The sequence below is a fragment of the Vanessa cardui genome, chromosome 7 (genome assembly GCF_905220365.1).
Source record: "Vanessa cardui chromosome 7, ilVanCard2.1, whole genome shotgun sequence".
Lineage (NCBI taxonomy): Eukaryota > Metazoa > Arthropoda > Insecta > Lepidoptera > Nymphalidae > Vanessa > Vanessa cardui.
Genome location: NC_061129.1, coordinates 11,949,446 through 12,021,534, shown reverse-complemented (window position 1 = coordinate 12,021,534; position 72,089 = coordinate 11,949,446). Strand labels below are relative to the sequence as shown.

The 72,089-nt window shown below is 34.0% G+C and overlaps 6 protein-coding genes across 10 annotated transcripts; 1 reads left to right on the top strand and 5 right to left on the bottom strand.

The window, feature by feature from the left end:
- Window positions 1-5,745: 5,745 nt before the first annotated feature.
- LOC124531296 (transcription factor Sp3-like) lies at window positions 5,746-20,184 on the bottom strand. 3 transcript variants are annotated; one of them, XM_047105811.1, is made up of 13 exons: window positions 19,993-20,184; window positions 18,068-18,142; window positions 17,506-17,625; window positions 16,759-16,878; window positions 16,109-16,211; window positions 14,588-14,742; window positions 13,297-13,383; window positions 12,974-13,030; window positions 10,779-10,908; window positions 10,024-10,219; window positions 7,683-7,829; window positions 7,032-7,176; window positions 5,746-6,121 (listed from the first exon to the last, which is right to left on the bottom strand). In XM_047105811.1, the coding sequence occupies exons 1-13, from the start codon at window positions 20,044-20,046 to the stop codon at window positions 5,954-5,956; spliced, it is 1,557 nt and encodes a 518-aa protein (XP_046961767.1). In that variant the 5' UTR covers window positions 20,047-20,184; the 3' UTR covers window positions 5,746-5,953. The 3 variants fall into 3 exon arrangements, with proteins under 3 accessions (XP_046961767.1, XP_046961768.1, XP_046961769.1); XM_047105812.1 differs by having other exon boundaries at window positions 12,974-13,027; XM_047105813.1 differs by lacking the exon at window positions 12,974-13,030.
- Window positions 20,185-20,408: 224 nt separating this feature from the next.
- Window positions 20,409-22,244, bottom strand: LOC124531297. The gene is made up of 2 exons (XM_047105814.1): window positions 21,876-22,244; window positions 20,409-20,516 (listed from the first exon to the last, which is right to left on the bottom strand). Exons 1-2 carry the CDS (start codon window positions 22,160-22,162, stop codon window positions 20,459-20,461), a joined length of 345 nt encoding a protein of 114 aa, XP_046961770.1. The 5' UTR covers window positions 22,163-22,244; the 3' UTR covers window positions 20,409-20,458.
- Window positions 22,245-29,603: 7,359 nt separating this feature from the next.
- Window positions 29,604-47,328, bottom strand: LOC124531021 (glycerol-3-phosphate dehydrogenase, mitochondrial). Of its 2 annotated transcripts, none has more exons than XM_047105412.1 (15): window positions 46,999-47,328; window positions 40,905-40,994; window positions 38,656-38,824; window positions 37,947-38,169; window positions 37,318-37,481; window positions 36,448-36,581; window positions 35,839-35,996; window positions 35,145-35,338; window positions 34,067-34,261; window positions 33,611-33,732; window positions 33,351-33,487; window positions 32,427-32,580; window positions 31,626-31,814; window positions 30,772-30,870; window positions 29,604-29,746 (listed from the first exon to the last, which is right to left on the bottom strand). In XM_047105412.1, exons 2-15 carry the CDS (start codon window positions 40,989-40,991, stop codon window positions 29,612-29,614), a joined length of 2,160 nt encoding a protein of 719 aa, XP_046961368.1. In that variant the 5' UTR covers window positions 40,992-40,994; window positions 46,999-47,328; the 3' UTR covers window positions 29,604-29,611. The 2 variants fall into 2 exon arrangements, with proteins under 2 accessions (XP_046961368.1, XP_046961367.1); XM_047105411.1 differs by lacking the exon at window positions 30,772-30,870 and adding an exon at window positions 31,206-31,304 and having other exon boundaries at window positions 46,999-47,327.
- A 1,248-nt stretch (window positions 47,329-48,576) lies between these two features.
- LOC124531030 (signal peptidase complex subunit 2) lies at window positions 48,577-51,691 on the bottom strand. Its single transcript, XM_047105435.1, has 5 exons — window positions 51,493-51,691; window positions 51,191-51,256; window positions 50,693-50,826; window positions 49,941-50,093; window positions 48,577-48,822 (listed from the first exon to the last, which is right to left on the bottom strand). Exons 1-5 carry the CDS (start codon window positions 51,511-51,513, stop codon window positions 48,639-48,641), a joined length of 558 nt encoding a protein of 185 aa, XP_046961391.1. The 5' UTR covers window positions 51,514-51,691; the 3' UTR covers window positions 48,577-48,638.
- Window positions 51,692-52,220: 529 nt separating this feature from the next.
- LOC124530989 (probable histone-lysine N-methyltransferase CG1716) lies at window positions 52,221-67,364 on the top strand. Of its 2 annotated transcripts, none has more exons than XM_047105366.1 (19): window positions 52,221-52,410; window positions 52,686-54,414; window positions 54,597-54,725; window positions 55,390-55,689; window positions 55,982-56,072; window positions 56,198-56,359; window positions 56,758-56,978; window positions 57,730-57,890; window positions 58,029-58,165; window positions 58,343-58,671; window positions 58,999-59,170; window positions 59,704-59,975; window positions 60,351-60,465; window positions 61,443-61,584; window positions 62,412-62,522; window positions 63,149-63,252; window positions 63,948-64,106; window positions 64,765-65,055; window positions 65,817-67,364. In XM_047105366.1, exons 2-19 carry the CDS (start codon window positions 52,700-52,702, stop codon window positions 65,973-65,975), a joined length of 4,770 nt encoding a protein of 1,589 aa, XP_046961322.1. In that variant the 5' UTR covers window positions 52,221-52,410; window positions 52,686-52,699; the 3' UTR covers window positions 65,976-67,364. The 2 variants fall into 2 exon arrangements, with proteins under 2 accessions (XP_046961322.1, XP_046961323.1); XM_047105367.1 differs by having other exon boundaries at window positions 52,232-52,345.
- A 2,131-nt stretch (window positions 67,365-69,495) lies between these two features.
- Window positions 69,496-70,992, bottom strand: LOC124531288 (outer dynein arm-docking complex subunit 4). Its single transcript, XM_047105801.1, has 3 exons — window positions 70,464-70,992; window positions 69,948-70,208; window positions 69,496-69,817 (listed from the first exon to the last, which is right to left on the bottom strand). Exons 1-3 carry the CDS (start codon window positions 70,971-70,973, stop codon window positions 69,560-69,562), a joined length of 1,029 nt encoding a protein of 342 aa, XP_046961757.1. The 5' UTR covers window positions 70,974-70,992; the 3' UTR covers window positions 69,496-69,559.
- Window positions 70,993-72,089: the final 1,097 nt, after the last annotated feature.

The following is a 72,089-nucleotide window of genomic DNA, read 5'->3' as shown; positions in this document are numbered from 1 at the left end:
TATCGTCTGAGGCACCATACTGTTTAATTTATCTATGCCAAGGAGATTTCCTTTTTTTGCGTAATATATATCCAGATAAGGAGTGTACAATTTATGTTGTCTGTTACTATACGCAAAACTAGTTTTTCTATAAACATACTTAAAGTCCTTAATTTTTCCTCTTGTATTTTCACTTTAGTCCTTAACTCAAAATAGTTCGAAACAAATCACTTGAAGAACGTAGAAAAATATAATTGATGTCTAATCACATGAATGCAACATGGCTCGTGAAAAATAGAAAAATAGAGCATCACATTTAGTGAGCAGAACGAGCCACCATCACAATTTCACGGGCGCTGTACCTAATGGCTTCCATTAGACGTAGCGACACGGAAAATGCCGTTCATCGACCCGATGCCTTCGTGGCTATGGCTGTTTTCTTTAATATTTATAAACAATATTGCATTGAAGTTCGAAATTTCTAAAGGCTGTTTGTTGGGAAGAAAAAGAAATATTTTACAATCAACAAAGAATTGAGGCTCTTTTTTAACATGCAGTATTTATATCAGCAAATTACGTAAATATAGATGCACTTGAACCTCAGCTCATATATTGTTATAATATCTTATAAAATCATCTCTGCTAAGTGTAAAGGCATACGATAAGAATCCATAATTTTTTTAATAAAAACAAAACGCATTATTTATGTTATTTAATGTGAGCAACATACAACATTGCAAAAAAATCACCCTTTATGCATCAAATAATGCAGGAATTATTACGTACATAATAATAATTTAAGTACTTTTTATACATTATGGATAGTCTCGATAAAATAGTCACTGACCATACGTAGTAGCTATATTCGTGATCTAAATAAAACAGTTTATGAAAGTTGAATTATCGATATATCTACATGCATTCAATATTTGCAAGGGTTATAATTTTTTGCGCTACGTTTTCTAACGTGCCTTGGGGGTTAAATCCACTCGTATGCTGTGACGGCAAACAGTATGACCCTCTTTTATTCCGTTATTCCCCCTCTCTCCCTAATGTCTACACCCTTGCGTGGCGGGTTAATATGTATTTTATGTGTTGATTGCGGATTCAAACCCAGTAAGCACCACTGAATTTCATCTGGTTGATTTATGTTTATAATTCATCTCACTCGATGGTGAAGGAAAACTGCGTGAGGAAACCTGTATGTGTTTAATTTCAACGCAATTCGGCCACAATGTGTACAGAAACCCGAATTGGAGCAATGTAATGGAATCCCAACCTTCTCATCAAAGGGATAATAGGCCTTAGCTCAGCTGTGGGCAATTTACAGGATGTTAATGTTGTGTACTAGATACTTATTCGAACAGAATATTAACAAATCTAGAATGTCATAAATCCCTTGCCAATTCGCTTAAATTAAAAAACAACACAGATCAAAATAAAAACAACCACTAGTCGGAAAGAAATACCCTGACCTTAGAAGAACTGACGAAAAAAGGTAGAGTTTATTGTATAATTTAGTGATTATTGACAAATTGCAGTAGGTAGGTATTAATATTGATATAGTCGCACGCTGCAATTGATAAATTTCATAATTATTGTACATTAACTTTCGCACACAAACATAAAATGGAATTTGACATCCTTTTTTTCAGTCATTTTACCAGCATAGAATTATATCAAAAATTAATCTGACAAAAATAATAAATATTCTAGAATTCAAAGAAACATATGAAACAATCTGTTATTATGCTTCTTTGTTAGGCAGACTGCTAAATGGGCTATCATAGAATGCAGTCACCACCGCTTTTAGACATTGGTACCAACCATAAAAAATATTGATCATTCGTCATATCACCAATAAGCCATTAATTATGGGAATTAATTAATCAAAATAAAAACAACCACTAGTCGGAAAGAAATACCCTGACCTTAGAAGAACTGACGAAAAAAGGTAGAGTTTATTGTATAATTTAGTGATTATTGACAAATTGCAGTAGGTAGGTATTAATATTGATATAGTCGCACGCTGCAATTGATAAATTTCATAATTATTGTACATTAACTTTCGCACACAAACATAAAATGGAATTTTACATCCTTTTTTTCAGTCATTTTACCAGCATAGAATTATATCAAAAATTAATCTGACAAAAATAATAAATGTTCTAGAATTCAAAGAAACATATGAAACAATCTGTTATTATGCTTCTTTGTTAGGCAGACTGCTAAATGGGCTATCATAGAATGCAGTCACCACCGCTTTTAGACATTGGTACCAACCATAAAAAATATTGATCATTCGTCATATCACCAATAAGCCATTAATTATGGGAATTAAGATATGATGTTTCTGCCGTTTTGTGATAGAATGTATTTTAATATAGGTACTTTCATTTTGTTTTTTTTATTATTCATATCTTGCTTAGCGGTGAAGAAAATACGAGAAACCTGTGTTTTATTTACCACCAATCCGTAACGGAGTGACCACAGATAGTGGAAATTGTAGACCGTATAAAATATATAATTTTGAAGACGGATGTCTCAAGCCGAGATGGGGATATTGAAATGGATGGGATTTATGGACTAACGAGAATGGATAGAACAAGAAACGAACATATAAGAGAAAACCCGAAAGTAGTGCCAATATCAGAAAAGGTAAAAGGGAAGAGTTTTCGTTGGTATGCACATATGGGACGAAGAGAGAAGACATGAGCGTAGAAGGGCTCCCTTCTTAGAAGACGGCTTAAGAAAACATGGATGTATGTGTGAGGAGGGAAATGCGAGAGATGGAAGTGAACGATCAGATGACGAATAATAGAGGGGATGGTACACCGACCGGGAAAATAATACTTTATTGTCATTTCATTAGTCATTTTTTTTCTATTAAAATATATAATCATAGAAACAATTTGAATTCTAGGTCTATCCATTATAAATGTGTCATTGTCTGATATCTTTACTGACTTTTGGGCTCTCTGGATCTGATTGAATGTTCTTTCCTGTTGATTCTTTCAATAACTCAATTTAAAAAACAAAATACATCTCACTTTAAGTGTTTTATAAAATAAAAAAAATGTCTAGTCTTCTCTGACTTATTCGACCATATGAAGTATAAATCATCACTACTGTATTTTAATTAGAAAAATTAGATCACAAAGCTGGCAACACATTGAAAGGAATAGTTTGTTACTTACAATATTGGCTCTCTGTAAAAAATAAATAAATAAACACAATATAAAATAGAAAATATTTTTAATCAACTGTTTCAACAATGATATTTACAGATTTTTTTACACTGTACAATATTTAGTTACTATATTTACAATTTCTAGCAAGCCTATTTGGACCCACTAAAATCTTCGATGTGTCTGGTTTGTACGTATATTTGTTCATGTAATTTAAAAATCAGAACATAGAATACTGGGATTTAAACATTTTTATTTTACATTGTATCCCTTTTCATATAAAATACATTATTACTTTTCCAAGCGATGATACTAAATCTTTAAAACGATTATGATTAATACACGATCATGATTATGTAAATAATTTTAAATAACTAAAAATGTTTTTAATTTAACTCTGAAACTGTGGACATTATAATAGTAAAAGCAATTACTTGATCACCACATCGGTTAAATAGATTACAACAAATAAAAGCGAACCTGGCTTGCCACAAAAATGGAAAATATTCAATTCACAACAGAAAAGATTTTTCATAAAAGAGTAATTACAAAAGTCTATATTGTTTTGTTTTTAATATCACATGTGCTCTTAACATTATCGCAAAAAGATGTACAAATAGCAAGCAAAAACTCATCTATTTACTATTATATAAACAATATGTCTGCAAATATGATTTAAATGTTACACTACAGTTATATTTATAAAATCGATCTTACTTTGTTTATCACGTATGCATTTTGAAAATCATATCGAGTTGCGGGAAGCTTTTCGACATAGTACCTTGAACGTACAACAGATGGCGCGGTATGACAAGAAACCTCAAAAGTGTTTCATAGCCCAGCGAACCTAGACAAGGTAGAAATATTGTTGATCGTTCCATATGACGAATTCTACACTGTGGAAATAATATAAGGAAGCATAGTACACAACTTAGATGTAGCATCGGCAAATACAATAAAACCGATAACTGGCGATTTATACAACCAATAGAAACAGATCCCTATCGCGCCATTCGACGCTATTCATCGCTATGGATAATATAGATTCTCGCGTCAGCCCGAGAAAGCAAGTGCATGTAAATCGACGTGTCAAATTGACGAATACATTAGGTTTTTAATATTAGAAGTTTATACGTTTATGTAAAGATCATACTCACATAAGAAATAAGTATTGATAATTTGGGATAGCGTACTTAATTCGGATGTGATCGGTTTTACGAATTATGCCGATGCTACATCTAAGTTGTGTCGTACTATAAGTGCAAAGAATATCATATCGCAAGTAGATCGTTTACTATTTGTAAAAACAAGTATAATTACTATGTACGCTTCAAATTCTAAGAAATTAATTTATAATTACATAATTACAAATGTGTGCGATTTCTAAAACATTCACAAGTAAAATATAAATTAGATAAATTTTGATCACAGACCAATTTTTAACTACCTATGCACATACAAACATATCATTTTTTTACACATAAAGAATATATTTACACTATTATATATTTCTCTTTAATTTTACAATTTTTAATATTATTTTAAAAAAACGATCGCCACAATGTTTATAACAATGTACAATACACACACTAAAATATAAACTTATAAGGCGGCTTCGAATAAATAAACATTCTACTTTAATAATATTGTGATAAAAAAACACTGACAAAATTATTAATCAAAAGTTAAATATTAAAATCGTACGAGTATAATACATAAGCAAAACATATTCTATGTTTGTGTGTATGGCTAAGAATATCCTAAAATTATTAAACGTCTATATTAGTACATTAATATGGAATCATAAGTTCTGTTTCTACCAAATGTTAATCGTGAATCAATAATCCAATTTTTCAAATCTATTAAACTACTTACAAGTTTGGAACTAATCATATATGGACTTATTTTTTATGCAGTATCAAATGACTCTTATTTAGGTATAATAACAGAACATTTACTTGGTGGTAGGGCTTCGTGCAAGCCCGCCTAAGTAGGTACCACCCACCCATAAGATATTCTAACGCTTAACAACAGTACGCAGTATTGTTGTGTTCCGGTTTGAGGGGTGAGTGAGTCAGTGTAACTACAGGCACAAGAGACATAGTATCTTAGTTCCCAAGGTTGGTGGCGCTTTGATGATGTAAGGAACAGTTAATATTTCTTACAGCGTCATTGTCTATGGGTGATGGTGACCACTTACCATCAGGTGGCCAATATGCTCGTCAGCCTACCTATTCCATAAAAATAAAAAATAAAAAAATACATCAATATAGAATTGGACGAGAAACAGTAATCAATCAATGAATGCATACATCATATAGCTGAAATGAAAATTAACACTAAAAAAGCTATTTATATATAATTGTGTTGCATGTACCCTAATGTACTTTAATCTTAGAAGTTATAACTATCTGTGAAAAAATATATTACTCTTTTGAAACGCAAAAGATTGTGTTAGATTCTTATACTATTATATGATTTAGCTACATTAAATACTATGTAATGCCATTTGCAGTATTATTACACTGGGGATACAATCATAACATGATTCTTCTTTTAATTGCACCATAGACACCATAGACAGTCTTATAACTGACCTTCGTGACCTTGAGGTGTAAACAACCATCTTGTATAAGCCGTTTACTCATAATCACAATCACTGCACATTTATCCTTAAACTATACTTAAGGCCTTAGGAAATATCTCCAAAGTCCAATAAAATCCATTGATTTGATGTCATCACAGTAATCCCAGTACTATTTAACTAATTCTTAAGTGACGTTTCTTTAGCTATCGATGTGGTCCGGGTCTATTTTCGTCCCGGGCCTTATCATGACAAGCTTTTCCTCGTTGTCACCACCTTGGTGCATTGTTTCTATGGTTAGCATCATCTTCTCATCACAACTGTCATCACCCGAATCGGAGTACATAGATTGAGTCGACGTAGCCACCTCCTGTCGAATTAAAATTGATTTAGTTCAATATTTGGCAATAATTATATTTATAACATAATCTATACACCTATAATAAAATTGGAGTGTGTGTTTGTAATATTAAAATAAACGTTTTTACTGAATGCTTATGTATACATACACTTTTCATATACAAAATTAACAAATAAACAATTTTTTTCAGCAGACATTTTTAACTTTACCGTTTCGTAAATTCTAATAATTTATAAAAAATACATTGGTAAAAAGGCATATTATTCGATACAAGATTTTGTAGATGATAAAAAAGCTTGGAATTAATACCTGTTGACTTCCAGGCAGGATACATTACATACATATATAATTGTAGTTAACTAATATGATTGTATATTTTAAATGTTGAAAAAGGGTTACTACTGAATTTCTTGCCGGTTCTTTTCGGTAGAATATGCTTTTCGAACCTGTGGTTCTTCAAGCTTCACTTTATTGTTAAATGACAATTCAAAAATGCTTGTAAAAGCCCCCTTGAATAAAATTTATTTTGATTTTGATTTTAGTCTGTCTGTCTGTTTTGTTAAAGCTAATCTCTGTAACGTCTGGACCGATTTTGACGGGACTATCACTGGTAGATAGCTGATGTAACAAGGAGGAAGGTATTTTTAATATATATATCTAAGACAACATCACATACATTACTCTGATTCCAATGTAAGTAGCTGAAGCACTTGTGTTATGGAAATCAGAAGTAACGACGGTCCCACAAACACCCAGACCCAAGACAACATAGAAAATTAATGGTAATCTACATCGACTCGGCCGGGAATCGAACCCGGGACCTCAGAGTGGCGTACCTATGAAAACCGGTGTACACACCACTCGACCATGGAGGTCGTCAAAATATATCATGCATTGTAAAGTAAACCTAAGTACTTACAGTGATTCTATTCTTGGTGTGTATCCGCACGTGCTTGGCGAGGTGGTCGGAGCGCATGAAACGTTTACTGCACTCGGGACATTCAAAACGTTTCTCGCCTGTATGCGTACGTCGATGTCGCTGTAACTCGTCTGATCGCGTAAACCTGTACAAAATAATGTTAATAAAATATAGGCAGACTTACTGATTAAGCCATACATTGCACCTTAAGTCCTTTATGATTTAGTTATTTTAATTTTAAAAACAGTAATGTAATTAAAAAATGAAATATATTGCACAACATCACATACATAACCTGATCCCAATGTAAGTAGCTAAAGCACTTGTGTTATGGAAAATCGGAAGTAACGACGGCACCACACACCCAGACCCAAGACAACATAGAAAACTAATGAATTCTTTCTACATCGACTTTCTACACATTACTCGACCACGGAGGTCGTCACAGTAACTAAAACGATTTTTAGAATTAATATACATTTTATTTGGTTTAGCATATTTATACATCGTGCAGTCCATAGTAGTCATTAGAAAAAAAAATATTAAAAAAAATTGTCTTTGAATTAAGTCATTCATATCACACTTATAACAGCTATTCATCAATGTAATAAGGACATAAGTGCAAGTCTAAAAGCAACAGTGATATCAGACCTCTTCCCACAGAAGAGCCAGTTGCAGAGGAAGGGTCGCTCGCCGGAGTGCCAGCGCAGGTGCGCGCGCAGGTGCGACGTCTTGCCGTACACCTTGTTGCAGCCCGGGATGTGGCACACGTGCTGCTTCTTGCGGTCCACTAGTCGGCTGTGGAACAACATTCACTTTCGTGTCAATAATTAGATACGAAACAGATATAGTACGACACAACTTCACTTGGTGGTAGGGCTTTGTGCAAGTCTGGGTAGGTACCACCCACTCATCAGTTATTCTACCGCCAAATAACAGTACTCAATATTGTTGTGTTCCGGTTTGAAGGGTGAGTGAGCCAGTGTAACTACAGGCACAAGGGACATAACATCTTAGTTCCCAAGGTTGGTGGCCCATTTACGATGTAAGGTAATATATCTTACAGTGTCATTGTCTATGGGTGATGGTGACCACTTTCCATCAGGTGGCCCATATGCTCGTCCGCCAACCTATAACATAAAAAAAAAAAAAAAAAAAAATCGTAAAACCGATCACATCCGAATCGAGTACGCTATCCCGAATTATCAATATTTATTTTCTCACACGAATATGATCTTTGCACAAACGTAATAACTTGTAATATCATATGACCTAATATATTCGTCAATTTGTCGCGTCGATTTACATGCACTTGCTTTCTCTGACGCGTGAATCTATAGCGACGAATAGCGTCGAATGGCGCGATAGGGAGCTATTTCTATTGGTTGTGTAAATCGGCAGTAATCGGTTTTATTTTCATTCCATTGCATTTTCCGATGCTACATCTAATTTGTGTCATACTATATGTTAATAACGCGCAAAAAGTGAAGACTAGAAAACGTCCCAATTGGGACGTTTGCCTTTAGTTGTTTTACGTAGTAGTACGTTATAATACATCATAATTACGTAGTAATACGTTTTGCGTGATTAAAACATCTAGTTATCCCTTTTACTTATTGTTTTTATCAAGCTATCCTTTTTACTTTTAACGAAATGTAAAAATAAACGGTCACCGGCGCGGCACACTTTCTTCTGTTGTTTAGTATGGATATAACATATCTGTTTATTAGAATATCATTGCTTAAAACAAATAGATTGGACCTCAAATTTAAATCGTTATATTCAAAGATATTTTATCAAATATTATGATGAGTTTAATATGAGTTGAAGCTACATATACAGTGTATGTGTGAGTGTAAGCTACGAATAGAGTTATGTGACTAGGTGACTAGTTTGTAAATATCCCACTGACTATTTACATCAGTGATCCCGGCTTGAGGTAATATAAAACTTATTCCACATCTCTGTAAAATCATATTATCCATATTACTTTAGCTATTTTCTTTCCCTTTACAGATATTATTTAGTGAATACATATATTTATGTATTCACTAAATAATATCTGAAAATTTAAAGAATACGAAAAAAATATGAATGTAGTTAAATCAGTATGGATGTCTAGATAAAAATAAAACTAGATTTTTATCAGACAAGTCACATCTATACTAATCTTACTTATAAATGCGAAAACTTGTGAGGATGGATGTATGTTTATGCACATGTGGCAGAATTTTGATGAAATTAGACACATGCAGGTTTCTTCATGATGTTTTCCTTCACCGCCGAGCACGAGATGGATTATAAACACAAATTAAGCAAATATATATATAGTGGTGCTTTCCTGGGTTTGAACCGGCAATCATCGGTTAAGATGCACGCGTTCTAACCACTGGGCCATCTCAGCTCTTCTTATAAGTCATACATCAGAATAACACAGGCATATCAAGTACCCGTGCGAAACCGGGGCGGATCGCCAGTATTATAGATGTGAAAGTAACTTTATTAGTTGGTCTGCTAGATTTCCACTACTAAACCAAATTTGGTGAAATTTGATATTTAGCAAACTGTAGGCGAAAACTACTTAGTTATAAAAACTCTGAACCTGTTTTACACATTTTTTGTGGCATAGATTGACGAGCATTTGGGCCACCTAATGGTAAGTGGTCACCATCACCCATAGACAATGACGCTGTAAGAAATATCAACTATTCCTTACATCGTCAATGCGCCACCAACCTTAGGAACTAAGATGCTATGTCCCTTGTGCCTGTAGTTACACTGGCTCACTCACCCTTCAAACCGGAACACAACAATACTGCGTACTGTTGATTAGCGGTAGAATATCTGATGAGTGGGTAGTACCTAGCCAGGCGGGCTTGAACAAAGCCCTACCACCAAGTTATATGTATTTTAAAAAACATTCTGCGGTTCAGTTAACTATTATAAATATTATAAGTTTTTGAAGTAATTAATTTCCTCTTATCTAACTCACTTTTCTCCTTGATCGCAGTTAGGGCACGTGCACGCGACTCGCTTCATCAAACGCTTCCCACTATTCGGACTGTTGGGCCTATTTTTATTCGCCTCGCATTCAGTGGTGGTGGTGTTCCCCGAACTGACCGTTACCACTTGCCACTTCCCAGGCTCGTTTGGATCTTGCTGGATCTGCTGGCCGGGAAACGGTGTTTCTGAAATGATTTACAGATACATTAAGTATAATCATTAACAACAATATTAATATACATTATTACTGACCATTAAACACAAATATCGCGCATAGATTTTGCAGCGAGTTTATTGCATGCCAGTAACAGTCATGAGACAACCACAGCCTGTAAATTCTCTTAGCTGGGCTAAAGACCTCCTTTCCCATTAAGGAGAGGGTTTGGAACATATTCCACGGTGGAATGCGCACGTGTCAGAATTTCAATGAAATTAGACACGCGCAGGTTTCCTCACCATGTTTTCCTTCACCGCCGAGCACGAGATGAATTATAAAGACGAATTAAGCACATGAATCAGCGGTGCTTGGCTGGGTTTGAACCCGCAGTTACCGATTAAGATGCACGTGTTCTCACCACTGGGCCATCACGACTCATGTCATGAGACGTCTCTTCTATATTTGAATCTCATGTTTAAAGTAAATCGAGACAATCTGATCGAGAAGATAATCGTGTTCCATATTTAAATCTCATGTTTAAATTACTTATCGTGTTGTGACAACATCCCCCCCCCCCTCCCACTCACCGATGACGGGCTGCGGCTGCGTCTGGGGCTGCGCCTGCGGCAGCTGCGCGAGTTGCACGGCGCCCGGCAGCCCCACGGCCGGCACGAGCTGCACGGCGCCGCCCAACCCGCCCACGCCCAGCGTCGGCATCTGCATCACACTCACGTTAGCACACTGGCACACTGCTTCCCAGATGACGAGGGAGAGGAGAATTCATTCATTCATTCAATTCAGGTCTCTCGAGTCATTTTATTGTTAATAAGAACAAGTTTAATCTGACACAACCACACGCACATTAGCACACTGGGACACTGCTTCCCAGATGACGAGGGAGAGGAGAATTCATTCATTCATTCAATTCAGGTCTCTCGAGTCATTTTATTGTTAATAAGAACAAGTTTAATCTGACACAACCACACGCACATTAGCACACTGGGACACTGCTTCCCAGATGACGAGGGAGAGGAGAATTCATTCATTCATTCAATTCAGGTCTCTCGAGTCATTTTATTGTTAATAAGAACAAGTTTAATCAGACACAACCACACGCACATTAGCACACTGGGACACTGCTTCCCAGATGACGAGGGAGAGGAGAATTCATTCATTCATTCGATTCAGGTCTCTCGAGTCATTTTGTTGTTAATGAGAACAAGTTTATAGGATGTTAGTAAAATTGAAAGTAGACATATTACAAAGTTTATATGATAAAGTAGAGTTCGATACAATTACTTCTATAGCCTACATTTGTTTACCCCTTTAGGTCTCGTAAATAAAAAACAATGAATTTACGTAAAAATAAATTAGTTATTAGGTAGGTTTTAATTAATTGATAGATAAGCAATATTAAATTCCATCTTGAGGCTTTGGAATCTAATATGGATAGGGAGATATTAATGGTTTTTAAATTACCTACTTTTAATTTGAGATTGAGGTTGAGATCTTTACTAATTAATCGAATTCATTATGAATTCGTCAAATAGTGGTGATTTTAATGTCGGAAAAATTATCGGACTTGGGAAGCTGGATATTAATAGCGAATGGAATAGACTTGTATTAAATCTAAAGATAAACACATTGAGAACTACATCTAATGAAAAATATACATACATACAAGGACACAATGGTAGGTTTATTTGTCAAATGACCATGAAAATTTACATATATTGCGACAGAGATGCAGAGTACGTATAAAGGGCGGACTGTATGTATCCTCTCTCTCACACACTTTTACGATACCCTGGCTGAATAGTAAGAATATATACTGGGTGGCAATGCTTAAATCTTTGTCAGTTCCGTGAAGATTTCTGACACAGTTGCATCTAAGTAAATTAACGTCGTGTCTGTTACATTATTGGTTACCAACAACCGACTTCAAAAAAAAGGAGTTCATGTTCTGTTCATGTTCTGTTTCATATAGAGTATGTATGTATGTTTGTCCGCGATTATCTCGCGTTTGGTTAAAGCTATTTGGATACGGTTTTCAGAAAAGTATTTGTAACATCAAGGATAAGGTTTTAGTGCTTTAACCGACTCGAAAAAAAAGGAGGTTTTTAGTTTGACCCATAATCAATCGAATAGTAGGTTGTATATCACAACGTTGTTGTTGTTGGCTGGCTCTGGGGCTACTTCCGGGGTCCCGCGAGTGGGATACCTGTACAACATTGGCCGTCCTCACATTGCTAGTCGGTATGACGGTGACCTGCTGGCCCGACGGCGTGCTGGTTATGATAGCCTGCGACTGCTGCTGCACTTGGTTATTTGCGTCTTGCATTTGATTCGGTACCGCCTTCCGGGCAGCGTTAATGGGTGACGTTTGTTAGTTTAGGACATTGTTAACATAGCAAAGCAACATCATACAATGTCATTACAAATACTATACATAAACATATGACATAAATACAATTAATGGATATATATCAGATAAATAAATATGAGACAACATCACATACATTACTCTGATCCAAATGTAAGTAGCACTTGTGTTATGGAAATCAGAAGTAACGACGGTACCATAAACACCCAGACCCAAGACAACATAGAAAACTAATGGTAATCTACATCGTCTCGGCCGGGAATCGAACCCGGGACCTCAGAGTGGCGTACCCATGAAAACCGGTGTACACATCACTCGACCATGGAGGTCGTCAAAATCAAGATATATGATATGTATGTCATGTTGAAATCTTCGAATTTGATAAAGCCAGTTCCTCACCTGCAGAGTGATGGTGGGTTGCCCCTGCCCCGCGCCCGCCTGGCCGCCGCCGCCCTGCTGCCAAACCAGCCACAGTTACCGCTACGTTACTACTCACTACCTACCGCACTACCACTACCCAAAGTCTCGGGTCGAAACATGTACATCTACACAACTGTATATCTGTATACTGACTGACTGACCGACTACTGAATCACAATTGAAATATATTTTCAAGGCCTTTTTTTGTAATTATTATAAATTTAAAGATACGCCTTGAATCAATTATCAAGTAATATTGTCTATAGTTTGTATCGCGGTGAGGTGATATACTATAGACTGACCTGTACGTTTCCAAGCGACGCAATCTGTATCTGCTGTATCTGCCCGGAAGGCGTCAGTACGTTCGCGACTTGCGGCTGCGCTTGCATCTGCGAAGAACACACATCTCTAATTCAATCATTCATTTTTCAACAATTTAATTATTTAATGTAATCATTACAACGACAACAACAGCCTGTAAATTCCCACAGCTGGCCTAAAGGCCTCCCCCTTTGAGGAGAAAGTTTGGAACTTATTCTACCACGCTGTTCCAATGCGGGTTGGTGGAATACACATGTGGCAGAATTTCTATGAAATTTGTCACATGCAGGTTTCCTCGCGACGTTTTCCTTCACCGCTGAGCACGAGATGAATTATAAGGACAAATTAAGCACATGAAACAGCGGTGCTTGCCTGGGTTTGAACCCGCAATCATCGGTTAAGATGCATACCATTACTAGGAAACATTTTTTTATTAAAGAGAAACACTTTATGAACCAGTATATCACCAATTTTTTACTTGTTCCCACAGGTTTCACCCAATTGCCAAGAGTAAAATTAATTATATTTTAAAAGACGACAGCTACTTAGCTAATTATTTTTTATAATATCGCATTTTCGAAAGGGCAGATCAGTAATCTATAGTAATTCGTGGCGAATTAATTATTTTGCTCCCTCGACTGTTGCCCTTATGCACAGACACCCAGACATACATAATAGGCTATTTTACAATGCGAAAAATAAAGGGTCAATTGTTGTTATTAGTATATATTATGAGTTTAGAAATGGTTATTTATCAACGAAAGTTGAAAATAACACATAATTTATTCAAAAATTGCATAATTTAAACGATTGTCACGTGACACAAAACGCTCCTGATTGGCCGGGCTTATAATTGAGTCACTTACTTGTTAACCTTGCTTGCCTATTATATGTACCACAGATTAAAATACAGGCAAGTGACGTCACTGAGCCCATTGCAGCGTCATATTGTCCAAGTATCGTTTTCGCGCACAATTGAAATATGAAATTTTTAATATGATAATTTTCGACAAATATTTACTAGAAATAAAAAAAACTACATTTACTGGGTTCCTTAACCTACTTAATAATATTATTGGAAAATGGAAAAACCTGTCAAATAGCCTGTTACATATAACACTGGGTCAAGGGAATCAAATATGAATATCAACTCTAAAACAACCCAGAGAGATTACCCAAAGATTTGATATAAAACATATATTAAACAACACCCTCCGGCTTCACATCGATGGATGTGCAAAGCCGTGAGTTGTGGCTAAGGCGGGGTCAGACCTGCTGCAGCTGCGGGATGATCTGCAGGTGCGGCGCGTGCACGGGCACGTGCACGGTGTGGTACACGGTGTGGCCGTTGGCCACGCTCACGGGCACCTGCACGGGGACCACGCCCATGCCGCCCACGCCGCCGCCGCGCACCGCCACGCCGCCGCCTGCGAGCACATCTTACTACATACTCTCCAAGCAATCTTCTTGTTATGACTAGTTATATTCGCAAATCAACAAAAAACTAACATAAATGAAATCTTTTTTCTGATTTTCTATTGAGCATCTTAATTAAAAAAAAAAATATGATTATTTAATAGAGTATTTCATTAAATTATGTATAATTACAAAAGTGCTCGCAAATAGCCTGCTCGAATCAAGTAGACTTTGGTTCGATTTTAAACATAATTTCTTATTAAGAGTGTAGTAATAAAAATACTTATAGTGAAGGTGAGTATCAACATAAGGTGTGAGTGAGTAGCAGTGACAGAATGAAACAAAAACACCAAGCATGGATATCTATGAGACAGAATAAGCGAGGGATAAATTATACTAAATCTTATACTGAGTCGTATTAACTTTGAAACTCTGCAACGTGTTGTTTCGTCTCCAAATATCAGATTTACAAACCTTGCCCGGCCGGACTCGGAGGCGACTTAGTGTCCTTCCCACTCCCGTTCTTGGAGTCCCCCCCGGTGGGCAGAGCGACGCCGCCGTTGGCGACGTTGGCTACATTGGCCACGCTCGCCACCGGCAATTGGACGCCCGTGGAGCTAGGTATCGATATGGCTTGACTCGTCGGGATTTGGATCCCGCCCGCCGGGATAGATATATTCGTGCCCGGGATAGTGATCATCTGATTGCCGGTCAAGGCGCTCAGTGGGATTGTTAAGTTAGTACCGGGGATGGTGACGGTGGCCTGTTGTTCTGTTAGCGGGCAAGCAGGGCGGAAAACAGACAACAGTTAGTATGATAGAACGTTAAGCGACGTGCGTGACGGTACGAGCTGCCCACATAGTTCGATCAACCAGTGGAAAAGTTAGTCTATGACACGGGAATGGTCTCATGTAATGATTAATGGGTATGAGTTGGTCGAAACAAGATATATAATGATAACTGTGAATTAATTGTGTCATAAAGTCTATATCTATTTTATGATTTTTCAGTGTTGCCAGTTATATAACTATGTGGTTAGCTGTTATTTTGCACTTACGTACATTATGTACAAATCAATTTTCCCTAATTTTTATTTTAGTAGTCATAAATATTAGTACGTATCTCTGTCTATTAATGTTTTTATGAGTTAAAACAATATAAAAAAAATATAAAGGCTCTTGACAATAATAGCAAAATATAAAAAAACTGGATTAACATAATTACAATCAAATTTTCACGAAACGAAATTAATAATGGTGAATAAAGCGACAAGCGATATAAATGAAAATTTAAGCATTCCCGAAGAATTGTGAAATTAGAACCCAAGCAGGTATGTGAGGGAATAGAGACTATGTAAACAAAATTACTGGCGCTCACCTGCAGGCAAGTGCATGACGTTTTGCAGGAAACCAGCAGGGAGCACCGGCGTCCTCACGAGCTGACCATTCACGAGGCTCACTTGACCCATGCCTGAGAAATTCTGAAATTACAAATTTTTTTTATGTGTATTATGACAACAAAAAATCTTTCTAATATATATATATATAACACAACTCGAGATTAACTTTTTTCACTGTATAAGTTGTGACAGCCTAGTATATGATATATTTACCGTAGATCTACGGTTAGAGCTCAGACAAGCATGCGTTAATAAATATTAAATTTGTGCTTTTTATATCGTGTAGGTTAGGTAGGCTCCTATTGAGAAAAGGGGGCCATTGACCAGCATTGCATAATTTTCAGTCTGTTTGTCTTACTTCATATTCCAATGTTATAAACACTTCTCTACTATCTACATCCACTATAACTTGAACTTTAAAAAGGGGATCAAAAAGCTCTTTAATTTGAAAGAGAAAAACGCTAGAACTGATGTAATCATAACTATTGCTCTTATTATATTTTTTGGATCATATCGTACAGCATAGCCACCCTAAATTATAATGTAATTGTTATCAATAATAGGTGGGCACCAGGGCGCCCTCTACCTGAATCGTTATCTATAATAGGTAAAGTATTAGTCCCCCTACCTGTGCATGGTGCGCGGGGATGAAGAGCGCGTCCTGGCCGTCGACGGTGACGGCCTGCAGCGGCGCCATGCCCCCCACCACGCAGCCGCCGTACACGCCCCCCACCCCGCCTCCTTGTTGCTATGGAAACCAAAATTGTTTATTTACTTGCTTGGAAAACATTCAGCATCATAAGAGTACTTTACATGTATTACTACCTTACTGAGTTATAGTGTACTGCCTTAAACTAGGCAATAGACCTTACATAATAAATCTATGATAAACATGATCATAGAAATTAGGTTAAACATTCTCACATAGGACTTCTGGTAGAATTTGTCTATAAATAAATAATAAATAAATAAATATGAGACAACATCACATACATTACTCTGATTCCAATGTAAGTAGCTAAAGCACTTGTGTTATGGAAAATCAGAAGTAACAAACACCCAGACCCAAACCAACATAGAAAACAAATGATAATCTACATTGACTCGGCTGGGAATCGAACCCAGGACCTCAGAGTGATGTACCCATGAAAACCGGTGTACACACCACTCGACCACGGAGGTCGTCAAAAATATAAAATTTATGACTGTTTATAGGCTGTGTTACATTACATAAATAATTATACATTTAAGTAGAATGTCTTGAACACTCTTTAGCAACCGTCTACAGCACAGGTTTCCATAACCATTATAAATATAGGGGTTATGGAACAAATCTCAAATTTATACTTAAAATATGATATAAAATTTGTTATACTTGTAAAAGCTGCGGATGAATCTGTAACAGTTGTTGTGGAGCATTTTGATATGTGGCACCCTCGTTACTGGACACTACACCGCCTCCTAACAGTGACTGCAGCTGTTGCATTGATATAACCTAAAATAAAAAAAAAATTATAGATAAAACTTTTTAGAATATTTTGTTTAATGTATGTTCATATATATGATTGATTGACTACCAGAACTAAATGAAAGTGTAAAATTTCAAAAGAACAGATTTTGATTTGTAAGATTTGTCTGGCACATGACGAGTGTGCCAGACAAGAAATTAAATAAAAGTTTGTTATGTGTATTTAAATTGTATATCATAAATGTGACTATCTTGACTAAACATGCAATTGTAAAATGTGTTAGCATTTATAAACCAATAATAACAAATATTACTTTCAAATAATTGATATACCTTTACTAAGTTGATATATAGTTCTTGATTAGTATACTTTTAATATTAAAGGTCTGCTCTATTAGCTTATGTGTGTATTTCTTTGATGGAAGTTTCAAAGTAAACCCTATTTTAACAATAAAATAAGGATTATTACCTGAGGTTGCTGCACTTGTATGCCATTTGGAACAGTACTAGCGGCATTGACTATCGCTGCAGACAATTCGTTTCCCTGAAAATAAAATAAATTACATAATTTAATATACTTCCTTCATAATAGTTTTAATTGAAGATTTAAATATAACAATTACTTTATTGATTTACTTAATTCAAAAATCATATTAAAAGTAAATATTTTTCTAAAGAGGTTAAGTTTTTTTTTAATTTAATAAATGTATAATGTGTAATAAAAAATCAAATGAAATATTTCAAGTTTCATTATCAGATATCTTTATTATGTCATAGTGATTGATTAATTGTATCAATTCTCATATATTTAAGATTGATAGTGATTTTACTAGCTGTATGGTTATTTTAGTCATACAGCAAGTAAAGTATTTGATTTCATGAATAAATAATCATGTACCTAACTAACATGTCAATATATTTATAGTGTCATTTTGTCTCAATACAGAATATAACAGAATATTTACTTTGATTGAACAAAGAATATTGTAACCAGTTTTATACACATTCCAATTGTTTATAAATGGAAGCATGTTTTAATGTAACAAAAAATTAATTGTATGACATCAGCCCTATTTCTATGGACAATGTATTAACGTAAATCCTTGAAGCCTGTTTTCCTATTCGAATACCCAACAAGGCGAACCATCTTGTCATTGTTGCGTATAAATTAATGTCGACATTCGAAATTCGAATTTGATCTAAAAACTTAATGAACTAAACAGTTTTTACTTCCATATTAATCATTATATATTCATATTCAGCTATTTATGTTAAATACAAAATATTATTATTCAGAGTTATATTTTTTTCATTTAATTAAATTTTAAATAAGATTATTAGCATTTTTATATTAATTTTAATTTGATGTTCACAAACGAATTTTAGTAGAACTTAGACAATGCCATATTAACAATTTGCACAATATATTAAAATCTATTAAAAATATGTTTATTTGCGCTCACAGTTTTTTCAGAGATTTCCAAACTCCGTTGACACTTTACACCTAGCGACAGTTACATTGGTTGATTTACAACAGTTTTATCAATTATAATAGTTTTTTAACTTGATTTCTTACATAAAAGTACTGTTTAGTATAGAGCCTGAGGATAGGAATTTAATCATTGATATATCAATCATATGATACTACATTTCATTCAGAAATGCAATTTTACAAACTTGATAAAGAGCAATATTATTCAACCTATAATACCCACTATATAGAACCTATTTTCATCAATTCTCACTGAAAGTAACACAAAAATATTTTAGGAATTCAATGATTGCAAAATAACAAAATGTTATATCGCCTAATTTTGCATAAAAAATGTAAATTCAATACAAATATTATAAATACATAGTCTACCTAACTACGGAAACTACCTTTGAAATATATGTAATGTATAACACATTACAAATATACAAAAAACATGATATATAGCAGGAAACCAGTACAAGTACAATAGATAATAATACATACATACATGTTTTGATATAAATATCAAGTATTAAGTTAAAAGGTTATATTATGTATAATTCCTTAGTAAAACTTTCTCAAAAAGTATATTAGGTTGCTAACGTTGATGGAAATGGTCTTGTAACTTTCTCCACTTCATTCCAGACTATGTTTTACTTTTATTTAACATAAATTGTCCTTGATGGAACACTCACATTACCTATCACAGTTCTTTGGATGATCAACAAGTATAGTAGTTTTCATAGGATATATGTATGTTACTTTTGATACATTATTTAAAAAAATACAAACAAATTGATAACCTCCTCTTTTTTGAAGTTGGTTGATAATAATTATCATGGATACTTATGAATATCATATCATTGGCAGCTGAATTTTAATTTTAAAATTATGTATTGATTATTTCCCATAATACTCACCGAGAGGCCTTGTGCTCTAAGCTGTTGGACAACAGCCGTACTGATCACTCTCATCTGAGGCTGTTGCTGTTGCAAGTACTGCTGCTGTAATGCAGCAAGTGTAGCAGCATCTCCTTGGACTTGTTGTTGGACAAGCTGTTGAACTTGTTGTTGTTGTTGCTGCTGCTGCTGCTGCTGCTGTTGTTGTTGCTGCTGCTGTTGTTGTTGTTGCTGCTGTTGTTGCTGCTGCTGTTGCTGTTGTTGAACTTGCTGCTGTTGTTGTTGGACTTGCTGTTGTTGTTGCTGCTGTGCTTGCTGTTGCTGTTGTGGACCTGAAATTTCAAATTAAAGATAATATTTAATTAAATAACATCTTTTTTACATATGACATGTCAGGTAATTTAACAGCAAATTATATACTGACTGAAGTGTTGTTGTTGCTGATCTTTTTCCTGCTGCTGCTGATCGGGCCCCATGGTGGCGGCGCCTACACGACTGCAGGTAGCCGCCAGTAATGCAAGGGGTGATTGGGTGCCACAGCCCTCCTATTAAACAAATTGAAATTTTAAGTAAACAAAGTAATATACCTATATAAATTACATATTATAATCCTTTTTCCAGTATTGCTTATTAAATTTAGGTTAATTGGATATATGTATCAGTTTTTAGTATCGATATAAGTTTTGGACTTATACTTGACCCACAAGTGCTTTTATTCAGTAATATTTATTAGTACTTAATAAACTAGTGTTTGTTAAAGAAAACTTTAAAGACTGAAAACAGTCATTTTTACAATCATCATCATCTATTTTTTAAATTACATTAAATATTGACATATTGTATTACGATATTGTATTACATAGATGGCATAATTAAATGTTCATATTAATAAGAAATAAGCTCAATGTTCAAATAGATATTATTCGTGGACAACGAATCATTTTTTTCTCACAATCGTGTTTAGTCGATATCGCATTCGCACTGCATCGTACAACTTAACGAGGGGTAGTCTCGAACTCTTAAATCGATAGAGATCAGCTGAGTTAATATAAAAGGAGAGAAGAGTTTCGGATGATTCTAATGTTAAAAAAATGGCGCGAAACTTTTTGTACGTTGTTCTGCCATGATAGAAAAAATTACACATTAAATTTAAATAAACATATGTTTACATTTACAAAATGAAATAAAGTACATATTAAAAATAAGTAAATGAGGTCATAAATAACTTTTTAGAAAATTTAATGACATTAAAATATAGAAGCACAGATTACTAATACAAATCACAAGAGTAAAATAAACGTTAGATGAATGGAATGAACGAGTTGATCTGTGTTAATTTCACATGTTTTATAATTTAGGTAATTTTTAAGTATACCGTGTTTGAATAATGTCACTTTTAGATACCTCAAACATTGGAAAATACTAAATGTAAAATGTAATAAATAAATGCCATATTTCGATTATCTCTATTTATAAAAACTTTCAGGATGTAAGTTACTACATTTCATGTATAAGTTTCAAAGGATTTCTATTTTGTAGAATTGTAATAGTTGGGAGTCGACACGCCTTTTCCTAACAAGTGCCGTGAGCCGGGAGTCGTCGCACTCAAGGTCGCCGCCGCCCTTTGATCCACCCACCTTGGATCGCGTGACTGTGATTTTACGCATTTATAACTAGGTTACTTTTAATATTATTTTTAATTATTTGGTTATCGGCATGTTTTAACGAATAAAATACATAAATTACTTGATCAAAACTTAGTATTGAGAATAACACAATATCATGATATTTACCAAATAAAAATCTATATTTAATGCCCTAATTATTGTAGTTGATACACAATTTTACATTCTAGAACCAATTTGATTTAAAACTAACAATTAAGGTTTTGTTTATGAACAAACTTGAAATGGGTGGTAAAAAATCTGAAGGAGGATGTTGATGCTATTTCGGCAAGGGAGTAGCTCACGAAGCGGTCACAACCTCCTGCGTGTGGCCTGACGGGCCCCACACGGCCGGGGCCGCGCTCGCCCCGCCCTCCCCCTGCACCGACCGACACACGAGAACGCTGCCCGTTGGCGTCCAATCTGTTACACAATAACACTATAACCCCAAAGCCACCACGTTTTACCTTAATAATTTTGTCCTCACTAATATATTCCACTTGCACTTTTGAGAGCTCAGACGACATTATCTACTTGACACTTGCTAACAATTATTTGCCTTTGTTCACGTACGGTACGCACCATTCTCGCGACCGGCCGCCAAGCCGCGGCGAGCAAACTGACGAGTGAAAACGAACGCAATCGTCAAACTTCGGAGATCCGCCTCCTATCGCAGTCGTGTTGATCGCGTTATAAGTAAGTTTTATGATTAAGTTTTGCTATAATTGCTTTTAAAGTACAACCAGTATTTTTTTAAATAATCTTGAGTGTATTTCTAATCTTCATTTGCCTGTCGAGCATGATTTTCACCTTTATGAATTACTTAAAAAGTTGAGGGCCATTAGCTCTGTCTCGCTCGAACCAAGACAGGTCTTGATTATTGGTAGGCAGCAGCTGCGCCTCTCTTCTCCTCCCCGTCGCGGGTGCGGCGCCACCGCCCGATAATAATAATTGAAAGTAGGAAGGACGTAATAATGGGTGTATAACCTCGTGCCAGCGGCCTCCTTGGGCGGGTAAAAAATGCACACATGTCGCAACTCTTTCCGTGGAAGTAACTGCATCTCCTTAGAAATTAGCATCAGGAAACTACGTCATAACAGACTCATCATACTTATCGACCTTGTGATTGCAATAATGAGTTCGAATTATTTTTGGACTACATATTTGTTTAGTAAATAATAAGTTCGTAATCATATAACATTTACCATATTCTTCACAAAACTACCTAAAACTTTATTTCAAACAATAATATGCTGTCCTTTATCCTTATTTGTTTTTTTTCTTTATGAATGAATAAAATTACTTCTTTTTAAAGTACTGTGTTCAAACCGAAGTAAGAGAAACATTCTATATGATCTAGATTATCTTTTTCGTTACTTTTTTGTAACAATGCATAAATCATTAAAATATGTCTAAACAGACGTGATCGCATTATTTATATTCCAAACTGGCTTGAAATGAGAGTGAAAGTCGAGCCACGTTTTGTCAAGCGTCAGCCGCGTTTGCCCCAAGTCCATTATGCACGAATGAGCAGCCGCCCCGAGAGAGCGTATGTCTCCGGCTTAATTATCTCAGACTTTTGCAGACTATTTTAAACCTTAACGTACCAACATAGCATTCACAATACATTGCGATGAATATTGTTATCGTGAATATCCAAGTCAACAGTACTCTAAAACTGTTTTATTTGATTGTATGCCTTACACTTAGAGTGATAAAGTCTGATTTCAAATATTACTCATTGATGATTTGAGACGTTGCTAATTTGAACTAATTTCATTATGGGTGTACCTCAGTGTTGTGCGACGCGGTATGCGGTAGCAAAATGACGTGATAGTGTTTGCGTATACTTAATTAGTCGGTGAAGAGAACCGATGAAGTCACCATTGTATTGTTTTAGGTCAACGCCTATCGCCTTAATATCATTGTTACAAGTATCAAAACTCTTGCTATCTTATCATTTATGTATAATCGTGCCAAACTAACCAAAATACTATACTGTATAGTATTCAATAATACTAGTACCTGCAAAGTTACACGTATTATACAACTTAACAGTAGGATAAGGTCACTCTTATTTTTAATTGAGGAAGCGAAGATTTTATGTAGAAAGTATGGTAGATGCTTATTTAGGTAGGTACTGTTTATTACCATCCCAGTATTTATTTGAAAATAATATATCTACATCGAACAATATATACTTATTTAGGTTAGATAATGTTGAAAATGTCTTAATGTTGCACAATAATATTGCGCAGTTACGTTATCCTCGATGGAATATCTTAGGAATAAATATAGATTCTATGTTATCAAGGTGATCTGCTTTTTACCGATGCCAAGAAATTATTAACCAACATCAATCAACGTGTAAGACGATTAAATGGTATAGACAGATAATTGCTTTGACTGACTTTCTTAGAATTGACTTTTACTGCCGATAATCAAGTACCTACTTACTCCGCAATTTAATCGTTGCAATGATCAAAGTTACTGATGTGAAAAGATTCAATTGCTCTTATTAATGATAACCATCTACATCTTACTAAAATGAACTCAGTGTATCTAACGTCAGTTGTAACTATATTTCATATCGTATGGTGATTCATGTAGGGCAAGGGCAGTTCATAGTGATACTTGATGGGAATTGAGCTACAGCCTGCAAGGTAAACTGACGGAAGCGGAAGTGATGGTGGGCGGGCCGGACCGCCCGCGCCACCCGCCCCCCTGCACGACACGCCCTAGCTAGAATAACATTGCATCTAAATACTAATTATCAGCAATTAACAACTCAAAAATCGTTAAAGTATAATAGGTTTTTCGAAAAATCCACCAGTTGTCTAGTAAAGTTCGTTGGTCTATAAAATCGTATTCCTCTGTGATAGGCAAGGACATTATAGTATCCTATTCACCTTAATGTTTATTATTTAACAAATTTATTAAGTTAAGCTAATACCTTTTTGTGATAAAGAAAACATTTCTTTAAATTGAGTTATAACGATAGACATTTATATAACATAACTAGTATCTTACATTCTGTGCAATCAAATTAAATGTCGCTGCACTCTAACAGGTCACGCAAGAACCGTTTAAAAATGGTCATTAAAAACGAATACTAATGGGATAAGAACATAGTCCTCGCCTAGTAAAGAGCTCTTCCAAATGAGCAATTCCTTAGTTTGGAAATGAGTGTTAATCGATTAGGAATAAGTTGAAATATTTTTCTCTGCAGTCAAGTATTATGGAATATAGCCTCTTCATGAGAGATCGTGGGTAGTTAACACCTCTACTAGCAAGGGTTGTCAGTTGCTAATTGCTTTTCATAATAAGAAACAAAATTTACAGCCTATAAGTGTGCCGACCGAGAGTCTCCCCTCCTATTGAGATACAGAATGCAATGCAAATGCGGTAAAATAAAATCGGAAAAATTCAGATTTATGCACGACATAACACAATATAAATATAAACCAAAAATTATCCACGTGATAGTCCAGTGTTATCTCTGGTTTAGATTAACATGATTTAGAGAACCATCTCGGTACTGGGACATCTCAACTCGTTTCAATGTAGGTAACTGAATCGTGTTAAATGCGAGTTTAATATTTCGTCGCTTAGCAATAACCGTTTTAAGAAATTTCAATGGATTCCATGACACCTATACCCATTTACACTTTATTTGTCTGATGTATTAACTATTTGACATCATATGCTTTATAATATACCTAATGGTAGGGTAGACCGAGGCGAATCGGATCACTTTTTCTTTGAAGTTGAGAAAATCATACTAAATGATTATATAATGTTATTTATATTAATTAAAATGTCAGAAGTACCAATCGGCTATAAAATAAACATTGGAAAATTTAAATCATAGATATATTCTCTTAATTAGGTACTAAAAACAAAAAAAACAAAAATATCCGAATCGCCCCAATTTTCGGGGTGAATCGGATCGTACACATTATTTAATAAAACTTTAAGTTTCTTAATACTATAGCTTTGGAATCAGTAAAAAATTAATAATGGGATCAATTTTAATTATCGACACATAATTCAGATATATGTGGTCCTTATCTCCCCTCATATCAGCACAATTTTCGTGACACCATTCTTCGCAGGCATTGCACTGTATCCAATCCTCTGTGGCTGGATTCACGAATATTTCGTAACAGTAAATGCACTGCCAGTCTCTCTCCTTTGTAGATGAACTCTTAATTTTTATATTTTGTTTTGTTTTATTCTTCATCTTCTTCAAAGTATTTTCTTTGCAGACAAACTTTTCCTGATTTTCCTTGGTTTTATTGTCTACCTTAAATTTCTTTTTTGTTTCTCTTTTGAGAAGAGTAGTCTTATTCTGTGGTGATGTCACATGCAAGACCAGTTTTGAAATTTTTAAAAAATCTTTGAGAAGCAACTGGAGACTTTAAGGTGATGGAAGAATTTCTTTAATTATTACAGGACAGATAGAAGGCTGGGCTTCGTCAAATTGTTGTGAACTTGTGGATGGCACATATTATCAAGGGGTTTTGTATTTGTGGCTTGGACACTTGAGGATTGGGCTTGTCGCTGCACCTGTTGGTAACTCGTAGATTTAACTTGGGGTACTTGACACTCTCTGTATTCTCTGATAAATTCTTATTTTTTATAGCATTGTTTTATTCTTCGTCTTATTTTGTCCTACATCTATACAGGTGGAAGACTGGGCTTTGTCAGATTGTTGTAAACTTTCAGATGACATTGTGTGTCATCTGAAAGTTTACATTTGTGGCTTGCACTTGTTGGGAACTTGGGGACTGAACTGGGGACTCAAAAATGTCTGACTCTTGATTGCCGATGAACTTGTAGTCAGATATTGCATTGGCTTTTAATGGAAATATTCCTGTCTTTTTGAAGCCTTTTGTGGCAATACCAACAGTATCAGAGGTATCAAAGATTTCTTTTGATCCTCGAACCATCTACAATAAATAAAAATTGAATCAATAACCTTAAAAATTTAATAAATCAGTTTAAAAGTGTGATCCAATTCGCCCCTGACGATATGATCCGATTAGCCCCATAATTAAGACTTTTGAAATAAATTTTTTAGTCGTTAACCTCTAAGATTACATTCAAAAGCAAATTGGTTCTTTAATATAGACACCCTGCTTAACAATATAAACCAATGTGGTTGAGTTTTAACACAAATCCTTAATATGACACAAATAAATCGTAAGTGCGTACCTTAGATGAAGGCCAAAATTGCGACACACACAAACGACCAAGTCGATAACGAGTGGATTCGTCATTGATTCACAAGCGAGATCGAAATAATACTTATGCCGGGAGGTGCAGGGTGAGAGGAGGGACGCAAAACACCGGTTGAGTGTTTTCTATGTGAATGCGATATTTGAATTATCAAAAAAATTCTTAATTTGATCCGATTCGCCCTGTGATCCGATTCGCCTCGGTCTACCCTACACTCTCAAGTTTGAGCGCGTAGTGGGATTTTCCGTTACAATTTACCATTTGTATCGGCGATCAGCTGGTATCATCATGAGACTTCAAAACAGGTAACTCTTTAGTTAAGTTTTAAGTTATCTTAAGTTAATTTTTACATGCAAATAAAAGATTATTTGCATGTAAAAATTTAGATATTTTAAAATGGAACGCAATGAAATATGTCATTAGTAAAATACAGAGTTGATGAGTCTTAGTGGAATAATTAGATAATTATACAAGATGGTATATGGCTAAATTTATTTAATTTTGTCGTAGTCGTGAAGACTTAATAATTATTGTTGTTCCTTTGACTAGACTTATCTACATCCAGACTAAACATTATTATTTATTTTTAGTACTTAGTTATATTGCTATCGATATATTTTTATTACTATAAATTAATATGAACACATCACTTCAAGACTTAAAAAAATACTTATCTAATCTCTATTTCCAAATATATTGATTAAGTAACTTAGGTATGAAATAAACTTACCAGTGAAAATGTTATCCACCACGCATTTAACAACTTTAACCTCGAGTGTTATGTTTGAAAAATTCATAAACACGCGGTAAAGATGCGCCCACCCACCGCCCGCCCGCGATAGCAGGCCGCGGGGGCGTAACCACCGCCCTACGTCCGAACCACGTAAGTTACATTACAACTTTCAAGTAACTGTTACGAACGTAAATTTTTATCATTACTTCGAAGATACGAGACCTATATTTTCGCAGTACTTATTTAGAATGACTTCACTCATATATTCAATAAATCGATTAAATATGCTAATTACTTCAATTACGAACTTCCGTTATAAATGTCACTTTTACACGATCACAAATGATTTATCATTTACTTTAAACTCAATTATTTGAAATAATAATTAATCTGAATTTTAATTGGCATTAGTAAGGTCAATCAAAATTATTCAACAATTTAATAATAAAACTTTTTCCGTTTTTATAAGTAACTATACGAAAAGTAAACAATGTTTAAAAGTAATTGTTATTGATTTTACCAACATTATAATTTCGTTAGAGATGTCACGTAATTCATTCATTCGTTTGTTTAGTTGTCTTTGACACGTCGTTTAGAAACTGAACTTTTTTCAAGGCAAAAATGATGGAAGCAATCTTTTGTTTTAATTAGGTACTTTTTGGTGTAATTTTGTGAATCTTGGACTTCTTGAACGCTCATTTATTTTCAACTTATTACAAACTTTTATTCATTCATTATGGTGTATTTCACTACTTAAATATCGTAAAATATTGCGTTTCGTTTTAATATAATTAGAGATATTTAACCTAGGTATTATTTTTTTAAATATTGTAATTACACCGAAACGGTGCAATTATTTATTCAAATTATTTTATCACTTTACATTAGTGTTGGTATATTAGTAACTATAAAATAAAATAAAAACACAGGTTTCCTTTATACTCCTTTGACCAACCTAAATGTGAAGTGGTCAAATGGTTCTAAGTTTGAGGTAACTTCAAATTCTAATTTATATTTGTTATTGTTAGAAGTGCTGGGAAAGGAAAGATTTTAAAAGGCCAAGTCATATATTTATTTAGATATTTGTATATTTAGATGTTCTCAGTCGATTTTGCCATATTTATTACGTGAACATGATATATTAGTAAATTAAAAAGCATTTGGGATACAAACTGATTTATTGCACAACAAAATTACAGGTGTGAATATAAAGATCAAAAAGTAAATTTAAACTAAATAAATACGCTATGCGTTAACATTCTATAAATAAAAATTTTACAAAAATGAACAATACCTTAACAACATTTTTTTCGGTAGATAAATCACAATTTGTAGTGACTAATTTAAATATAATTAATATTTTAAAGGAAATTATTATCAATGGTGGTATTTCAGTGGAGAAATATTAAATCAATTTTATAGCAGGTATTACACTTTCGGTCAGGTGATGTTTCCGAAAATGTATATGAAATAAATATGCATTACACTTTAATCTTATTAATGTCGAAAGTTTGCAATTCATAATTAAATATTGTTTTATTTACATTTTAATCTCAATATTAAAAATCCAACAAAAAGATGGAATTACATAATTTACTTATAATTTTAAATAAATAGTGGACGTATGATATTATAGTAGTAGTTAATAAAATAAATTAAATGAAACTTTGTGATAAGTTGACGAGTAATACTTAGGTGACGTAACTGGTTACACTTATAAACTACATTGTTGCGATGCTCATTTTATTTCTGATATCTGAAAGAGAAATAATTGTGTTAGAAGTGTCATTACAATAAAAACTAAAGTGAAAAATTTTAGTTAAAAACGTTGATACTTTTCTTGGGTAGGTATATAATTTTTTATTGGCACGTTTTTGTCAGTCAATGTTAATTAAAACCCGTACTACTACAAAAATGATATGTATAATATATGTTTTTGTTTAAATATAAATTAATTACAGAAACTTATAAGATATACTAATAGCCATACCACCTTGGTAGTCTACAAGCCACCGCCACTCCTTTCGACGGTGATCTTTTTCTTAAGAGCCTCTCGTTCGTGGTGTTCCTCTTCCAGCTCAGCCATACGAGCGAACCGAGAATACGTCACGTGACCGGACTTGATAGCTGACATCATCTGTGTATTATATTAGTTTTAAAATTTGTTTCTTAATCTTCACCGTACAGTAGTATAAAATTACCCAAACAGAAAAAAAAGAAATTATGCAAAAAAAAAAAAACAAGAATTTAGTGTTAAAAATATGTATAGGCAAGCAAATTCATAACAATTATGGCAATTACAGAAAAAAAAATCGCTTATTCTTATTGTAATAAAAAAGCACTAATATATTACCTCATATCTATTAAAATAATTATAATGCAATAAAATAATTAGTTTCACTTATTAGATAGTACAATGAGAAAACATTGATTATTTAAAAAAGCATAACAAATTGAACAAGCAAATATAGGATTTAATAAGGTAAAGCAATTCCAAGACTTGGCGTATGTGTCATACAAAAAAAAAAACAATGATCGCAACCTTAAACTCAGCAAATAATATAACGATATGTGTGTAAAAGGCACATTATTACATTATCTGTGGTAGTTTTTTAGTAAAAAAATGGTATATAACCGCTTTTCAATTTTCATTTTCACTTTGTTATTGTTTGACATTTTGAATATTGAGGAATAAGTTTACTTGAAAAAATAGGCTTTGATTTGATTCATTATTCTTACATAGAAGAACTTAGATTAGCCTAAACTTTATTTTAAATATTATTTAATGTTTAAAACCAGATTTCAGACTAAGTCGGTAAGTGATTGTTTTAATTTTTCTTAATTTCAACGCTATTTGAATTTAATATTAAACCCTATCATAAACTAGGTATATCACCACTACAATATGATTGAAGTCAACTCGGAACTAGAGCAGAACATTGAACATTTAATTAGAATTAATTAATTAATTGAAGACATTAAACTTACTTTATTACAACAAATAAGTAACTTGTTCAATTAATTGTTGGTGAACATTTTATTTGTTTTAATATAATTCTGAGTTATGAATAGTGTTGGTTACAAATTATAGTAAATATATCATGCAGAACCCAAAAGTAAGATGGATGCATGGCCATGCAAAATTGCGCGTTTAATATGAACCTGCAGATATTCGTCGAGTTCGACTTGTCCGTTCATGTTAGTGTCGATTTCTTTCAATATTTCGTGCAATTGTTCCCCAGTTACTTCTTCGCCGTAGTTCTGTGGAATAAGCTTAGACATTCAACATTGAGGCACCCACATGTACAAGATAATGTATGGAAAATCACACCAATATTTTTTAAACAAAAATCATCAATCAAAATCTCAACCTTGTATTGGCAGTGATGTTCCATAAAATTAAATTGAACCAGCTGATGAGACCTGTGCAATAATCTTGCATGAAAACATTAAACCAGATTTGTGTAAAAGCCTTATACATATACCCAGTATTAACATCTAAGTAAAGTGAACAAATATGATTCCCAGCGATTCACAAAGACAGACAACAGTGCGACATAGACCTTCCCCAACGAGAACTTTTCCTATAAGTCTACCTGAAGGTAGTCCTGTATTTCCAGTTGCCCATGGTAAGTGACATCTATTTCTGATAGAATCGCACTTATTTCAGCATCAGATGGCTTCACACCCATACTCTATAACATTATTGTTTTGGAAAATAGAAAAAAAATGCTTTAAAGATCTTTTGATTGTACAAAAGCTACCTTACTGTACAAAAGGTCTACATTTTTGTTGTTTTCTTTATCAACTAGCATAGGAAAGAATAATAATATAAAAAATAATGATTTATCATTATTATAAAAATCATTTGTAAATGTTTAAAAAAAAATAATATAGTATTTCTTTCAGATTTTAGATCTGAGGAAATTCTGTGTAAGTTATTGTCACTGACCAATTCAATGTTTGTTGTGACAATTATCATTTGCATTTTTGTAATTTCTTTGCTAAAACATTACCTTAAGACTTCTCCTAATGTCATTAATAGATACGAAGCCTTTCCTATCCTTGTCTATGATTTGGAAGCGCTTAATGTATGTCTGAATCTCGTCTTTGTTGAGGTTGATCGGGATCTTGTCTCGGCTGGCTCTGTTCACCATCTGTCCCATTTCATTGGCGAGGAAATCAGCAGCCATTTTTGTTTGTTTCTGTAATATATTAATATTATATATTTTATTAACCTTTTCATGTAACATTTTGTATGTGATATGAGGTCAAATTTATGCAGTATATCCTAGAAAATGCAGATTGACTAAAGTTAATTATGTAAATTATTTGTGAAAAAAAGATACTACTGGGTTTCATGCTGGCTCTGTTCATTGGTATAAAAATAAAGAATACATATTGTTCGGTTAACTTTAAGAGAAAGGTGAGTCTTGACAAATATAAAGCAGGGACTTAAAGAGGCAGAATTATGAATTAAACCAAAGACAAATCTTTTGTTTAGCAAGCATCACTACCCGAATATGACAATTATTCGCTATGGTAAGAAAGTTACTCCCCACAGGGGTAAAATAAACAAAGAAGAATATAATAAATATTTAAATTGTTCCACAGATCTTGATATACAATATCGAACAATGTTATCATCAGACTGGAGTATAATACAAATGTTGATAATTATCATTTCTATATGATTATTTTTTGAATATTTTGTTTTTTTTTTTTATATTAAAGAAATTATAGATTGACGACGTGTCAGTTCCCACCATTGGACGAGCGTTAAGTAATAAGTAATGGGGTGGGTTGATGGTGTTTACCTGTTTCTCAGCCTCGGACCACTTGAGTTCCTCGGCCATGATCTCGATGACGACGGGCAGCGCTTCAGCCGCGGCCTGCACGTTGAGGAAGGCGAGGCGCAGGCGGCGCGCGACCATGTCCACCGCCGTGCACGCGTACTCGCGCACGCCGTATCTGTACCCGCACATAATAACGTTACGTCATTTTTATTTATTTATTTGTTTATTTGAATGGCACATCAACAGTACATACATTAAACACTTAAAACTAAACATATAAAACTGACACTTATCTGATGTATGTACCAATTACAGACGTACACAGCACTGCTGAAGATTACTGTCTAGCTGGTTAATAATAATACTTAACTTTTAAGATTACAAAAATATTACAAAAATAAAATAAAGATAACAAAAGAATTTTCAAATACAAATATATTACGAAAAAAATACAGATAACAAAAGAAGAAAGAATGTCACATAACAAGCAAAATAAACTACTACAGCTAAATTTATGTCATTATGTCATTGATTTTAATATTTATTTTGATTAATGATAATTTTTTTATGGTATATGTTGGCGGACGAGCATATGGGCCATCTGATGATAAATGGTCACCATCACCTATAGACAATGAAGCTGTAAAAAATATTAACTATTCCTTAAATCGTCAATGTGCCACCAACCTTGGAAACTAAGAGGTTATGTCCCTTGTGCCTGTAGTTACACTGGCTTACTCACCCTTCAACGGCGGCAGAATAACTGATGAGTGGGTGGTGCCTACCCAGACGGGCTAGCACAAAGCCCTACCTACCTACTACCAATTAAATTTATTAAGTCAACTTATTAGTGTTATATTTAACGAGTATATGCAATATATTTAAGGAGTGTTTTATTTAATTGCTTGAAATGTAAGTCTAGTACAATATTTAAACGCATATTACCTAATCTCTGCATCAATGTAGGGAAATTCGGGATGCACCTTCTTGCCAATGATGGGCCATCTCTTGCCAGTCATGCTGGCCATTTTCGCTACCGCAAATGCACGATCTCCATACGATTTAGCCAAATGTTGTGCGACCTGTGGCCATATAAAAATGTCACGTCAAATTAGATTTTTTTTATTAATTCTTCGTAGTGTATTGTATTTCCAAAAAGTCTTCATACTTAAACATAAATATTAAATAAAGCAACAATCACATACTTCCATCTCAAGACCGAAGTCCTGCACTAATCTGATGTACATGGTAGGGGTCCATCCATGAGCGCCCTCTATCAAGAAACCATCAGTTTGACATTCTTTGTAGAGTGGCTTGAGGTTTGAGCCTGTAACGATTAATACACAAAAAAATAATCTCTTGTTAAAGTAATTTATACACCAGGAAATATAATATTAGTGATTGAATAATTTTAAAGGGTTTTTTCGGGTGCAAAAGTGGGTCCAAAAAAACAGATTTTTCTCTTTTTGTTTTATTTAACTTGCGAAAAATTTCTGTATTCTATCTTCTTTGGTATAAATGATATTGTTATATTGTATTATGATGAATTTGCCACTTAATTTATTACAATCAAAAAGCGAGAAATTATTATTGATATATTTTTAGAATGTATAGAATAAATTATAATGACAATGTAAGCGGCTCGTAAGAGCATTACTAACTTTCAATAGCGGCGTCGATGGTCTCGGCTGCCATGGCGCGGTAGGTGGTCCACTTGCCGCCGGCGATGGTGACGAGGCCGGCGGGCGACACGTGCACGATGTGGTTCCTGGCCAGCGACTGCGTGTCGGGCTTGTTGGGGTCCGACACCAACGGCCGGATGCCCGACCACGCTGACAGCACATCGCCTCGCCGCACTGAGGGATGGCTCAGTTACATGACTTCTCTAGATTCGAGTTAACTTAAACATCAATTTCCAACTAAATTGAAAAAGATTCATTGATATAAATTTTACAAAATAAAAACAAAATGATAATGACTTCAAAATCAATCAAAAAATTCACTTTTGACAAACTTTTACTTTAAATGATAGTTGTTTTTTTTTAGTGTTATAATTGAATCATAAGGCTCGGCCTAAACCGTAGATAATTATTGTCGATATAATTGTTAAAATTTTAAGTTACAAATAAACAAGAACTAACATGGTGAAAGGTCATTCGAAGGGGAACATGCAAATATAATATGCAAGGTTAATAATTGATATAATTTTGTTTTTTTAACAATAATTACGAATGAAAGTAACGTGAAATGGAACGTATTTTAAAACACTTAAAGAGTGTTCAGTGACGTCACTCCTGTTATGACTACTTATTTGAGGTTATAGTTTTAAAAAAATGAACATTGAAACTAAAATTAATTGCGTTTTACGAATTAAAATGGAAGTTGGGTTTGTGAAAGCAGACTTCAGATTCCTCTTTTCGGCTTGAAACCACTTTTATCTCTGTTTTGTGTCAGAAGGTCCTGTCAAAAACCATTTATTTGAAAAATTTATTGAAGTAAATGGGCACGAAACGTATGTCAACAAAGCTTATCTGCGAAGTATCGACAGCCCGTTTTAAATTTTTACAAAAAAAGTATCCCATACAACGAAAGACAAGTACGATCAGAGGGGCAGTCACAGACAGCAGTGACGTCATACGACATATAATGCCGTTTTCGCGTGAAAATTTAAATTGACATTTTGAAACCTAATTCTTTGTCCTGTCGTATGTAACCTAATATATTTTCGATATAACTCACCCTCAACATCTGGATTGAGGTAGTTTTTGACTTCAGTGAGAATAAAGAGAATTTCGTCCTCTGTGGGTTTAGGGTTGTGGGTGACCTGGCACGGCAAATCCGTGGTGCCAGCTATAGTGCCCTTCAACCATGGAAGGAAGAAGATCACACGACCGTCAGACGTAGCGGGATCGAGCAGACCCATGTGTTCTGGACTGTAACAAAAATAGATGCAGACTTAACTTATTTTATTTACAAGGAAATATAAATGTACTTCAATGATATTCCAATAAACAGATATGTTATACCCATACTAAACAACAGGAAAAAGTGTGCCGCGCCGGGAACCGTTTATTTTAGATTTTGTTACAAGTAAAAAGGACAGCTTGATAAAAAAACAATAAGTAAAAGGGATAACTCGATGTTTTAATTACGCAAAACGTATTACTACATAATTATGATGAAAACGACTAAAGGCAAATTAGGACGTTTTCTAGTCTTCACTTTTTGCGCGTTAATGACATATCTGTTTACTAGAACATCATTGATGTACATACTATTTATTAAACAAACGTGCAACAACATAATATGCTATTTTGGGCTCTATTATTTGCGACGTGTATCAAATTTACGTTATAATTAAAAGTATATTTTATACGGCTTATATTTTTAACGGTTGCTATAATGTGCTGTAACTTTAAAGTTTTCAACAAACCTGTAATATCCGGGGAGCACAATGTGGACACCAGAGGAAGGACAGCAGATAGACTTGACGTTTTGATCGTCCATCTTTCTGATGGAATCAGTGAAGGGACCAGTCGCGTTGATGATGCATTTCGCTTTTATGTCCCATTCTTTGCCTGTCAGTTCATCCTGAAATCATCTCAATGTTAGGAAAAGAATTGAATACGTAAAAGCAGTAAAATTGTCTATGCCTTGACTTTTTTTATTAGTTTGATAAGACGCCAGAGACTATGGTGGAGAACTCTGTAGTAACAACCAGTAATATAAAGTTAGGCGAGACAATAACTTATTATTGAAATTAGTACAGTATATATATGTCATTTTACGGATGGAGATGTATCCAGTATGGAATACATGAAAATAACGTTAATGGAATTGAATTAGACGTGAAAACTTAGAAGAAGGACTATATCTATCTTCTAACAGATACAGTGAATATAAATTCATAGTTAAGTAATATAATCAAAATTTAGTATATTTATGTAAGCCCTTATTTGCAAGAAAGTCTATATACAGTATAATTAATTTAACAGCTGGTTAGGATGTCGCATATCGCTATGTAAGTTGCCAATAGACCGACCCGCAGCCTGGCGCCGCTGAGCTTGCCGTTGGTCTTGTGCAGCTTGGTGACGCTGACGTGGTTGGCGATGGTGGCGCCGTGCCGCGCCGCCGTCAGCGCGATGGCGAGGTTCATGCGCGCGTCGTCCTGCTGGCCTGGAAAGACACACACGTCACAGTCCGACCTACGAGTATTTTCTGGATTTACGAAATAAATGCTAAGTTTACTTGGTGACACACACGTCATAGTCCCGAGTATTTTCTGGATTTACGAAATAACTGCTAAGTTAACGGACTCGGTGGTTGATTTCTTAGTGGTAGGGCTTTGTGCGAGCCCAGCTGGGTAGGTACCACTCGCTTATCAGATATTCTGATTTTAGTCACAGTATAAAGGTGAAAGAAAAAAATACGTATAGTACGACACAAATTAGATGTAGCATCGGAAAATGCAATGGAATGAAAATAAAACCGATTACTGCCGATTTACACAACCAATAGAAATAGCTCCCTATCGCGCCATTCGACACTATTCGTCGCTATAGATTCTCGCGTCAGAGAAAGCAAGTGTATGTAAATTGACGTGTCAAATTGACGAATATATTCGGTCATATGATATTACAAGTTATTACATTTGTGCAAAGATCATATTCGCATGAGAAATAAATATTGATAATTTGGGATAATGAACTCAATTCGGATCTGGTCGGTTTTACGAATTTTACCGATGCGACATCTAAGTTGTGTCGTACTATATGTCGAAATATATAAAACTTACGTTTTTATAATTTTGATATAATTAAATATTGACAGAATGTAGTATTACTAATAGTTAGTTATAGAATTAGACATGACCTAAATAAAGAACAACAAATTTTACAAAAAATGTACGAACCATCGTAATAAACGATACCGCCGCACAGATTGTCAGATTTCAACATAGGGAATAGTTCTAGAGTATTCTTCTTAGATAAATAGTATGAGCTCTTTAGATTTCTATCGCCAGCTACTAAATCGTACATTTTGATACCGAACCAATAATAGGGTACTTGCCACCATCTGGAATTACAAATATACAGGTTAATATAACGTACATAATATAACTTGATAACACATTTTTTTTTTAATAGATACTATGCTCTCCATAAGCATTCAGATTTTGTTTATGAAGGAATCTATATAATGCATATTGATATTTAATCTGTTAAGCTTTTACGGCCCCAGAGGGAGGATATAAGCTTTCTCATACTTAAAACCTAGGACCAGTTGTTGTAATAATATCATCATCAGCTCATAAGCCGGTCAACAAATTGTAATGACCATTGTGATATGCATTTGAGCAAGAATGAAATTGTTATTATTCAGATAACTTACATAAAAATAAATAACGAAGCATTGCAAATCATGTAAATAAAATACAAATGTATATGGGGAAAAATATCGACGCAACATACGATCTATTTTTATGTTTTTTTTGGTTTACATTAATGCATATTAAATTAATTAATATATTTTAATACTTACTTATATACTGGCAGCAAGATCGGTAAAGGTCTCGTCAAGTGTGGAGCCACCTCTAGCATGTTAGCGCGTTCGTGTAACGCCTCCTTTACCATCTTGTACTGGTCATAGTCGAGCTGCAAGATAGCTTTCTGCAAGTATCTCACGCCGCCGTGTATCAGCTTTGTACTCCTGCTAGAAGTGCCGCTGGCGAAGTCGTCAGCTTCGACAAGTGCTGTGCGAAGCCCTGGAAATATTACAATTTATACTATTGATCATTTTATTAGTAGAAATAAATAAGATCTCAATGTACAATCTTTTGAAAATGATGATGAATTGGTGAATGGCAATATTTTATTTTATTATATTATGATTTGCATGTGTGTTTCTTCATAATTTTTTTTTTTTTACTTTTTATGAGACAACATCACATACATCACTCTGATCCCAATGTAAGTAGTTGAAGCACTTGTGTTATGGAAATCAGAAGTAACGAAGGTACCACAAACACCCAGACCCAAGACAACATAAAAAACTAATGGTAATCTACATCGACTCGGCCGGGAATCGAATCCGGGACCTCAGAGTGGCGTACCCATGAAAACCGGTGTACACACCACTCGACCATGGAGGTCGTCAATAGTCGTCATAATTGTTTATATAAATCGAATATTAATGATTAATTGCTCAAAAAAAAATCTGAATAAATGTAAATACAAAAAAAGTAAGTTACCCCTCGTTGTAGCGTCGAGAGCACATCCCGCCCCGGTGGCGCCACCACCGATAATAAGGATGTCATAAGTGTGGCCTGCTTGGAGATTGTTCACCTGTTCCGTTCGTGACGGCAGAGGTCGCTTCTTGCGTTCTGTCTTTGCGGCGACTGTTCCTGGATTGTACCAGTGCTGGAATACATTATATGGATAGATATATAATACATCGAATTGAAAATAAACTTGTAACTTGATTGAAGAGTAAACAATTGCTTTGAATTTAATAATAGACAGCTATGTACTATTGTTTTAATTCAGTTTTGATTATATTTAGTTATAATATGTTGGCTTCTAATTTGAGGCCAAAATATAATGCGCAATTACTTTCAATGTTTAGCTAAAATACTGACACACAGTTTTGGTGTGACTATACTCTTTTTAAAATAGTTTGATACCGAAATTTTAACGCTATACAGTCATGCATGGATTTTGGTTTATTTGTAAACAGTAATTGCATAGATGCTTACTAATGGTGAAAAAATGCAATGTGTTTATGATTAACTTGACTTAAAATTACTTTTAAGACACATTACCTAATATAATTTAGTGGAGCTAATATAACCTAAACAAAAACATAAAATTATTGAAAAAACGAAATATAGTAATCGAATCTAAATGCATTTTAAAGTACGAGTTTTCATTGTTCTATAGCGAACCAATTGCCAGATTATTCTTGGCAGAGGTGAAGATCTTGTTAAAAGAGGTCGTGTTATTATTACCTACCTATAGTCCGTTCAAAATAGACCTTTCAATTAATAATAATAGCAGCATATATATACGCATATGCCAAAATAAAAAAAAAAACCGTAAGTAGGTATAAGGTGAGCAGATTAGTTTTTCGGGCCATTAGTTCTCAGTAACGTGTCAGGGATTAAGATTTGGTAGTGTTTTCACTCTACGTCTCGCAAAACACGCAAAGTGGCTTCGGACAGTTTGCCTGTACGCAAACAGGTAGCGTCTGATTATATCCCATCAGATTGTGAGCATCAAAAAATAGAGACTGTGTTTACATACAAATTTGTGTATACCAGAAATCAAAATCAAAATAAACTTTATTCAAGTGGGCTTTTACAAGCACTTTTGAATCGTCAATGAACAGTTAAGTGAAGCTACCAGCGGTTCGAAAAGTAGATTCTATGGAGAAGAACCGGCAAGAAAATCAGTTACTCTTTTTCAACATTTAAAAAAATACAAAGTCATGTTAGTTAATGCAATTATTTAAATGAATATATCCTGTGTGGAAGTCAACTGGTATTAATTCCACCAGAATAGCAGAAATCGGTCAGGAGGACATAAACAACATTCAATGTCATCAATCACTGACGAAATATGTATGATCACGATGAATATAAAAAAAAATGATTAAACGAATTTCCATAGAGATACACCTATTATAAATAATAATAATATCTTTCAAGATAATTATAATTAAATAGGCGATAGATAGTAGATTAGATATAATTCAACAAATTTTGATTTAAATGTTTTGTTTTGAGTTAAATATGGCGTAATCCCTTATCTTAAACGTTCTTCCTTGTTTATGGCAAGTCTTAAAGTAAGTCACTAGTTGTATTATCACAATGACAATTGTATAAGGAAGAATAGGTTATAAACAATACGTGAACTAGTTTTAATTGTAAACGACTTAGCAACCGCGTGGAACCGTGAAATACTCTATGGTATGAGATTATTTCAATGCTTTAAATCTTAAAAGAATCATTTGGAAGTTACAGTAAGAGTGAGACATTTCAAACGAAAACATCGTCAAAGAAAAAGGAATACGTTATTTAAAATGAACAAAAGTTATTTATAATTACTATTTTTTTACCACTTAAGAAGGTACTTAAGCCGCCACTGGCTTAATGGTTTTTGTGAAGTGACTATTGCAAGTTGTTCAAGATTCCATTTTTTTTTTAAATTTAAGTAACACTTGTATTTGACAAAAAAGATTTTAACTAAGTATTTTTAAGAGCACAGATATAAAACTAAATTAACTTAAATCTTCTGATGGTTTAATAGATAGTACAAATAGGCACCTAATATTTTTTTAATGTTTCTTCGCGTAGGCTGACACTATTTTCCTCAATGGCATCTTATTGTCACACGTAATTATGTTGATTTGAAACAAACTGCGTAATTGATGTATTCGCATATAACTATAACTATTACAGGATGCTCTGATTTCCGCAATGAAACGTAACATGATACGTACCGGCTTGTCGTCGGCGGAGAGCGCCCAGCCTGTTATCACCGCGCCGGCGACTCCTGCAGTGCCAATTAACAATTTTCTTCGAGACATTGTCTGAAAATTAAAGTAACGTGAAAACATTTTTTGAAATACAAATTTATTTAACGTTCTTAGCCAGTTAATAAACCTAATTTACCTAACATTAAAGAAGTAAAGACAAAAATTTTGGTAGAGATTATGTGGTCTGCATCAAACTTGCAACTATTACTAGGGTAACTATGCCCCAAGTTGGTGCGCCTGGGATGCAAAGTTCTTTTTACGTGATGATATAATTTCAAGGTCAAATTTTAAACCGACATCTCCGTATGATAATTTTGTTACGGTTACTTTTGTCAAGTAAGTATAACGAGTTGCAGGCGCTCTGTTATGTTCAACGCATATATTATTATAAGCAATAAAGAACAAAATGTAGAGACCCATTATTTACACCCAATATTTAAAAGACTAAATACTAAACAATAAAGTGTAAAAGCGTGACAAAAACTTTATTGGCGTGTGAATTAAACATTGTTCTCTTTGGATTCAAAAACGTAATAATTATTGTTTTTACTACACATCAATGTAAATGGAATGATATTCTATATTTAAATGTTTTTTAGAACGATGTTTTCAATGTTAAACTGGAAACAGATATATTCGTCCTGGACGAAATAGAGAATAACTTAAGAAATATTAACTAAATAATGTATACCATAATACTTTAAAAAAATAACAAATAAACTTTAATAACACCACCACGAAAGAGTTAAAAAGGTTAACTTGATATGCTCCAGTTTATAGTTAAAGTTATAGTAGTTAACATAATTTAAGTTCGCAACTTTTCACACTACGGTATGGTTCTAAAAACACAAACTTTCCATTTCACTTACAATTTTGTCATACTTGCGATTTAAATATCATTTGCACAGAAATATTTTGATTTATAAAGTACCTCTAGACATAAGGACGGTTTCAATATGAACCGGTAGTTCTTGACCTAGTGACGGGTAAATCCCCGCTAAATGTTTTCCGGAGAGCTGTTAGAGTACCCTAGAGCCGAGTGGTGACACTTGCCTGGTTTCAAGTCACTCGGTTCAAGTTTAAGCATTTTCGTAGTTAACTAGTAAACAGGATGGTTCAACGCATAGATAACCTCATCAATATTACTCATCTAATTATTACTTACATAATTATTAATTAAGCTCATTTAATCGTGTATCTGTGTTATTACGTTCGGTATAGTTTAATACCGCGTTTCGAATACCGAATTCTGCGATATTGATACATTTTATGTAACTCGTGATTTCGAAAGAATTTCATAGCTTGATTTGTGCATGGTAATATGCCATAAAAAAATTAAACTTATGAATTCAACTTATGAGTCATTTATAATGAACACTTGACATGTGTCACGAAATACTAAAAAAATAATGATAAAAATAAATAAGCATAACTTAATGTTTATGTAAGTTAATAATTACACTACACTTTCGAAATTGATGGAACAGGCTAGCCTTAATGGTCAAGGCTTTGGTCATTCTGGGTTAAAGAAAAACATCTTGCTTTTTAAATGTTATAAGTTTTTACTTTTTACATCAAATTATAATAACATTTATTGTAGAGGTGTATCGTTTTTTAAATATAGCCGTGTTTTATCATTCGTATACATAATAATAATTATTATTATTTTTAGGGTAAATTAATCAAGCACTCAGTAAGAAAACCGTAATCTAACGCCAACAGCAATACTTAGTATTGTTGTATTCCGGTATGAAATGAGTCCGGTGCGTGCACCTACATATAGGAGGGACGTACGTACATAATATTGCCACTTAGTATACACTAATTCTTTATTTCAGAATTCCAAATCAAAATGTTCCTGACTTATTTGCGTACATAAATAATAAGCATATCTAATTATGTTATTCAGAAAATACAGAAAAATCTTGTCACCAGCGTTTGACTAAATCCTCTTTTGTTAAATGAAGTATTTGACTAAATGTAATGATCTTGTGATTAAGTTGGTTCTTTTCACGAGTTTCATATGTTTTTTTAGGTAAACGGCCATGACGGCTCATTTACTGTAGTAAGCTTTTTCGACTGCCACTTATCGACAGCTATCTGCTAGCACAGATAAAGTAGCTACTTTTTACCATGTAGTATGTATGTATCTATACACCAGGAGTCGAGATGGCCCAGTGGTTAGAACGCGTGCATCTTAACCGATGATTGCGGGTTCAAATCCAGGCAAGCACCTCTGATTTATGTGCTTCATTTGTCTTTATAATTCATCTCGAGCTCAGCGGTGAAGGAAAACATGGTGAGAAAACCTGCATGTGTCTAATTTCATCGAAATTCTGCCACATGTGCATTCCACCAACCCGCATTGGAACAGCGTGGTGGAATATGTTCCAAGCCCTCTCGTTAATGGTAGGGGAGGCCTTATCCCAGCAGTGGGAAATTTACAGGCTGTTACTTTACTTTACTTATGTATACACCTTATCGAATTATTATTTACGTTTTAAGTCCTGCCTACCACAACTAATTGTATTCGTCATTATCACGTATCTATCACGATCAGCACCATGTCTCATGTAGAGGCGATAAGCAAAGAAACAATAAACATTTATATTATAGGGGTCTTTTACATTACGACATTACTAAAACTGTATTACATTACATAATCATTTGATTATATTGACAATAAATCTTAATTACTAGATAATCTTTTTACTATTAATATCGTTTTATACAAAAATAATCCATATCTTTTAATCTTTAACTGACATCGAAAATATTATCTATTGGGTTTCGGTTTTTATCGTCGTAACTGCTTAAGAGACTACTTTACTACTTATTTTATTATTTAACTATATGTACTTCTCACGACTGGCCTAAGACCTCGTCCGTTTTGATAGTAAAACTTGGAGATTATTCTGTGTTTTCAGATTTCTTCACCATTAAGCATAAGATGAGTTGTAAAGACAAACCGGTAGGCTGGATTTGAATCCGCCATACCATTTGCATTCACGTGTCCTAACCACTGATCCATCTGATATGCGTCTGATGTAATTAAGTGTAACACGTGGAAATATAAATAAAAATATATATTTATCTATTTAAACGTTAGTTTATTTTACGTAAGCATTTCGGTTAAGAGGTACTGTCGTAGAGAATAAATTATTTTCATAACATTTAAGTAATACACGTCAGTCATGATTACAGGAGCCAATATTACATGAAGTTTAGTAGTAGACGAGTCTACAGGCTGATTATGAAATTCGGTGACTGATTAGTTTGCCCACACTTATCAGATAACGGGTACGGCGCACGTCTCTTAATGAAATAGATGATCACTTCCTACACGACGGCTGAGCGATAAGCTGAGGACAAACGTTATCAATTTTATCATTTCACATGCCGTGCTATAATTGCTTTTGTAAAATTTTCTATTTTCCGATTATGAAATTAAAAAGAAAAAGTAACCAAAATATCATATTATTGATGAATATTTGTAATATTTATATGAATCACAAAAAATCAAAGTGACATGTTTATCTACTTTAAAAAAATTAAAAAGCCTAGAAGTGAAAAGAATATGCTCTGCTTTTGAGCTTAGGTCTTAACAATTTCTATGGATTTTGTGAGAAAATTTTGATCTTATTCCACCATTCTAGTTCAATATAAATAAATAAATATGGGAAATTTTTCACAAATGGTTTGTTTGTTGTTTGTTTGCTTGAATTATAAATATACCTATAAGTGTTCTGTTATCTTCGTTTAAGATTCATTAGTTGTTATGTGAATAGTGGGCAATATCGACCAGAACCTGTAAGACTTTATATTTATAATTGCGTGCTAAAACAAATGACATTTTGAACGACTCGATCGATCAAATGAAATTGAAGACTCGTGTAGACTCTACATACGCTTCAATTCAAATTACGCAACAAAAATAGTCAACTTTGAAGTCTACATAATATATGTATATGAATCAAATATATTGATTGTCTGTTTGTATAATACATCATACATTGGTCTATTCCCTACGTAGCCTTTACACGTTAATTATTGCTATGTCTTTTCGTATAGTACTTTTAAAATTATAAAAAAATGAAGAATGTCTCCAATTAACGAATTTGATTTGAATATTAAATTATACAACACTTTTATTATATCTAGCGAAGTAGATGAACAAAAGTTTGAGTGTAGTCTTTTATTAAAACAAGAGTATTTTTCACAGTCACAATTACGCTACGTGACACATTATAAATAAACTGCTCAACAGCGTCATACTCTATTTCACACACCGATCAATGTAAAACCAAGGGCTAGAAACTTGTAACTTTGTAGTCAGTAATTAGTATTGTTTGTCACAATGTCGTTAACACATCGGTTATGTCAGGAATTTAAAGCAATACAAATGCGTGCTCTTTGGCAGAGCTATAGAATAGCGTTCCAATTATATTTGCGTCTTGTATCGTGCAAACAACGCAAGTGCACTCAACACCCGAAAAAATTCGGTACAATGAACTCGGTTTGATGTCAAGGACTATTCTTTTTTTAAAGTAAAACACAATAATTATAGCAGCTATTACGCGAGCAATGTTCGACACTTATTGTCTTTTACTTAATATCCATAAAGTACGAATGTAAAACAGAGAGGTAAACAACCTTATGTAAATGAATATAACAAGGATGGAAGGTAACGCGTGATATGAATAGAGCGAAATAGAGTTATTCTTTATAAGCAAACTCGAAACTCGCCGCAGACTACGATCGTCAAATTTTAGAAGCATTATACGACATTGACTATAAGAATAATGACATTTAAAAGATACACGTAGAGTCGTAATAAGTTTTCAATACCTTCAAAAGTAAGGTAAAGTATTGCTTACACAATTTTTTACAGCGTTTATTTATTCTTCATATATCTTGGAGCATCACAAATGAGATTCGTTTTTTTTTAGACAAGTACAGATTTGTTACCTGTAATTGAATGTAATGATATAATATTATACCCAATATTTATGCAGGTAACATACATAAAATTTAATATTCTTATGTAACATTCACAAATAATTCGAAATTAGGTAAGAACACAGGATGAATTAACAAAATACCTTTAATGTTTTGTTATCAAATGTATGTGTAGCGAAATAGGTCTATGACATTTTTAAATTTCAACGAAATCTATTTTAGCGTGAAATTTTACAATTTTTTATGCAAACTTTTTGTTATACACAATACATAGTACTACTAATGCGATAAAAGAAATAATGTAGTAAATCTATTCTGAATAACTAGGCATAGGCATGCCTTGTCGAGCCAAAACCGAAATAGAACGAGCTGGTGGTATTACAGCTGTAGTTATTACAAGCAGCCTGAGTACGCCAGGTGACAATTGACAAGCGAATATCACCTACAATAAATTTAATGTAAACGTTTATTTAAAAAAAAAACCAAAAGCTTATGATCAGCCTGTTAGAAGCGAATATAACTCAAAGACAAATTCCATCGAATTATAACTAATACAAAAATAAATAACACATAAAAAAAACACATGCGATGTATTGTATTCGTAGATAAGACATAATATACGTAGAATTCAAGAAAGAAACGACAACTTAAGCTTTAAAACGATTCGAAGTTGCATTTGACCGACTCTACCGTAACAATGACCTTGGCATAAACCCGTAATGATGTCATATGACAATGGTTTTTCTGAAGCTTAAAAGATGCTAATAAAACTATTTGAAAACTGCATGATATAAATATAATATATACATATATTTAATTTAAACTATACATATATTAAGCTTCTACTTCATTACAATGACTCTATATAATGTACTTTTTAACATTAACTTCGCATAGTGCTAATAATTTAATTTAATTCGATATTATAACCTAGGTACTTTATGAAATAATTAATACTTTAATTATAAAAAATATTATATGTATATATTTTTATTACGCGATTATAGATTTGTAATGTATAGTACATATTACAAACCTATAATCGAGTTACAACACATGTAATACACTAAAGTTATCATTTTTTATGTTAAGATCTTACCTTTTAAGTAATTTCTCAGTTGGTCTATGTAAACATTTAAATATTATATAAAATAAAAACTAATTATAGTATACAAGGGCACCGACGATTCGAATTTTAACTTTGTTGTATTTATATTATACGAATATTCAATATTGTTCACACGTGGATCTCCTATTTCACTTCACATTTATATTAAATTATAGTAAAGAACCTACACTTTATTAATATATTATTATATATAAACTAACTATAGTTATCGTACGAAATCGTTTGGTAAGGCATTACAAAGCCCTACCTTATCCGACCCACCCACGGAGTACGGACTGACTGTGACTAAGTATATTGTGCATTATCTATGGTAAGAATTGTTCGATTTTTAAGCCGTGTGAAGTGATCTAGTTGTGTTACTAACTTCACTATGTAACCGCGACATCTCACGTAAAATTATGTAACGCCGTTTGAAATTAGCTATATGTGTTATGTATACCAGAACAAGAAACTTAACTAACTAGTTCTAGTATACATAATATACACATACAAAGTAGAGTACGTTTATAAATGTAGAGCAATTTTATTCGCTAAGATGCGAAGTTATAAGTTAAAATTACTGACACTGAAATCGAATGTTGGTATAAAAGTATAAATTCAAATGTCAAGTAATATAATTATTTTAATTCTCTATTTTGCAATTTGTATATAAATAAAAATAACATGTTAAATTAAAAAACACTACAGTTTGATAGGCTACTCGATACTTAATCGATACTCGGCAATTATTGTACTACTCGTATTCAACCGAACAACTCGGTATAATAACAGAGTATAAAAAATATTTTAAATTGAGGTTTGCACGACTGTGCCATTTGGCGCCATTGATGTTGAGAAAAGAGTTGTTGATCAATGCTTCTAACTTCTAAGGTCTTTTCATTGTTGATCACGAATATTTACTTTTATTGTTATTAAATTATTTTTAGGTATCGCTTAGTAATATGTTTTGATATTAATTGAAAAAAGTTGCTTAGTATAATAGTATTTGTTTATACAAGATTTATAAATATAAGTTATATAAATTTCATTTTAGTATAAGTCATTTTTTAGGTGAACAGTAACAACTTTGTAATAGTAAATAGTATTGTTAATAATAATTTCTTTTAATAAAAAGGATGAAGTTTATATGTTTGGTGCCTGTTTTCAACCGACTTCAAAAAGGAGGAGATTATTTGTATGTGTATATTTCATTTTTAGTAACATTAAGACATTCACTCATTTTGAGTAATTGGTGATCGATAGAGCTACTAGGATCTTTGCTCTTTGAAAGCTTATATTATAAGACTTATTGAATGACTTGTCTTTTTGTAAAAAACTCAAATTAAAATTTAATAAATTACAATATCAATTATGAATATTATGGATACGTCATTATTATATAAAAGCCTATTTTCAAGACTCAAATTTGTGTAAAACTATATGGAGAAACGCAGTAAGGTACTTTTCGGAAATAAAACCAAGTATTTTCCAGTTACTCAGTAGATCTAGCAGCTGATTATTAAGAGGTGTATATTTTTTCTTATAATCTACTTTATTAAATAAAATAAATACATTTTATTATAATTTATTGAGATTAAATTACATATATTTGTGCATGAGAGTCATAGTGATCACTTCTCTTTCTTCTCAGAGGAGAGAGAGTTGTAGAGCTTAGTAATCTCGTTGACAATAAGGGTTTGGACAACTGTGCCATTGGTGTCGAGGAAGTTTGCAAAAGATTTGTTAATCGAAGCTTCACGAGTTTTTCCGTTGCTGTTGCGCATCACAAGAACCAGCTTGTATTTGTCATCATGTCTGAAAAAGAAAAAACCTTTCTCATATTATGTTAATTAAGCACTACAACTTATTAATATTCTTTTTCGTGTTTTTTTTACATAAATAAATAATATTGTATAAAAACTAAAAAAATATAAAATGGAAAGAGGAAAAAAGAAAGGTGGTGCCTGGAAGAGAAGGATGTAATATTTTTAATTATCAAGATTTCTGCCAGGTCAATCAACTGTGAGCCACATAAAAGAACTTCTCTTCAATAATAGGTTAGATGCGATATTTTAATTTTTGTGTTTATTTAAAGAACTCCTTTATAGGATAGACCACAAGTATATTAAAAATCTAAAACACAGTAATGTTATTTACTGCAAAAAATGCGGTTTGAAAATGTGAATTTCAATTTTCGCGCCAAAACGAATCTATTTTTCATATGACGTCATTGCTGTCAGTCACTGTCCCGCTGATTGTACTTGTCTTCACTGGCTTTCATATTGGCTTACATTATGCATTTTATCTCGACCTTTCAGATACTTTTTTGTAAAAATTAAAAATGGACTATTGATACTCCGAAAAAAAAGCTTTGCTGACATATGTTTTGTGCCAATTTGTTCATCAACATCACTAAAATTTTCAAATAAATGGTTTTTTTGGACCTTCTGGCACAAAACTAAGATATAAGTGGTTTCAAGATAAAAAGAAGAATCTGGAGTCTGCTTTGACAAACCCAACTTCCATTTTAAGAAAAACCCAATTAATTTTCGTTTCAATGTTCAATTTTTTACAACTATAACCTCAAATATGTAGTCATAACAGGAGTGATGTCACTGAACACTTATTAGTGTTTTGAAATATGTTGTGTTCCATGTTACTTTAATTTATAATTATTGTTAAAAAACAAAATTATATCAAATGTAAACCTTGAAGTGGCCTTTCTTTTATATTTTTATAACATTTTAATAACAATTTTTTCATAAAACAAATATTATATTGGCATGTTCCCGATTATCACTAATCTTAATAGTGTACATTTAAAACTCTTTAACCACTTTATAAAGTTTCGATAATTTTCTTCTTTTGTACATTAAAATAATTATTTATAATGCTTAATATTTTTTTTTTATAAATTAATACAAGTCACTCACTTTTTAACATAAGAGCTAGCTTCCCAAACTCTGTTGTTATTTCCAACTTTCTCTTTTGCCACTACAAATATGCCCTTTTCCTTGAAAGTAGTGTACAGAGTCAGAATGCTCATGAGAATGAAATATGATGAGACACAGATGATAAGTACTAATCTGAAATTGAAATAAAATATTTCATGAACAATCATACATTAATTCATTCACCAAACCTACTAAGTTATTAAATGAAATCTTAAGTATTATACATTTTATTTAGCCAGTATTCATATGTAGACAATTTTGATGTACCTTTTTTGATATTTGATTTTAATCCATATATTTATATAGTTTGACTTGTGACGGCTACTTGAATGTTAACTTTTAATACATATCCAAGTTTAATTTTTGAATTGTATAAAAAATACTCAATCATACAAGATTTATTAAACTACAATTCACAGCTTTTTTTATCAATATTTACTTATCTTGCAATATTTGAATAACCTTAATTTATGCAATTTTAATTACACTTCATGGAGGTAATTTTATCATAATGTCAGTCATTATAGTCTATACAAATATAGTAATAAATAAAAGCATTCTTAGTCACAAGTTTAGTGATTAAGTATTCCTTAATATTAAAGTATGAAATTTTGTAATTAATAAAGTTCAATCAGTTTTAATATAATTTTACTACCCAAATATTACTTATGAATATTCATTTTCCTCATACATACTCTATGGACATATGAAAATAAAACTTTTAAACTTACTTTGATTGAGGAAAAGGGTACAAATAGTCCCACAGCAATGCATAGAGGGCAACACCTACAGCCAGTGCACATAGAAATAGTCTTCCATCAATAAGCGCAAAACTCTCTTTGCACTTCAATTCTCCAGTAAAAACCTGACAAATATATTTTTGGTTTACTTTTATAGTACGGTCTATTTAACATACACATCAATTTTTTTTAAAGGAAAAAAGCAACAGCTTATTAATACAGATTTAAATCAATAAAGAATTGGTTTTGTATTACTGATTTACTCAAAATAGCAAAGACAAAAACAAAGCATCCTTTAACTTATAGAAATCATTGCATTTTAACAATTAAATAAGCACATGTTCATTTCTAATTGTATTGTAAACATATATAAACAAATATTTATATGATATATTTGTAATACCTAATTAGCCTTGTAATGTAGTATGTTTACTCATTTTTATACAATTAGAAACATATTTATTTATTATTCCTATTACACTCTCTTACCTCTCTAATAGCATCATCGATTGCATTTTTTGCAGCTGCTCCATCCCACTTGTTAATTTTTACAACCTGAAAATAATATTTCAATTTGTCAACAACAAAGCCAATGTGAACACATGTTTAATATTAAAGATTTAATAAAAACATGTTTGCAACGTTTTAATATTCCTCTATGAATACTACTCAATGAATTCACCAACATATTCACTTAAATAACATTAACATAGTATCGGCAATAGTGACGTGTCCATACTCTTTAGTTAAGTATACAAGGAAACGAGTATATTTTTTAACTAAAACATTACCTCTGGAGTTTCATTCGTCATTTTTAAATGAAGTTTAAGTGGCTAGTTTAAGAATTTTAGTGTATTTATTTGTCTTTCAATTTGAGATGTTAAATATATCTTAATACTCGATTTGATTATTTCACTAGAATGACAGCCGCAAGCAATAGTAAACTCAAAACTGAAAAAGTGACACGATTGAAGAATACAGCTACAGATAATAAAATAATATTGCATATTAGAGCTTCGGATAAATTTGGTTCCTGGGAAGTTGCACTAATGATCATTATTTTAAATGATCATCACTTAAATTGAAAAAAAAAATGATGTTTTATTTATAAAATAACACTTCAAAAGAATTAAGATAATATTAGCACTTTTGCAAAGCTTGATGTTTAAACGAAAGTGTAATTTATAAGTAAAACCATAAAAAATAAAAGCATTACAGTCTAGCGAAAAATATACAATGTAACTGATATTTACTTATACTAATATAAACACTAAATTAATCTTTAATGAAATAGTTCATTTAGAATACTTCCTATCTTCCTATTTTTGTCTATTGTTCTTACTGACCTTTGTGTAGTATAAACTTTGTACGAATAATGGTCAATTTTAAATAATATTTATATTAATAATTTGATATTCATCATAATAAAATTCTACTAAAAATATTATAAAGAAAAACATAAATTTATGACTTTTAGAATTATTCTCACAATATTTATTTTAATTTGGCTATTGGCAATTGGCATTGACAATTTAGATTTTAGGCACAACAAATTCAATGATGGATGCCATAAAAAAGTAATAGGCTTATAAAAATGAACTAGTCGTTACTAGCAATTCGATTAATTATTTGTGAAAATATATTGTAAGTTATATTAAATTACAAGTATTGCAATACATGAAAGAATAAATCAGTTTCAGACAGTAATGGTATGTTTTCATATAGTTAAATAATATATTTTAAGGCCATCGAACCGGTGGCTACGCTATGTGATTATCTACCGAATAGATATTGTTATATTTTTAAATAAATTTATCTTTAAAATAATGATTTAGTGCTTAAATATTAAGTACAGTAATTTCGTATATATCATAACTACAATATGGCATTGACAGACAACGAGTAACGATCGAATAAGGTCACTGGTGTTTTAATATCCCATGCATGTTTTCTATTTGGTTGTCATAGCTCCTTAAATTTTTAGGTTGTTTGCCAACAATGGCAAAGAGAAGAAAGCCAGCAACAAAAGCTCCGTCTCGTCGATCCACTCGACGCGGGAAACAGGCAGAGGGAACAAACACAACTGATGGCGAGACGTCGACTTCGACTGAACCTGTCCCCGAAACATCTTCAGAGGATAAACAACCGCCTGATACTCATAATGTTCCAGAGTCAACTTCGGGGCCGAAAATAACCTCTCCCTCAAATTTACAGTCTTTAAAATCAATTTCAGGCAATACAATACCAATTGTAGCTCTTCATAAGAAGTTTGGTAAATATAGATGTTTGTTTAATAACGATGATCGGTTCAGTAAAAAATATGAGATTGGTAGTGATAGTGAAACCAATAGTAGTGTGGAAATCAGAGTTGTAGATCCATGTGCAAGTTCAGAATCTGATGCTGCATTGGATACTCAGTCCGACACTAACAGTGGGGCTTGTTCTAGCCCTCTTAATTTACCTGTTAATTCTTTGCAAGGAAATTCTAGAGAAATGTCACCACCTGTCACACATGAAACACAAAGTGAAAATGCCTTGTTGATTGATGACAACACGGAATGTGGAGACAAAAATAATTTCAGTACTGAGAGCATGAAACCTTTGGAACTAAATGAGAATGATGTAAACAAAGATTTGCAAAATGAAGACAATCAGTCCTATTTGAAAGGTTTAGATATTAGTGAGCAAATAAACCAAGAAAACCGAGAAGTGACATTGGAAGAACAGTTAGAATATGGTGATGATGATGAAGTTATCACAATAGTACAAATTGTGGAGGATGACAATCAAGAACTTTATTATGATATTAATATTGAAAGTCCTAATCAAGTACAACAACAAGAAGAGGGAATTACAAAAGATGAACAGAACAAAGAGGCTGACTTTCAAAAAAATTTTGCCAAGCTTAATCTTCAAAAGGAATCTAACCCTAACTCTCCAATGGATTGTTGTGAAATTGTTGATATTCGGACCCCACCATGTAGCACTCCAGATATACAAGCCCCTAATGATACTCTGACAAGACCTGATCCTAGCTTAACACCAAGCTCGACACTTTCTGATGACAGTAACTCTTCACGAGTCATGGAACAGAACACAAATTTTTCCAATGATTCCTCTGAGTCATCGCCAACTGGTGTTCGTAGGTCAAGTCGCATTAAAACTATAAGTAACATGAAACAGAAGACAAAAGGATATGGTTTAGTGAAAACACCTTTGAAAAAAGCTTTAATTACTCAGACAAAGTTGAAGTTAGAAGAGATGGGATCAGACAGTCAAGAGAGATCATCTGATGGCCTCCAAAACAATACTCTTAATTCCCTAACATTCCCCATACCATCTGAAATGCCAGTAAAAGTAAAATCTCGGTGGCGTAGATCTAGTGAATTAGAAATGGGAGCAAATTCACCAGCTAACTCACCTCTGGCCAGTCCTGGCTTACCTCAAAAGTTGCCACCGTTAGAAGAAACTCTAAAGGAGTTGGAAGAAGAGAAACCTTCCAGTCCATTGTCAAAAGAGGCTTATGATAGGATAATTGAAGAGAGAATGAATCAGTACCAACACTTGGATGAAAATGAATACTTGTGCGAGCGTATGATTAGTAAAGAGACAAAGAAAATGATCTGTGATTGCTTCATGACAAAGGATGAACTTGAAAGAGGAGAGCTTGCATGTGGTGAAGATTGCTTAAACAGACTATTGATGATTGAATGGTAAGTTTTGATCCATTTTCATGTACTATAGTTACAAATTCAATTAAATCAAAATTTTAAGAATATTAATTTAAATTAATTCATTTAAAATAATACCAAGATTAGTTACAATAGTGTTTTAACTTGTATTGTTAGTTTGTATAATTTGTATGGGTTCTTGCTACACATAAAAATAATTTTAGTAACTCAAGATGTCCAGTCGGTGATCGATGTACAAACAGAAGGTTCCAGAAAAAAGAAAATGGTTCTTTAAGAGTATTTTATGCTGACAAAAAAGGCTGTGGAGTGGAGGCTAGTTCAGATATATCAGCGTAAGTTTACAAAACCATTATAATTAATGACCATTAAAATGTTTGCATAAAATGAATATCCATGCATAAACAAATGTTCATAATGTTTTAAAATTATTATATAAAATTGTTTTATGATTGTGCTACATCTTGTACCTAACTCATTTAAATAACAATACCTTATGCTGTTTGTTTGAGATTTATTTTTGTTATGCGAAATGTTGTAAATGTATTCACAGTTTGAATGGACAGGCAGTGCGAATATTACATATGATAATATCTGCTGACTTAATAATGTTGAATATAGTTCATCGATTTTCTTATTTTTCCTTACATATTAATTTTGAATAAACTGCGGTATTGTAGATTTAAAATAGTATTTACAGCAAATCACAGTTAGTAGAAAGAATAACAACAATTGCATTAAAGGGATTAGTAATGTATCTTATATATTGGAAGAGATTAATCTGCTAAAGTAAATCTTGCCAAATGAAAATTCGAATGAGGTTGGAAAACCATATTTAACACATATACTACATACATTGATTAGATTTGACTCTAAATACACTATATTTTTAAATTTTTATGCTAAATGATATTCTAATAAATATTTAATATGTTTCAAATGCTTTATTTATGAAGTTATTTTTATATATTTGTTTACATTCTTTTTTTTTCTTTGTAGAGGCGAATTTTTAATGGAGTATGTTGGTGAAGTTCTTGATTACGAGCAGTTTTATAAACGTGCACAAACTTATTCTGAGGAGAACAATCTACATCACTATTTTATGTCGTTGAAAGGCGACACGGTTATCGACGCTACACTAAAGGGCAACATATCGAGATTCATAAATCATTCCTGTGAGCCAAATGCTGAGACACAGAAGTGGACGGTCAATGGCGAATTGAGAATAGGTTTCTTCAGTAAAAGAGACATTCCGGCGGGAGAAGAAATAACCTTTGACTATCAGTTTCAGCGTTTTGGGTACGTTTGTTTTATTACTTAATATTCTAACTGACTACTTTTTTTCATATTTATAAACATATACGTATTAATTTATGCAGATTTTAAAAAAAAAAAATTTACTTTTTATTTATAATACAAGGTTAAGAGTTTATAAACTGTTTTATTACTAAAAACATTTATTTTTTAAATATAAATTTACATATATGTATGTTATGCATACTATAATTACTACTTTTAATGTTACTAGATCTTTTCATGAGGTAATAAATCTTTTATGAAATATAATAACATTGATATACTGTGTGTACAGCAAGGTAGCTCAACGCTGCTACTGTGGAGCAGACAATTGCCGCGGCTGGATCGGTGCCGAGCCCGACTCCGACGACGACTACGACGAGGAGGTTAGGGTTTTTTATTTAGTAAAAGTTACAATTAAAATTACAATATTTGAATATAAAAAAGTTTAGTATAACACTAACTACGATTTAAATAAAAATGTTGAAGATTATAAAAACATATCATTCAGGACGAGGAAGATGTTTCCACTTCCAAGTCGGGAACAACGGAGTCGTCGGAGGACGCGCAGATGTCGGACGCCAGTGCGCAACCCGCCAGGCCGCGCGTTCGCAAACCTAAGCGAGACCGAAAGTATAAACCGAAGGCATCCGACCTCATACAGGACGCCGACGTGAGTACCAACGCCTAGCGAAAAGTAAAAGTAAAGTAAAGTAACAGCCTGTACATTTCCCACTGCTGAGATAAGGCCTCCTCTTCCATTAAGGAGAGGGTTTGGAACATATTCCACCACGCTGTTCCAATGCGGGTTGGTGGAATGCACATGTGGCAGAATTTCGATGAAATTAGACACATGCAGGTTTCCTCACGATGTTTTCCTTCACCGCCGAGCACGAGATGAATTATAAACACAAATTAAGCATATATATAGTGATGCTTGCCTGGATTTGAACCCGCAATCATCGGTTAAGATGCACGCGTTCTAACCACTGGGCCATCTCAGCTCTTAGCGATTAAATAGTAATTATAAATCGACGACGTATGTAACACTCGCGTTTCGCAATCCGGCAGATCGAGGAGGACCTGGAGGCTCTCGGGCGCACGGGCGTGAAGAACCAGGCGCACACGCTGCGCCTGTCGCGGACCGTGGTGCGCGCCAAGACGCGGCGCGCGCAGGCCGCGCTGCTGCGCCTGCTGCGCGACGCGCACCTGCCGTGCCGCCGCCTGTTCCTGGACTACCGCGGCCTGCGCCTGCTGGCGCCCTGGTGCGCCGACGCGCCGCTGCCCTTCCGGTGAGCGCCCCTTCACTTCACCGTTTTTATTATCTACCCTATATACACTTCTTAAAATTAGTAAAAAGTTAAATAATAGGCTATTTGACTGGTTTTTCAAATTCCTTTTATATTATTAAGAGGTTAAGGAACTCAATAAAAGTTAATTATTTTATTTCTAGTACATATTTGCCGAAAAATATCATATTAAAAATTCCATATTTAAATAACGCGCGAAAACGCTACTTGGACAATATGGCGCTGCAATGGGGTCGGTGACGACACTTTGCTGTATTTTAATCTGTGGTACATATAGTAGAAAAGCAAGGTTTACAAGAAAGTGACTTCATCATAAGCCCGGCCAATCAGGAGCGTTTTGTGTCACGTGACAAACGTTTGAAAAAATGCATTTTTATTTATTGATTTTTGAATAAATTAAGTATTATTTTCAAGTTTCGTTAATAAATAACCATTTTTAAACACATCATATACACTGATTACAATAATTCACAATTTATTTTTCGCATTGTCAAATAGCCTATTATTTTAGACAGAGAATTTGCAGACTTTCTCTTTGCATCGCCCTTAACTGCTAAATACATTTTGTTTTTAATTAGGTATGTTTTTACACGCTGATTTAATTTAAAATAAATATGATAAATAATTTTGTTAACAGACTGTGTAGCATTTCAAACGTCGAGTGAAGACTTGTTGACTTGTTGTTACTGCCGCACATACTAATATTATTGACAATATGCATTCAAATTTTCAGACTTGAAATGCTTCTAACAGTGGATCGGCTACCCATCCCTAACAAAACAATGGTACAAGAGAGCCGATTCTTTACAATAGTGGAGCGATGGCTCAGTTCCACAGACGTCCCTGCAACAGATATATCTGCACCAGATGCTGTGTTCATTGATGAGGCTACTGGTATGCATTTTGATTTAGAAATAAAAGGAAACATAAATTTAATAGTAGGAATAATTTATTAATATGATAAAATTTAAAAACTTAAACATGTATTAGTTATGTAAATATAATATTATATCTATAGCAAAATAATTGCAGGTTTGCCTGTAGAACTTCTAAATCGAACATCACAAGATGAAGCTGCTACCGTTGAAAAGACTAAAGAAAATGCTGCCATCTTAGAAAAAGTCAAGGACCTATGTAATCAGCTAATTGAGAGATGGTCAAGTTTGAAGGTAAAATACTATGTTTAATATTTACAAATAATTTATAGTATTCATAGTTAAAATAAGCCTTTTTCTAAGTAAATGTCATTGTATCAAACATTTTTAGTAGATTTATCTGGCTGTATCCAGTTTATTCCGGTTTGATAATGAATTATCTGATCAATAATATTATGATGGCATTTATAGGAAGTATTTAAGATCCCAAAGAAAGAACGTATACAACAAATGAAAGAACACGAAAGGCAGGCGAATGTTGAGAGAAGGGCAGCAGACTCTAGCGGTACGAGAGATCGTGATCGTGAGAGGGAACGAGACCGCAGGGACGAGCGAGATCGTGACCGGAGGGAGGAACGCGATCACCGCGACCGGGAACGAGAACGAGAGCGGGGGAGAGAGAGGGAACGGGAGCGAGATAGGTACAGGGAGAGGGAGCGGGATCGAGAGAGAGACAGAGATAGAGACGACCGCGACAGGAGAAAAAGAAGACCTAGTCCAGAAGGAAGACGAAGTATACGGTAAAATAAATTATTCCAATATTTAAATTTCTTATTATTAATCAACTAGTTCAGAGTCCAGCAGATCTTGGAACCTGTATATTATGTTGTCTTAAATTTTCGCGAGGCGCGGGTAGTCTACCCGTGACCACGAACACTGCAAAGTGCTCGAAAGGGTAGACTACCCGTGACCACGAACACTGCAAAGTGCTCGAAACGTCGGGATGTTTAAAAATAATTAATATACGCGATTCATCCGTTATAATTAGTTTTATTTAAACCTGTATATTATTTTGGTAATAAATACATTGGCAAATGTTGGTCACATGTTTGGTATATGTTTCGCAGTCTGAGCGAGCGCGTGCTGGCCGCCGTGCCGCCCATGAGCAAGGAGGAGCGGCGGCGAGCCTTCGCGGAGGCGGCGGCCGCGGCCGACGAGAGCCGCCGCCAGCGCGACCGGGAGCAAGCCGCCTGGCCGCGCCCGCACTACCCCGCCTGGCCGCAGGACGCCTTCGCGCAGGTACTGCCTCTGCTTTATAGATAAACAAGCCCTTTCCGATCTCCTTGATCCTTTGGCTTTGCGTAGAGATGTTGGATCACTCTGCATCTTCTACCGATTTTTTCACGGGGAATGTTCCGAGGAATTGTTCGGATTAATCCCGGCTGCTGAATTTCACCTTCGGACATCTCGTCAAAATTCTAAGTTTCACCCGCACCATCTTGATGTCCGAAAATCCACAACAGCGCGATTTCTTAGACATTTTCTGCCTCGCACAACCACTTTGTGGAACCAGCTTTCGCCGGCGGTTTTTCCGAACCTATACGACATGGGAACCTTCAAGAAAAGAGCCTACTCCTTTCTCAAAGGCCGGCAACGCACCTGCAAGCCCCCTGGTGTTGCAGATGTCCATGGGCGGTGGTAGTCACTTTCCATCAGGTGAGCCTCCTGCTCGTTTACCACCTATTCTATAAAAAAAAAAGAAAAACACCACCGTGGCGGTGAGTCGTTAATGTTTATTGAGCTCGTTGTAACAATCTTACTATTATTGACAGATGTTTCCACAAGGCATGATGGGTGGTACGCCTAATATGATGGGTGGACAGAACATTATGGGTGGAGCTCCAAACATGATGGGTGGGCCTCCGAACATGTTGGGCGCTGGCAACATGGTTCCCATGGTACCACCTGGCGTGCAAGGCATGATGCCGGGCGTCTTGCCTCCCGACATGCCTCCTGATTGGGTTGGACCTAACGGAGAATTTCAAGGACCCCCAGGGTTCTGTCAACCATTTCCTGGGCCGCAGTTTTGTATGCCACAGCCAAAGTGAGTATGGGTTACTATTCTTCTATTCTGCTATCTATATTTATCTGTCGTAAATATCTTACTGCTTATTTTAAATATTTTAAACTTTGCAAGGTTGTAGAAGAGTAAAATTCTCGTGGACGGATTGTAGAAATTGGATAAATAGTATGGGATAAATCCTTATTGTATACAAACAATAGATATTGTTATTTAGATTGTGAATGTGTATACTTTTTGTTTACGCCTTATATCTACATTGACTATTTTATGGAATTGTGTAATCTATTCTAATCGTTATAAAAAAACTCTCAAACAGTCAACAATTATAATGATAAATGAATTAAATCGGATTAATATATAGAGAAAAAGCTTTAACTAATATTCCATTGTCACCAGCATGATGGGAATGAGTGGTTTCGGCATGGGCGGGTTCATGTTCGGCCAGCAGCTGCCGCCGCCCTTCCCCGCGCCGCAGCAACCCCCGCAGCCCGCTCTGCCCGTCGCACACGCGGTAATAAACAATGTTTCTCATCAAAGTTATTAGTCTGGAAAGTTCGAAACTTGATCACACAAATTTTATTCGACGTTTAAATATGTCACACAATCTCTTTTAGTCACAGCTCTTAATGTCGATATATCTCACCAGTTTTTTGATGGAATCGAATGAGAATGTTTCTTAATTCTATAAACATCATATTGTCGTATGAGTTATTATAATGTAGACGAAACTTATGATATGTATTTGACGGCGCCCGCTAAATGCGGCGCTATTTACTTGATTAAATACAGTGCACAAAGTAAGAGATACAAATCCTATATCAAGAGACAAAGATGATAATGGCGCTCCAGTGCCGTTATATTTAATCGATCAATGTAAATAATTGTAATAACATTAAATTACAAATCAACTCGTGCTTAAAATCAATGAAGTTAAGCAAATCATCAAGACGATACATACGATAATGTATCTTGAACAGATCCTTATTCTGGGATATTTCGAACGCACTTCAAGTTTAGTTCAGAATACTGTACCGTCAAACTTAACAACCCCCATGCAATAAGGGGTTGTCCATTAATCACGTGATCTTTTTTAGCATTTTTAACACCCCCCCCCTCCCCCATTGGTGATACGTAGTGAGGTTTAAGACCAACCCACCTCCCCCTTCTCAACATCACGTGTATTTTTAGTACCTACAACGAATCTTAAAATTTTCTGAATATTATCTTAATTTAAATACAGGTATAAATTATAATCTTATTTTATTCTGAAATTAAGGACCATATTTGTTTAAAAATCGCGCATTAGACGAAAAAATAAATACACGAGATATCTTACTACACCCCCCCTCCCCCTTGTGTTATTTTCGTGATTTTTATCAAACACCTCCCCCCCCCCCTTTCAAGCCTCACGTGATTAATGGACAACCCCTAATTAAAAATAGAATAGTGTACTATATTATCTCATTTTTACTCTTCTATATGACACAGTTGGAGGGTGGCGCGACGGAGTTGGGTGAGCCCGTTTTGCCGTCCATGTGGCGCAGCGCGCTTGACGGGCGCGGCCGCCGCTACTACTACCACGTCAAACTGCGCCAGCCGCAGTGGACGCCGCCGCCGCCGCCCGACCAGGGTAAGCACTCCTAGTTAATTACAAGGGAGCAATTGGGGTCAAAATGATAGAACTATATATATGACCTTGACATTTAATTAATTTGAGATGTTGTAAAAGCACATGTGTGTACAATGTAATTTAACGATTCAGAGGATACGACATAGAAATAATTGATAATTGAATTGTAAGGGAGTCTTTGGATACCGACATTTCGAGATAGTGTCAAAGGTACCCCTACGAAACCATTTTGGGCATTATTCATTTTGTCCATGTCACCAATAGGGAAGATGCGATATTTTTATTTTTGTGTTAATTTTAAAGAGCTCCAAATAGGATAGACCACAAGTATATTAAACATCTAAAAAACTTTAATTTACTAAAAATGCGGTTTCAAAATGTCAATTTCAATTTTCGCGCGAAAACGGATCTATATGTCGTATGACGTTACTGCTGTCTGTCACTGGCCCACTGATCGCTATTAATTTTGGTTTCAATGTTTAATTTTTTACAACTATAACCTCAAATAAGTAGTCATAACAGGAGTGACGTCACTGAACGCTATATTAGTGTTTTGAAATACGCTTCCACGTTACTTTAATTCGTAATTATTATTTAAAAACAAAAATTATATCAAATAGAAACCTTGCAGTGGCCCTTCTTTTATATTTTTTAAAATTTTAATGGCGAAATTTTCATAAATATTATATTTGCATGTTTCCCTATGTAATTATTTGTAAAATTAAGTCAGTGTATTTTTGACAACCAAAAATATTTAGCAATAATTTGTATATAATTAATTGTTTTTTTGAATGTTTTATTAATTTAATTATCGTGTCGTTTTTTAGATGAAAGCTCCTCGGAAGAAGAGGCCGAACCAATGACTGCACTCGAGTCTGCGGTGATAGGACGACCTGTTAAAGGCAAACTTGTTGAAGGCGTTAACGGAATCTATGAAGGTTTTATTATTTTTAAGTTATATTTATAGCAACATTACTAAAAAAATCAAATTTATAATAAATATCAAAATACCCGATTTTACATTTATCTGATATATATAAAAAATATTCTTCATGTATATAACTAATTATGAGAGGGAATAGCTGTAAAATAGTTTGATTAATTTATAAGACTAGCTAATTTATAATATAAACAAAAATATCCCTTGATATAGATATTAGGCATCTAATACAATTGAATCATCATTAATCAGTTTATTTATAATCTATCTAAAAAAGTAAAAAAAAAAAGTAACAGCCCGTAAATTTCCCACTGCTGGGCTAAGGCCTCCTCTCCCAATAAGGAGAGGGTTTGGAACATATTCCACCTCGCTGTTTCAATGCGGGTTGGTGGAATGCAGATGTGGCATGATTTTGATGAAAATGGACACATGCAGGTTTCCTCACGATATTTTCTTCACCGCCGAGCACGAGATGAATTATAAACACATATTAAGCACATGTGTATGGTGGTGCTTGCCTGCCATGCCATCATCGGTTAAGATGCATGCGTTCAAACCACTGGGCCATCTCATCTTATCATGTATAAAATGTATATTCTAATAATTTTGTCGTTCTGTTCTCAGTAATAAAAGAAGATTCTCACAATGGGTTGATCCCAGATCACGCTCTCCTCAACATGAAGCCAAGGAAACGAAGACCGGGCCTCGTATCAGAGAGACCTATCAGTGTATGTCATCTGTTCCTTAAATAAAATATTTATTTATTTTTCTACTTCTTACTTTGAGTCTGGTGTTCACTTAATGTAGATCTTTCTGTGAAATGTTTCATTAGTGACAATATAATCATGTTTAGATTCCTTTTAATTTTTTTATATTATTTATTGTTTTTATTTGCTGATTTTTCGAGGATATAGTATTTGTCATGAAGAATGGTTGAACTCCCAAATTGGTCAGTTTTAAGTAAAAGACAAAAGTAAAAGGCTTGCTCAGGGAGATAATACCACGTTTTATCTAGTGAATAGATTTTAATCGTGTATATCTCAAGAATGAAATCTGGATAGAATCTTGTTTAAAATACTGTTAAACAACAACAACAGCCTGTAAATTCCCACTGCTGAGCTAAAGGCCTCCTCTCCCTTTGAAGAGAAGGTTTGGAACATATTCCACCACGCTGTTCTAATGCGAGTTGGTGGAATGCACATGTGGCAGAATTTCTATGAAATTTGTGACATGCAGGTTTCCTCACGATGTTTTCCTTCACCGCTGAGCACGAGATGAATTATAAAGACAAATCAAGCACATGGAACAGCGGTGCTTGCCTGGGTTTGAACCCGCAATCATCGTTTAAGATGCACGCGTTCTATCCACTGGGCCATATCGACAAAAAATACTGTTAAAAATAATGATAAATAAAAATCCACAGCCCCGGACGGAAGAGGACAAGCTGGCGGGACGCATGGAAGTTAAGCGTTACAAGCAGACGAAGGAGAAGCTGCGGCGCCGGCGCGAGCGCCTGCTGCACAAGGTGCGCCTGCTGGCCGCCGCCAAGCGCCGCGGGAACATCTCGCACAAGGATCTCAAGGTACACTGCCGAGCTCGGAGCGAATTGTATACACGATTATGTATACATTTTATAAATATACAGATAAGGAAAGTAATAACTAAGTTTAACTTCTGTAATAAATACATTTTTTTTTTTTTTTTACTTACTGTGACTTATTTAAAATTTTGTGTTTACATAGTTAAATTTGAGACGACTTATTTATTATTACATTCATTTATATTTATATGTGTAATTGTTAATTTTTTTTATTAGTATATATATTTATGTATATATATGTATGTATGTTTATTTATATATGTATTATTGTATATATAAGGCACCACCTTTTCGCTGCACAATTTCCCCAAATAAAATCGCTACTTAGCGATAAGACCGCCTTTTTGTACATTCTAATTTTTTTTTTTTTTTTGTTCCATGTAAAGTTTATTGTTTGTGGTGTACAATAAAATATATTCTATCTATCTATCTACAGGAAATATAAATTAATATATATTTTTATTTTATAATTTGATATTTTTAATTTATTTGTTGGAAAAAAATCTCACTCATTTCATATTTATTTTAATAATTTTGGCATCTTAATTATTCATTCATGAAAAGTATTGAATGAATTCAATAATTCATTTGTTTTACTACTCTCCTTAAATAATATTACTAAAACTGTATCTGGTTTCAGTTCGTCGAACTAGACGAAACGGACAGCGAATCCGAAGGGGACTCGGACGACGGCGTGCTGGACAAGATCGGCATGAGCTCGCCGCCCGAGCCGTCGCCGGCCGCGCCGTCGCCGCCGCCGCCCGCGCCGTCGCCGCCGGCCGACGCCGACGAGAGCGCGCGCCGCATCAAGGAGCAGTTCCGCAGCAGCATGGCGCGCGTCATGGTGCAGCACCTCAACCCCTACCGCCACTCGGACGCGCCCGCCGGCCGCATCACTTGCACCGCCGACTTCAAGCACCTCGCCAGGAAGGTCAGTGACTGTTGACTTCCAAGCAGGATACATTAATTGAAATAATTGTATTTAATTAACATGACGTTGTATTTTTTAAATGTTAAAAAAGAGTAACTACTGAGCTTCTTGCCGGTTCTTCTCGGTAGAATCTACTTTCCGAACCGGTGGTAGCTTCACTTAATTGTAAAATGACGATTCAAAAGTGCTTATAAAAGCCTACTTGAATAAAGTTTATTTTGATTTTGATTTTGATTTTTTTGATATTTCTTTCATGAAATAAGCTTTTGCGACGACCTCCATGGTCGAGTGGTGTATACACCGGTTTTCATGGGTTTCACTCTGAGGTCCCGGGTTCGATTCCCGGCCGAGTCGACGTAGATTACCATTAGTTTTCTATGTTGTCTTGGGTCTGCATATTTGTGGTACCGTCGTTACTTCTGATTTCCATAACACTTCAGCTTGCTTGCTTGCATGCTTCAGCTACTTACATTGGGATCAGAGTAATGTATGTGATGTTGTCTCATATTTATGATTTATGATTTTTAATTTTCTCTTGTTATTTTATTAATGGATTTTAGAAAAGAATATATAGTCGATTATATTTACTAAAAAGAACTAACTACTCTGCACAGCAAGTTATTGAATTATTGATAAATGGTTAACATTTTGACTATAGACTCGATTGATGCTGCTGATATAACAAATAATGTCAAATGAATCCTATTCTAATGTAGTCATTACTCTATTGAAATATTAATATCATAATGTATCTTCAACAGTTAACCCACTTCGTAATGCTAAAGGAATTAAAGCATTGTCGCTCCGTCGAAGAGCTGATAGTGACGGACTCTGTGCGCTCCAAAGCGAAGATGTTCGTCAGGAAATACATGGCGAAGTTCGGGCCGATTTACAAGAGACCGCCTGAAGAGATTGAATAGCGGCAGGTTTGTCAGCTTAAAGCTGCCATAAGGAACTTGTTATAGCCACAAGCCTGAACACTTTGTGTGAAGTGATACTAAGTGTTAAGTGGAGTTTTTGTAAAAGAGATGTGAATTGTAAATGTTGGTGAATATTGCAAGAATTTTTGTAGAGGAGAGCAATGACATAAATGAATCAGTCCATTTAAGTTCTATTTGGACGAGTTGTCCTTTCCTACTGGTGAAGATGTAATTTAAGAAAGCAGTAAGTGGCATTACTTGTAGGTTATCGAAATTGTGTTCAGAAACTGACTATATGATATGTGAACATTAAAACTGCTGTTAGATATTTTGATGATGAACAAGAATTAATAAAAAATAATCAGGTACATGTTTTCTAGAACAATTTAATTGTGTAGTATGAATTTATTCGTTTCTCTTTTTTCTGATAACTGTACAAAGTTAAAACGGAGTGAAAGTGTATGAAAGATTTAGTGAAAGGCTTTTGGTTTTTTTCTTAAACAAAGTCTTGCATTTGGGCAAATGTTGTAATGCATATTTTCTTTAATACATGGTTTATCCATATACATTGATATACATATAAAAAAATATGATATATTAAATCGATAAGGTACGATAAATTGAATCGGTCAATTTTAGATTCTGATTAAATAAATTAAGAGAATGCATTGAAGATTGCTTTGATCCTATGATTTAAACTAGCTAAGTAGATATAAGCTCTATGGACTTGTAAATATAGCTATATAAGATTCTTAAATTTCTTTTAAGCAACTCCTCATTTAGTTGTAATATTATATTATAATACATAAGTTGTTAAGAGAAGGAGATGATGCAAATGAGCTATTTGTTCGTGATCTCTACGTAGGGTTGAATGATTGATTGATTGATTTTGTCAAATCAAATATAGACTCGAATAGGACTTGGAAGTACAGTATTACTGTTAGTTAAGTAACTATGTACTATCATTGAAATTATAGAGAGCAATTGTTTGAGTATCCATGTGTTGTATTTTAAAATTAATCCTAAATATTTTTCGTATTTAAATCCTTGTAACAGGTATTCAATGTATTGATTGGTGATACCGAATGATTTGCAATGCAGGAAAGTGAAAATTATTGCAATAGAATCATGAATTGTTTTTATATAATTTAAATATAATTTAAATATGATTTTAATTTTTTTTTTAAATTGGTTAAGGAAAAAAATCATCACCGTTTTTTTATATTAGACAACAGTTATTTTAATGTCGATAAATGTATATTTTGTAAATACAAGTCTAATGTTGTCAGATTGTTTTGATAAAGAGACTACTTTATGTAAAAGCTGTGAGTATGAGATGATACAAGAATAAAATCGGTCTCCCTAGAATGAGTTTCACACGCAAACCAAAAAATTCGTATGAAACTATCCACCTGATACACTTAAACAAGTTGTGCCTGACGATTTCACCCACATTTGAATTCTTACTATACTTATTTATGAAACATGTAAGGTACATACCTACACTTTCAGGTTGGTTGATGCTCGTTTTTTAAGGTACATGCACCTTAATAAACGGGGCATTTAACATACTAAACTTAAATGAGATTAATCAAACTCCGGTTTTATAATATTAGTGTATATTTTTCGTTTACGTGCACGATGGTTTGCGTTTGACCTTCTAATCTAGGGTCACTGATTTAATATATAAGTTGTGGCAAAGAGATCTATGCCGTCAGAACAAATAAAATTTATTTCTTTTAAACTAATTATGTTTTATTTTCAATATTATTCCATGTTCAAAGAATCGGCGAAGATGTCCAATGTTTTTGTTTTTAATTTTCCAGTGCTAATTTACACTTCTTCGCTTGTTTAGAATTTTTTGAGCAAATCTCATCTTTTTTCCATGAATTGCATTCCTGGAATTCAATGTGCGGTAAAATTCATTCTATTATACCAAATGGACAAGAAATTAAAACAAAATTTTGGCAAAAACTAACTGTAACATACTTTTAATACGTATAATTGTTAGCTATCAGTGCTGCGACATATGGTGTATCGGACCTATGGCTGAGTACCGAATTTTTGGTCAGTGGAAAAGTCGTTTCTTGAACAAGTAATACATTTCGTCCACCATTCATTAAATCAATATAAATTTGCTGTGTTTTAACTTTATTTAACTCGTTTCTAAGTATTTGGTATTCCGCCGGATATGAACAAATTACCAATAACAAAACATCGAATCGTCGCTGAATAGTTGCCGTAACTGTCAGTAAAACTATGGTTTTGATTTATATTTGTCTAAATAAGGAGCTATAAACCAAAATTACTGACGCGTACTAGGCATTCTAGGCACCAGCGTATCCCACATACCCCTTCCCCTTTTCATGTAAGGTTTAAGGCCCTTTTTCCAACAAGAGAACCTAAGAAAGGGGTGATAAGTTAACATTTCACACTGAAGTAAATTTCAAAAGTTTTCATATAGAATAGAAATGGCAAAAGGCCTTGTTTTTGTATTAAATGTAGCAAAGTATGTACAAATATTTATAAAATTCGCATTTGTCAGCTAACTTGAAATTACAACATGTGTAAATACCATTTTTTTTAATATCTTTATTTTTTTAACATGGCAAGCCCTGAAGTTGATTTTAACGTAATCGAATCACATGTTGAAAGCTTTCATTCAGATATAATAATGGTAGAAATGGGAATAGTTAGTAAGTAAATTATTGTTTATGTAAGATTACTTCATTAATTCTTGGATCACAACTCAGGTCGACCCGGTAAAAGTTATGGGATTTTTCTGTCGAAAAATTGCATTTTTTATATGTACACTCTCGTGCCTTGAAAAGCCGGTAAAGCTTTGTTCGTTCCTCCAACTCTTTAATGTCGGATTTGAAAATAAAATTAACTCACTTGAAAATTATGATATTAATAATATATTTTATAAAATAATAATATATATTATAAAAGTCCAAGGGGTAAGTAAAGCGTGGTAGATTATTTAGCGATACTGTTATGATGTGTGACACTCTTTTTATATGTTTTATTTACAAAAGAGCCATCGCTACTATGAAATTGACAACTATGCTATTTAATTGCACGTAGACCGCATCCTGTGTTCTTTAATTTTATGTTCTTCGTAAAAACTAACCTAAAATCAACCCACAAAATAATTGTAATTTAACTTATCTTTTTTCAGCTACTACCATAATACTATGGATGTATTTCTGGATACATGTGTATACGTAGTTTTTTTTAGTAATTATTTGTAGGTATATTGTCATATATACTTTACAAATTATTATATTACTAAAAGTAAACTAGAATATTTTTTTTTATATTAGACTTAATATGAGCTACGTCGACTATTTCTTTTTATTTTTAGCTTACGAAGATTTAAATGCATATGTAGATATACAACTGACTACGCATTTAAATTTCCTTCAATATTTATAACTGCTGTGGCAATGTTGGTCTATTTGATTAGCTTAATAAAAAACGACTAACATGTATAGCTTTTCTAAGTATCTTATTAATACATATTTCTTACAACAAATCTAATCAAGTAATCGATTACATTCAAAATACATTTCATGTTTTAGTTAGTGTCGTTTCGCCGTTTGCTGTTGCCTCCAAAACTCTTCTCTGTTCTCCAGAAATCGTATCGCCTCCTCAGCTTGCTTCATGACGATATTATTCTTTTTGTCCGCTATCGCCAAGTCAGGGTTCTTGAGCAAGTTCTCCAGGTAGATCTTATCTGACATCAGCTGTCCCAACACTGGCCTCGACGACTTCGAAGATGTTTTTTTAGCAGCTTTCTTTACCGGCTTGACGGCACCGATGGTATTTTCGATAGCTTCCTGAAAATCGTACACAAAACTGTTAGAATGATTAATTAGGCGATTCGTTTATTATTATTTTAGTCTACTTTTATTAAGTATAGTCCGATTTTTTTGGAACTTTAATTAAATAAAGTTTCTAATAACTTACCTGGGCTTTTTGAACTCCAAGCCTAAAGTCGTTCAAATCTGGACGCGCGCGCAAGCCCCGATGATAATGTACCAAACTCATCTCAAACTCGCCGCAATAGTACAATGCTTCAGCTTTCTGAAGCAAAGCCTTTGCGTGTTTCGGATCGAGTTTCAAAGCAGTTTCCGCGTCGAGAAGTGATTTGCGCGGTTCACCGAGAAGTAAGTAACATTTGCTACGAGCGACAAAAGCAGCCTTTTCTTCTGGTGCCAACTCGATCGCCTGAAACATATAATTATTTAAAAATATTAAATTGGTGCTTGTACTATTTTATATCGAACGTTGGTTTATGGTTTAAGTGTCTTATGTACCTATCTTAGGATTTTTTTTATTTGTGTATTTTTTCTTGTGACTAATTCATTAGTATACATAGATTACAAAATAATATTAATATGGCAGGTTAAATGTTACAATATCATGACACTTTATTATTAAAACTGAAACTGACATGGCAACATTAAATGTATTTCCTTATACCTTATCTACGAAGGTCAAAGCGGTTCGATATCGTTCTCTCATCATCTCTGCACGCGCTAGTGCTAGCAAAGTACCAGCGTCCGCCTCAGCCGGTATTTGCAGAGCATTGCTCCTTTCGGCTTTATCTTTAATATTAAGAGATAGCTTGATATCCTTAGATCCCATCACTACGGCCGCCGCCCTATCTTTGTCCGTATATAATTCCTCCTCGCGACGACGCCTCTCACGCTTTGGCTTACGTCTGAATCTTCTTTTTTCAGGCTTAATAGATTCTTTTCTAGCTGATGTAGAAAATTTTTCATCTTCGACAATAGACTCAGCCTTTTCTGCAGACGGAGGAGCTCTTTTGCTAATGGATGCTTTCTGGACGATCGGTAGATCGTCGTCATCATCCCCAATACCCACTCGAACGAAACTTTGAAGGAATTCCGCGTCTTTCGTCGGTCCAAGGATGGACCGCACCTGGGCTTTAGCATTGTCTTCGTTCTCCAGAGCTTTTAAAACGGACATGATTCACATGATTCGCAAGTTGAGGTTCTTATGTAACACGTAAGTGTGTGAAGTGGCATCAATACTGACGCCCGAGCTGTGGTCGTCATGGCGACTGAATGTGTTTTCGCACCCTCTTACCGCCTTTTCTAACGCCGTTGCGTATATGACAACCAACGCCTTTTATCCATGACAAAGGACATCTTACAACTACATACAAGCCTTATCGTGAGATGTAAAATAGACAATATAATACGATATTGAGCATATTCTAATACAATGTACAATGTACACGGTTGAATTTTACATATGTATTTCATTTAAAAGATTGATGTGTAGTTGAATGATGCACGATTTTACTTAGTTTATAGAGCACGTGAATATTAAACGACGAGGGCATTCAAACCATGATAAGCACCACATAATTTTCATGTGCTTAATTTGCGGTTTTATAAAAACTGAAGATTTGTTGTTAAAGTGTAAATGTACCTTATTCAATGATGTTAAGGCGCGTTCATAGTTCCCGCCCTTGAAGTGGCCGTTGGCTTCATCTCTGTACTTCTTAGATTCCGCCGGATTGCTGTTTTGCGGTTCTGCCTCTTTACCCCTTCCCATTGCTTAAACTGATCTCTGAAATTTGATTATGAAAAAAATAATGTATTTCAACCTTATAATATAAATATATTTTATTACGCATTAATAATACTTAAAAAACAATGGTTACTCGCACCGTGCTTCAAATTAAGCTCTAAATTTTACATGTTTCGTATTTATGTTAATATTTTTTTTTAATATTAAGTGCAAGTTAGATAATGGTACTATAATGCGCTAATTTTTAGACAGGCAAGTGGGCCCTGATGATAAGTGGTACTACCCTCCATTGACCTCCGCTTACTAATTCTCTTGTTAATGGCCCACCGATTTTGGGAACTTAAATGTTGTGGTCCGTGTGCCGGTACACGGGCGCCCTCACGCCCGCATTTAATAGAAAAACAACCGAAATAAGTATTGCTGTTTGGCGGCAAAATACCTATCTGAGGCGTAGGTGGCACCTATAAAGATGGGTTTGGACAATGCCCCACCACCAAATGTAATGTTTGTATATGTTAAGAATATATTTTGTTTTTAGTATCTTAT

What these genes read in the sequence shown, in the direction of transcription:
- LOC124530989 (XM_047105366.1), top strand. Translation starts at nt 52,700, where the DNA reads ATGGCAAAGAGAAGAAAGCCAGCAACAAAAGCTCCGTCTCGTCGATCC. An exon ending in CGTTAACGGAATCTATGAAG is followed by an intron (nt 62,523 to 63,148) that starts GTTTTATTATTT and finishes TTCTGTTCTCAG; the next exon opens with TAATAAAAGAAGATTCTCAC. An exon ending in TATCAGAGAGACCTATCAGT is followed by an intron (nt 63,253 to 63,947) that starts GTATGTCATCTG and finishes AAAAATCCACAG; the next exon opens with CCCCGGACGGAAGAGGACAA.
- LOC124531288 (XM_047105801.1), bottom strand. Translation starts at nt 70,973, where the DNA reads ATGTCCGTTTTAAAAGCTCTGGAGAACGAAGACAATGCTAAAGCCCAG. An exon ending in CTTTGACCTTCGTAGATAAG is followed by an intron (nt 70,209 to 70,463) that starts GTATAAGGAAAT and finishes TATATGTTTCAG; the next exon opens with GCGATCGAGTTGGCACCAGA. An exon ending in TTGGAGTTCAAAAAGCCCAG is followed by an intron (nt 69,818 to 69,947) that starts GTAAGTTATTAG and finishes TACGATTTTCAG; the next exon opens with GAAGCTATCGAAAATACCAT.
- LOC124531297 (XM_047105814.1), bottom strand. Translation starts at nt 22,162, where the DNA reads ATGTCGTCTGAGCTCTCAAAAGTGCAAGTGGAATATATTAGTGAGGAC. An exon ending in TTTTTTACCACCCATTTCAA is followed by an intron (nt 20,517 to 21,875) that starts GTTTGTTCATAA and finishes TTTGTTTAATAG; the next exon opens with GAGGGCTGTGGCACCCAATC.
- LOC124531030 (XM_047105435.1), bottom strand. Translation starts at nt 51,513, where the DNA reads ATGACGAATGAAACTCCAGAG. An exon ending in TGACGAATGAAACTCCAGAG is followed by an intron (nt 51,257 to 51,492) that starts GTAATGTTTTAG and finishes TATTATTTTCAG; the next exon opens with GTTGTAAAAATTAACAAGTG. An exon ending in TACCCTTTTCCTCAATCAAA is followed by an intron (nt 50,094 to 50,692) that starts GTAAGTTTAAAA and finishes TTTCAATTTCAG; the next exon opens with ATTAGTACTTATCATCTGTG.
- LOC124531296 (XM_047105811.1), bottom strand. Translation starts at nt 20,046, where the DNA reads ATGAGAGTGATCAGTACGGCTGTTGTCCAACAGCTTAGAGCACAAGGC. An exon ending in AACTGCGATCAAGGAGAAAA is followed by an intron (nt 7,830 to 10,023) that starts GTGAGTTAGATA and finishes GTTGTTCCACAG; the next exon opens with CCGACTAGTGGACCGCAAGA. An exon ending in TGGCTCTTCTGTGGGAAGAG is followed by an intron (nt 7,177 to 7,682) that starts GTCTGATATCAC and finishes TATTTTGTACAG; the next exon opens with GTTTACGCGATCAGACGAGT.
- LOC124531021 (XM_047105412.1), bottom strand. Translation starts at nt 40,991, where the DNA reads ATGTCTCGAAGAAAATTGTTAATTGGCACTGCAGGAGTCGCCGGCGCG. An exon ending in CGGTATCGTTTATTACGATG is followed by an intron (nt 36,582 to 37,317) that starts GTTCGTACATTT and finishes GTGTCTTTCCAG; the next exon opens with GCCAGCAGGACGACGCGCGC. An exon ending in TACATTGATGCAGAGATTAG is followed by an intron (nt 32,581 to 33,350) that starts GTAATATGCGTT and finishes GTGCGGGTACAG; the next exon opens with ATACGGCGTGCGCGAGTACG.